Source organism: Lissotriton vulgaris, chromosome 3_1 (assembly GCF_964263255.1).
Source record: "Lissotriton vulgaris chromosome 3_1, aLisVul1.2, whole genome shotgun sequence".
NCBI classification, from domain to species: Eukaryota; Metazoa; Chordata; class Amphibia; order Caudata; family Salamandridae; genus Lissotriton; species Lissotriton vulgaris.
Window position 1 is genome coordinate 1,433,301,039 of NC_141689.1, and position 72,089 is coordinate 1,433,373,127.

The window sequence follows — 72,089 nt, forward strand, 5'->3', positions numbered from 1 at the left end:
GTGCAGTGAGACCAGGAAACAACATATCAAACATGCAACTGCCACTGCACCCAAATAATAGACAAACTAGCAGTGGTCCCCACTATCCTGTCAGATCTACTTGTCACAACCAGGGAAGCTTCAAAAAAGAACGCCCCACAAACAGAGCAAGACCACAATGCACTATGGGCGATGGACACCGAACCACCCAGCCTCGTGGGCGAGCAGATACCAAGCGGTGCAGTTTCCATTCCAGAACAAATACACACAGACCTCACAGCACCTAGTCCAGCAACCGCCGTTACCAACCCAAACATTTCAGCCCTTCAATCAACTGACAATGGGGAGCTACCACTAGCTCAGCCACCTACAGTAATCAAGATGCTAACCAAGCGTGAGAGAAACGTCTAAGAAAAACAAGAAACAGAAGGCACTCCAGACAGGCAATTATGTTATTTCCTGTCCACACTGATCAGGGATTGAAACAGAGTGACCAAGATGCGTCACTCACTTCTACGGATACAACTTCAATTAATGATCAATTGAACCTTCCATCCACCCTTCCGAACCGCCTCAATAACACCAAAAGGGAACTACCGCAGCCTGAGAAAGAATAGAGTACATTTAAGCCACAAAGGAAAGAGAAACTTCTTACATTCACCCAGGCAAAACACTTAGAGAACTCCTCAATGAAACTAAAGAAACTTACGAAAGATACATGTACAACAAGCCCACGCATAGTACATTCAGTTACTGAGAACCAAGGGAAAGATACCTGTCACACAGATACAGGCAATAACCCAAACGTGGGAAGCAACCAAGCAACCTGGATAAAGGTACACAAACAATTAACTCAAAACATCACAGACGTAGCCCTGATTACTTCTTCGAAAACCACAGAGTCACCACTGGCCGATAAAGCTTTGGGAAGGGCTGCACGCCTAGCGTCGCACCAGGACTCCTCCTCAAATTCCAACAAATTGGACTTTATCCCCCATTACGTATCAAGGGGAAACCACGATATCTTAAACAGAAGCATCCTACTTAAACTCTTGAAAGCACTGCCTCCCTGAGCCGCATAAAGCTTCAGGAAGGGCTGCACGCCTAGCGTCGCACCAGGACTCCTTCTCAAATTCCAACAAATTGGACTTTATCCCCCATTACGTATCAAGGGGAAACCACAACATCTTAAACAGAAGCATCCTACTTAAACTCTTTAAAGCACTGCCTCCCTGAGCCACATAACTACCAGTGACATTGTTAGTATTGCATTTAAACAGAACACACACTTCATGGGCCAAGAAATCACCACAGCCTCGTTCTCAGCCACATCTTTTATTGAACAAATCTGGCAACAGAGTGACCAATTTGCAAAGTGGGGCATCAAGTTAAAAAAGATCGACCCCCCCTTGCTATCCCAACCTGGTCTAACCATTCTACCAACTTGAGGGCCTGTTAAAGGGGGCAAAAAGCCCAGACCACCAAACTCCTTAAAAAAGAAAAGAGTGCATAACGAAGAACATTACCATCACCATTGCTAACCCAGAAGCCATTAAGCCCCCCGGACTTCAGGACCCAATCGCAGCCAGATCACCTCAAGATATGGCATGAATCAACACCCACGTAGCTACCAAGCCACTCCAAGGCTGCAACATCTGCTCCTGGAATGTGTTCGGCCTTAGCACTAAACTAGAAGATACAGGCTTCATGGAATTTATCTCAAAGTATAAAATTTTCCTCTTCCAGGAAACCTGGATGACTAATCCTACACCCATAACCGGATATAAAGAATTTCAGAGGCCCGCCAAAAAAGCCAGTAACCTAGGGAGAGCCAAAGAAGGTCTTTCAATCTTTGTTTCAACCGATATTCCATGGCAATCTTCAACAAAAGACCTTGAGTCCTCTTGGCTGCAATGTGTCAAAATCGAAGCCCCGTCTCTCACTTGTTTGCTCATACTTAACATCTATATTCATCCAGTGTTTAACCGAAAAAAGATAAGAGTAGATCACTTACTAGCAACACTGACAACTTTAAAGCTCGCCCACCAAGTCATTAATGAGCGCACACAAGCACTGAAACAACGAGATATGCTTGGCAAGAGATGCACGGGCAGTCTGGTGGAGCTTTCAATGAGAATGTTAAACGGGAGCAGCCTGACAGACAGTCCAGCCGCATACACCAGGATCACTCAAAAATCAGCTTCAACAATAGACTACACCTTCACAGATCATGAACTTTTCTCATCTATCACAAATTTTCAAATATTGGACAGGACGAAAAGCAACCACCGACCGCAATCGTTCACGTTACTATGTAACATAGATAACCCTGTGCTAGCCAGAGTATAATCCCACCAAACGCAATGCTTCAATTTAAAACGTCTGGCATGGAAAACAGATTCGATCAACGATATCACGGGGACAGGCACCCACCTCCTGAAAGATTTCAAACAGAACCCATAAACACTCAGGCATGGGAGCGCTTCACCCTAGAATTAAATCAAAAATGGTACAAGCAGTACACAGAAAAAAAATAAAAGGACACCAAGGGGCTGATTGGTTCACAAAAAAACACAGGACTCAAAAACAACAATTGAACAAATACCTTAGAACAGTGGTTCCCAAGCTTTTTCGGCCTGTGGCTCCCTTGACCTAATTGGCAGTTGGCCGTGGCTCCCCATCATGTCACTTTTTTTTTTTTTACCGGTGGTAGGATGCATGCCTGACCTCGGTAATACTTCCAATTTTCTCCCTGAAATTAAGTGGGATGAAGCCGATGAAGGTTTTACAATCATATTTGTAACAAAATAAAAAGATAAGTTGTTTAATAAAAACTTTAATTGGTTAAGTGAGAAACGATACAATATTAATTTGCCAAATATGTTTCCATGACTTAACAACCTTTTTTAACCACACATATTGAAGAGTCCAGACATAAGAGCTGGGTCAGTGAAGTGAGTGTAGACTCTGGTCACAGAACTAGAGCAGTCAGGTGACTGCAGACACTGGTCATTGAACTAGAACAGTCAGGGAATGCAGATTCTGGTCATTGAACTAGAACAGTCAGGGACTGCAGACTCTGTGCATCCAGAACTAGAACAGTCAGGGACTGCAGACTCTGGTCATTGAACTAGAACAGTCAGGGACTGCAGACTCTGGTCATTGAACTAGAACAGTCAGGGACTGCAGATTCTGGTCATTGAACTAGAACAGTCAGGGACTGTAGACTCTGTGCATCCAGAACTAGAACAGTCAGGGACTGCAGACTCTGGTCATTGAACTAGAACAGTCAGGGACTGCAGATTCTGGTCATTGAACTAGAACAGTCAGGGACTGCAGACTCTGGTCATATAACTAGAACAGTCAGGGACTGCAGACTCTGGTCATATAACTAGAACAGTCAGGGAATGCAGACTCTGTGCATTAAGAACTAGAACAGTCAGGGACTGCAGATTCTGGTCATTGAACTAGAACAGTCAGGGACTGCAGACTCTGGTCATATAACTAGAACAGTCAGGGACTGCAGACCCTGGTCATATAACTAGAACAGTCAGGGAATGCAGACTCTGTGCATTAAGAACTAGAACATTCAGGGACTGCAGACTCTGGTCATTGAACTAGAACAGTCAGGGACTGCAGATTCTGGTCATTGAACTAGAACAGTCAGGGACTGCAGACTCTGTGCATCCAGAACTAGAACAGTCAGGGACTGCAGACTCTGGTCATTGAACTAGAACAGTCAGGGACTGCAGATTCTGGTCATTGAACTAGAACAGTCAGGGACTGCAGACTCTGGTCATATAACTAGACCAGTCAGGGACTGCAGACTCTGGTCATATAACTAGAACAGTCAGGGAATGCAGACTCTGTGCATCCAGAACTAGAACAGTCAGGGACTGCAGACTCTGGTCATTGAACTAGAACAGTCAGGGACTGCAGATTCTGGTCATTGAACTAGAACAGTCAGGGACTGCAGATTCTGGTCATTGAACTAGAACAGTCAGAGACTGGAGACTCTGTGCATCCAGAACTAGAACAGTCAGGGACTGCAGACTCTGGTCATTGAACTAGAACAGTCAGGGACTGCAGATTCTGGTCATTGAACTAGAACAGTCAGGGACTGCAGACTCTGGTCATATAACTAGAACAGTCAGGGACTGCAGACTCTGGTCATATAACTAGAACAGTCAGGGAATGCAGACTCTGTGCATCCAGAACTAGAACAGTCAGGGACTGCAGACTCTGGTCATTGAACTAGAACAGTCAGGGACTGCAGATTCTGGTCATTGAACTAGAACAGTCAGGGACTGCAGATTCTGGTCATTGAACTAGAACAGTCAGGGACTGCAGACTCTGTGCATCCAGAACTAGAACAGTCAGGGACTGCAGACTCTGGTCATTGAACTAGAACAGTCAGGGACTGCAGATTCTGGTCATTGAACTAGAACAGTCAGGGACTGCAGACTCTGGTCATATAACTAGAACAGTCAGGGACTGCAGACTCTGGTCATATAACTAGAACAGTCAGGGAATGCAGACTCTGTGCATCCAGAACTGGAGCAGTCTGGTGACTGCAGACTCTGCTCTCTGGCACTTGTATCACAAGTTGATCATGACATTTTCTCAATCTTATTTAGTGTAGCGCCACCTAAACACACACAGTAGGAGTGCTTTGATAAGGAAAGAGGTTTAGGAAACACCAAGATGTTTTGAAGATATGTATCTTCTACCAGGTATGTCCCACTTCATCTTGCACTTTGGTCATTTGCTCTGTCTGTAGTGTAAAAAACGGGTCCTCTCTTGTAATTACCTCAAGCTGCCTACTTTACCAACATTTTGCATTTCATCTTCAATCTGCAACTTATCACATTGATATTTTCCTGGCTCTATAGGTGGCTTTGATGCCTATCCCTATTTGCCACGTAAAAAGATTCTGACTCAGTCTATCCTGAAGTTGGAGGGCATTCCCATGTTCTGTGTGAAGTACTTTTTTTTAAATTTCTTTTATGTTTCAAAATACTGGGTAACAGGAGGAGAAAGTATTCAGGTGAAATGAAAATCACTCCTTGCCAGGGTTCCTTCCAATTCAAACAGCTACTTACTACATCTTTTGTTAAATTAGTATATTCTGTTTAGTGTGAGACATACTCCTCCTGTTAACCCCACCTTCGCTCACTATTGGGGACTCTTTGGAATCCCCTTGCTAAAGGAAAAGTTTGAGCTGAGCATCTAAAATCAATCTTTGATCCTCATTAAGGAAATGTTTTTCTCTTTGCTTTTTAGGAGCAGTGTGCTTCGCATCATTTACATTTTACAAAATTCTTTAGCATTTCCTTGTGCTTTGCAGGGCTAATTAATAGCTAAAAATCCGAAGTGACAGACATTATTAAAAGTACCATCAGTCTTTAAGCGTGAATATAAATCGAAGAAAGAATTCTAAATAAAGCAAATCCCATATGTTCTTTTTTCCTGTAAATAAGGGCACATCTAGATATTTGTTGTAACAAAATTATAGTTAGATCGTAGATAAGGTTTGAAATGCATATTTTATTTGGGAGGCCTTACTCTTGTTACTAACAGGGAGAAATATCCAGAGGGAAGAAGGGGGAACTGCTTTCACTGAGGCTGAAGGAAACTGGGTTACGTTATTTATTATAATAATAATGACATGCTTCATGGCTGGCCTTGGCTGAGGGTCAGACTGGGGCTGGAAAACTAATCCAGGTGCAATGCGGCCGATTTCCACTGCTGCAGTGACTTTGCCCTCTGGAATTTTTGTCTTTTAAATTCTGGCCCGGAGATGAACAAAGAGTGGGAACAGCAGCCAGCAATAATTACAGGGGCTTGGCCGGTCACAAGTTTTTCATGTCCCCTTATTTTTTAGTAGTATTCTAATGTGCAACCAACCTGTGTAGATTGTGCAGGGTCCTCAGAGGCGCAGCAAAACATGGGCAGCAATAATGCTGGACAGTCTGCTGTGCGTAAATGGAGGCTAATTGAAAGCATGACGTTGTAAACGTGAAGTTGCGCTCTTGGGCCAAAATGATTACAGATTACACAGGTGGCATTTGTAACACCCCCTGCGCAGCAAGAGACTGGGTGTTAAATAAGATTGACTTGCTGCCGTCAAGCAGACCAGTCATTTACGAGCATTCTTTCCTTAATTCAGCCACAGGCTATCTTTCACACATTGTGCCGCGGCGCCCCTGGCTACTCCCAACGGCGCACTGGGGTGTCGCGGCGCACAGTTTGGGAACCACTTCCTTAAAAGACTACGCACCCAGTGCTCCGCCCCCTCTCAGGACCTCTTGCAACTAATTACCAAAGCCAAAAAAGACCTAAAAAAAGACATTAAGGCAGCAAAGAAAGCATTCTAAGAACAACTCTGGGCCAAATTCCACCATTTCACCAAACAAAGGGACTCTAGGCTCTTCTGGGGAATAATCAACCAGTTAGCAAATGGCAAGAACTGGCATTACAATTCTGACATCATGGAGGACTCCTGGAGAGCCCACATTGATTACTTATATAATGATATGTCAATGGTCTGTCCGGCAACTCATGGTTCAGAATCAGGCGTGAAGCCAATTGTAGAAGGCCACGTCAAAATCACCCCCAACCCTGAAGCATCCGAATATACTCCGCAAATCCGGAAGGAGCAAGTTTTAAAAATCATTGAAAAACTGAGACCCGAGGGAGCTCCAGGACCCAACGAGTTGCCAAACGCCCTGTTCCGGCATAATTCTTCATTTTGGTCCGAACTCCTCACGCCGCTTTTCTCTTCTATCCTTGCATCCTGTACCATCCCAGACTCCTGGAGGGGCAGTATTTTAAACCCAATATATGTCGGGTGCCCGTTCCGACCCCTCCAACTACCGTCTGATAGCCTTAATCGATGTGGAGGCAAAAATGTATGCATAAAACTTGTTGGCTGACTTGGAGGACTGGGTCAGAAGAAGTAACCTCATTCCCTACACCCAAACGGGATTCAGGGCAGGGATGGGCACGCTCACGAACATGTCCGCGGCCACCCTGCCAGCCAACCAAGCTCTTGCAAAATCTAGGTCTTTGTACGCATGCTTCATAGACCTTCAACAAAGTCCAGAGAGCCAAGCTATGGGTAAGAATGCACAACTGGGGTGTCCCAACCAAACTTTTGGACGCCATAATCAACTTGTATTCCCACACAAGGGTTCAGGTCGGGAAAGGTGATGGGCACAGCAGAACCAAAAAGTTTCAAACCCTTAATGGGTTAAAACAAGGATGTGCGCTAGCACCCTGCCTCTTTAACATCTACATTGCCAACCTTGATAATCAACTACGGTCAATTCAATTTGACCCCCTAAAACTGGGCAACGTCCCCACACCCAGTTTACAATATGCGGACGACATTGTGCTCCTTGCTCAAACACCTGAAGGTCTGCAGCGACTCATCACCAAACTAGGAGCTTACACCACCATGGCCCAATTACCCATCATCCACCAAAAAACAAAAGTGATGTGTTTTGCCAGACGAGTTCAAATAAAGGCTCACCGCAAATTCATCTGGTACCTGGATGGGCAACCTTTGTCCCCGGTAGACTCATACAAATATCTAGGTTTCCTAATAGACCGTAACCTCAACTTCAAATTACAATTGGGATAAGGCCGTACCAGAGCTAAACAACTGCAGTTTGCCTTCAGAGACTTAAAGAAAAAACTCACAGGGTGTTTTACAGGTCATTTGCTTAAAGCCATTTCAGCAAAATTCATACCCTCGATCTCATACGACTCGGAAATCCTAAACCGGAAAGACGCCATCTCCCTAAACTCTGCACAATCAACCTTCTTTAAGGACCTGTTCTCAATCCCCCGACATATTTCACAATCCCAAATTCATCTTGAGAATAGTCTAAGAAACCAGACTCCCGACAGACAAGGGGCATTAGCCAAATACTACTGGAGAATGAGGGATGCAGAGGACAAAATCCTTGCACATCACTGCTAGGAGGAAATCGAAATCCAAGCCAGGCTAAGAAACTCTGTTCTGAAGGACTCCCTTGCGGCATTGCAGCTATAGGAGGCATGGCACACCCTCCCCACCTACTCCAGTTTCAAAACTGTAGTGAATAAGGCATTCAAAAGGACCTCCTTATTAATGTACAAAACAGCTGTCTCAAACAAAAAACACGCTTGGGCTGTGATTCAAGGCGATCAGCGGCTGAAACCTCAATACCTGCTAGACCACTTTTCCCAGGAGAAAAAGCACTACCTAACGCTGCTGCGGCTGGGGTCATTTCCATCAAAAGACCTGACACCAAAATGGAAATACCCCCGGCAATCCAAGGAATGTCGCTTATGCGGAGGATGGGACAAGTCTTTTCTACACTTACTATGCATCTGCCCCTCCCTAGCAGTGACCCGAAGAACGGTCCTCCGGGAAGCCTTTAGGAAGGAACAAATACGGTCATGTAGAGCAGCCGTCATCCAATGCCTCGGAGGGCTATCAATCCAACTGACCTGTAGAGAAATACAATTCCTCAAAACCGCATCAACAGAACTGGAAAAAATGGAAACCATTACCTAATTTAATAAGTTCCAGCACACTCACTAACAGCATTGTCTATATGTTTTAAACTCTCCTGTTTTTAACTTCAAAATGTACATTTCAAAATTGGTGGTCCCCCACCCTTTTATGATTTTTTTAATGAAATCAAATAAAAGTATTTTTTCATTAATTTATTCATACACCTGCTAAAGACAGGCATCTATCCCTTTCTATGGTGGAAAGGGGAAGGTAACACTCCGAGGTTTGTGGAGGCAAGGGAAGGTTTTCCGCCACTGGAAAAAATATTTACGATGTGAAAAATACAATGATATTTCAGGATGTGTAATTGCACAACACACAGAATTACAAGCAGCTGAATTGGAAACACAAACTTTATCCAGAAAGACGCATAGAAACCAGCAACAGGTACAGCGTTCCAGACATATCTTTGAAACATTCTGCAAACTGAAAAAAGTTGTAAATCTGGGAGCTAATTTGCCGGTGCAGATTTCTGACTTCTTTCTTGCATGTGGTCCTGTTTTTATCAAATATCTTCACTAAGCTCTCAGTGTCTTTTCTGATACTTGCCCTCAACAGAAATCAGATGGAAAATCTAAAATTGAGAGAACCTGAAGCAGGGTCGATCAGAATATAAAATGTGATCAAATCACCACCAAAGCTATGAATCATGGACTCAGCACACATTCGCTCAGTTCTCGAACAGTGCAGTAACACTTGAAAGCCCAATGCCCAAAAGTGAAGGCCTATTGAAGAAGAGAAGCAAACTGATGATGTGAGACAGAAAAGAGAAAAAGAGAAGAGAAAAAAACTCAACACCAGAGAAAGATAAAATCTGGGATTTCAGGTTCAAATTAAGAGACAAAAACAGGTTAAAATAACACATTTCTCAAGATATAGGAGAACTATTCATCGCCAATACCTCTCGCGCTTAACATCTAAATGCTTGGGTTTTTCATGTTATGGCCAATTAAATGTATCCATATGAAACATAAATACCTTTTCAATAGTTTGTGTATCACATTTTAGCAGCAGAGTTCTCAGGTTTCCCAGGTCGAGACGTGAGTAGCTCATCCAACCCACAATTTTGTTTTTTCTTTGCAATCTAGGACTTGCCACTCTGTGTCTTCCATTATAAAATCAAGACTACAATTCACAGAACGTCAATTAAAGACCTTGACTTGAGCTACCCCTGAACACACCTGGAAATCGTGAGAGCTTGTATTAGGTGTGGTTCTGCTTTTAAAGATCTGCTATATGGAAGATTAATAATATCTATTCCTAGTGCTTAATTTGATCTGGTGTTTGCAGGTGGGCCCCACTGGCACTCATGTTTGTTAGGAACCAGCACTTAAAGTTCCTCATCAGACTGTGACACTGAAAAAGAGGGAAAACATAAAAGGGGGAGGAAAATAAAGATGGCTAATCAATGACAAAGGGGTAAAGAAGGGATAAAAAGAACATTAATGAGTGAAATAAAGGGGTAGGGAGTGTGTGGTGAAAGAGGCATGAGGTAGAATCAAGACTATGCAGCCTTGGTATTCAGTAATCTCATCATTTGTCAAGCTGGCTCCAGGCTTCTGAAAAAACACTGTAGGCACACGCACTTACTATTTTATAAATTAAATACTGACTTTGCTAATGCAGTTTAATCTATTTTATGATGCTCTTTAATGATTGATCTGATAAGGAACTATAAGGGTTAGAGAAATGTAATGGAGTTGGGGAGAGGAAAAGGAGGATGAAGTAAGGCAGAAAGATGGAGGACGTAGGGTCCGAGTCACAGAACTAAATTTAGGCAAAATCCTAAACTTACTACCATTTTGCTATTCACTGAAGGCACTTACTCATTTTGTTATTCACAGAAGGCACTTACTCATTTTGGTATTCACAAAAGGCACTTACTCATTGATGAGTAAGTGCCTTCTGTGAATACCAAAATGAGTTACTTACTCATTTTGAGTAACATACTCATTTTGGTATTCACAGAAGGCACTTACTCATTGATGACTTAATCTGAAGAGCCAGTAGAGTCCATACCTTAATTGGGGAGCTGTTCGGGTCTGGTATTGCCCATAACAAATCTTCTTCAGAGGGTGGTGTTTCATTAAAGTCAATCAGTGGCTCAAATAGGCAGTTGAAATCACCCCCTGGGCATTTTTGAAAAGGGTAGGAAACTTAGTTGGTCAAGGGTCAAAGACTCTAGGCTCTGCCTCACGGGTCTAGAGTAGATGTTAACCAGTACTAGTTTGATGTTTGGTGTAAAGGTAAGTAGTGTGCACTGAATGTTGTCAAAAGAGGACTCCAACTGTTTGGCTGTACAGCCCAGATGGGAGAATAGCCATGTGCATAACCCCCCCCGGATGGCCTACCCTTATCCCTTGAAATGGCAGCTATTCTATGTGCCGCCAACCCCATACGCAACACCTCCTCCGTTGCCCAAGTTTCCTTGAATATACAAACATCAAAAAGATCTACAAAAGCCCCCCTGTGAGGGCAACTCAATTTGCTTTTGAGGCCCGTGACATTCCAGGATACTATCCTCAATTTGGTGACTACATTTTGTCTTGATGGAGTGTCTACAGAGATATCCTTAACGGGTAGTGATTCTTCCCAGGTGTAAGCACTTCCCCATCTGTCTAATAGGGGTTCCCTCCTGTGTCACCCTATTAAAATCAGGACTTGGGGTTTCTCTAGTTCCTAGTATTTAGATAGGTATAGGGATCAAGAAAACCAAGAAGTGCACTCATAGAGTTAGCACCAGGGTTCAGATCATTGACCTTGGCCCTTCCTTTATGGGTGCCTTATCCTGATCACTTGGAGTCTTTTCTACTTGCGCCTTTACCTTTTCCATCCTTGCCCTGGATGTAATGCCCATATTAGGCTGCGTGCTAAACAATGTATCCCTCCCCGGTTGGTCCCTTTGGTGGATTGGCACCTGGTCAGGCTTGTTTTTTGCTATGAGTCAATCTATTTCTTCCAAAACCCCAAATCTAGTTGCCACTGGTAAGTTAAATAAAGGTGGTCTCTGTTGTTGGTGCCACTGACCCAATAGAGATTGGTTGAAGTACCGTTCACCGTGCACTAAACTTTCTCTACCCTAATTTGAGCCACTGGGCTTGATGGATGAAAATAAGAGAGTGGGAGGGGTCTAATCATCATGTGTGTATCTTGATCATAACAGTTCATACGCAGAAGATGCTTCACAATCATGGGATTTTTTAATTGATTACGTCTACAATCCACAGGCATGTCTAAGTCTGTGGCCTACCCAACTAACCATGTGGGTCATGATGATTTCTCCTGCTTTTTCTTAGGGAAATTGGTGTTGTCTAGCCAGCCAGAACAAACATTTATTTTTTTGCTCTAGCTGGTTTTCCTTTTGCTTCACTCTAATTTCAGGTATGCCTGCCAGTACAATAACATACAGGGATGATGCTGGAGGGAGGTTTATCATCGGTATATCACCCCCTGGGACAGTGCCTCTAAGAGTGTTCCCATAACCAACCCCATTCCCTTTTGTCTGGGTCCCATTGTTGTCCGTGCTATCCGTCATGGCAATCTTAGTTAATGGTGCCAATTCCTCTCGTACTGCTTCAAAGTTTGTTTTAGCTTCGACCAGGACCCCTGAGTGTATGTTAGGCCTTTCAGTGGCGATTGTACCGACAGTATCAGTCTGACAAGCAGAGTCAATTCCTCTACATCCAGCCAAGACTGGCATTTAATTGTCTTTTCCATCACTCTTGTCACAGGTATTGGCCATCTTTTCCAGGCATGATACCATAGGGGCAAACTCATCCCTCACAATGGTTCTGATCCCTTAGATCCCCCATCAGGGAAGTCACCAAAGGCAGAAATGATGAGCCCGATTGTGAACTACATCCATTATCCAGGACACGATCGATTAGTGACTCCAACCTTATTGGTGTCCCATCGTTAGACTTTTTAAGTTTTACCCCTACCCTTGTCGTATGTTTGGGCTTGGTGGTCTTAGCTGGGCCTTTGCTCTAGCCCCACTTCCACTTATGTGGTCTGGTTACAGCTCTCATTTCCGTACCAACAACTTGTAGAGGCAAGGTAGGAGTACTTTCTAGGGTGGTACTAACTAATGGGGGTAGGCCTGGCTGAGCTGGTCGGGGAACATTGTAAATCTGGTGTCAAGGACAACCATCTTTCTGCGAGTTCTATCTCAGTGGCCACCACACCTATAGCACGCTGTAACATCCAATCAATTGAGGTTTGTGGTGTGGATGGGGGCAGTATCTGGGGCTGCGATTGTTGTTTATCGAGTTTATGCTGCTTACAATTACATAGGGATTGACGGAGCCCTTCTCCTATGGTTACCACCAAAAAGGCAGACCAGAAGGGATTAGAATGCAAAATAACAATACAATGAAAAATTGAAGCATAGTGGCCACTTACTATCCGACGTTGTCGACTTTTCTCACGGGCACTGCCAGATAGATATCTTATTATGGGCTTGGTTTTGTTGATTGACGACTGAGAAGTAGAGTGGGGCCAGAGTGTCAACCTTGTTGTATTAGTGTATAACTGGTATATTGGGGAAAATACTATAAAAGAGAAAGGACCTGCCAAAAGCAGGACCTAGGGGTGGGGTCCAGCCTCTTTCGGTCCTGACGGTCCAAGATAGGCTCGTCTTGGCCTGGTCTTTGCCCAGGCACACGCCCAGGCGCGACCCGCAGTGTCCTGTGTAGCGGGAAACCCTGGCCAGTGATATAGGTGCCACCTGCCGTGAAATAGCAGCTGCAACGTCACTGACCCCTGGCGGTGCTGGGGCGTGTAGTCTTTCCCCTCCTCCTCTTCTGAACGGGTATCCTGCGCAACGTCAGCCCCTGGCCGGTGATATATGCACCTCCTGGCGAGGAACAGCAGCTACAGCATCACAGGCCACTGGCGGTGCTGTGGCATGTAGTTCTGCCCTTCTCAGGGGCGTAACAAGAGCTTGTGGCACCCGGGCCTATCCCTCAATTTGCCGCCCATGGCAAACATTAGCGCGCCACTGAAAACAATGTGGCAGGTGGCAGTGCGCCTCTGTGGCCAGCGTGGGCTGCTCCAGAGTCCCATATGCTTGGGATACTCCCTGCAGTTGAGCAGGCTCACAGTCAGATACAATGTGTGTCTATTGTTGATTGATTTCCCACTGCGCTCTATAAGTCAGACAGCCTGACGTCATGGCCCAGTCAGTGGTAGGGCCCAATTACCTACTACATAGACAGCCCGTCGGGGCTTGCCCCAGTCAGGTTGTGCAACACACTTTGTGGCCCTAACGCAGCGGGTGGAAGTGACGTCACGTCCTGCTGCAGAAGCGCGTAGGTGGGGCAGTTCGCCGGCTGCTGAGTGCTTGGCGGCATTACTCATGGTCCTCAGGGGCCAGGGGCTGGCTTGCATCTGGCCTTCCCCAACCGGGCCACCTGCACTGAGGAGCTTAATATCTCTAGAACGTATAAAATGGGTATAATTGCTGGTATTTATGTTTCCCTTTACTTCGTTGCTTTATTTTACTGAAGAGAAAGTGTCACTCATAGTCATTGAAATGTCACTCCTAACTACACTGTAGTAATGAAATGTCACACATAGGAATCAGAAACCTTGGTAGTTATGTAGGACTTGTCTTGTGCCACTGCCCTGCCACTCACCAAAGATCCTTTCCTCCCCTTGTATCTCTTACCGTCCTCAGACTCCTGTACTCCAGGGTCTCTATCGTAGGGGTGGTTGGTTCTGCCGCACCCTGCAGCAAATCGCCCAGCCACTGCCCCAGAAGTGTTGCCAGATTTCGAAACCCATACCAAACCCAAAGACGCTCAAGTATAAGCACAATATCAGCCCAACGCAGACCAGTGCCAGCCCAAAAACCAGTCCAACGTTTAAACTCTCACATTTTGCATAAGAAGTCTTCAGAAGACATTTTAAGGATGTATCAGTCTAACGCATGGGGGTAATTCTGAAGGAAAGGAATCTATATCTAACATATGTCTCTTACAGATACATCATTACCAAAGGTAAGTAACTTGTTCTTCTCTACCACACTATGCTTTAGTTACATAAAAAATCACCCTTCTCCTTTAAAGTAAGGTGGCTTATGAAAGTTTGTTGTAAAAATTGAGTTATGGTTCTAAAACCTTTAGGAAGTATGCTGTAGAGTATATGAAGGAATTAGAGACAATCTGGTACATCTGATAGAGCCGGGACTGAGCTGGTCCTGTGTGGAAAGCAAGGTTTATTTTCGTCTATCTAATTGCAAGATCCAGATTTGTCCTCCGCTTTCCAGGTAGGGAAACTCAAATAGGTATTTGGTTGAAACAGACTTGAATAGCATCCTACTTTCCCATAATATGTTGAATCTCCCCTGCATGTTTGGTATGCCACAGTCTTTTGTTTTTTGGCTTTATCATCTTGTGGAAAGCCAACTGTAAACAGACAGAAAAGAATCTTGATTTTACTATAGATGATTGTGTGTTCTAGACCGTCAAGCCTGGGAGCAAGCTTTATGATTGTTTTTTTTTCATTTATTTTCCAGCTTAGCGAAGTTATAGTGCAGTAAGCTTTTTAGTTTTTCCCAGGTTGTAGTAATCGATCTGTGCAACTGCTGTCGTCCTTAAAAACATCAGGCTAACCTGTATACAGATTTCCTCCAAAACACGTGCATGTAGGCTGGTGGAGGGCTAGACAGGGTTCCAGAAGCACCGTACAACCTGGATGTCAGTGTTTCGGACCTAGATAATACTTTGACCATTGGACTAGCCTTGTGACTCCTAAATATTGGACTGGGAATAAGGGGTTTGATTAAGGGGGGAAAATCCTAGCTATTCAAATGTCATCCTTGGAAACACTTTTCAGTCCGTCAGCCTCTTAAAACATTGTGCCTGGAGCCTCAAAGCAGACTGCCATCATCTAATCCTCCTGTCTGTAAATCACTTACAACTTTGAAAAATATCTGCCTTGGGGTCAAAGACTATTCTGCATCGATAATAACTGAGTAAAACCTGCTTATGTCAAACGCCCTTTGAATTTGGGGCACAAACTTCAACTCGATAACGTTTATTCATTCAGAACATTATTGTGCACTGATATGAGATGGACGGTCCGGTATTTAAAAAAAAAGGGTATGTTTCTCGCCAATGAACACTAGATCTGGCATGAATGATAGATAGTGAGCAGTACACAGAATCAAATATTGCATGACAACATTGAGCAATTGACGGAGGTTTACAAATGCCACATACTTCATACATAAACTCACCTTAAAACACTTGCTGGTCACCAAGGGACACCCTCACCCATGCGGAAGAGAAGCAGGCTGCAGGATATGCAAAAGGGCCCAGCCTTGACACTCGAGTCGTGACTCCTCCTCTCTCGAGTTTCAGTCAGAGTCAGCAAACCGAGTACCTGCGCTCCCGCGCCAACAGAGGCAAATGGAAAAGTTTTTAAAATATGTTGACAGGCCTGCCCCTCTCAAGATGATTGGTCGATTCTCTCTGGGGCAGGCCTGTCAACAGGAAGCAGGGCCGTCATAAGTAGTGCATTTGCGCTGTTGAATGATTGACAGATCTGATCATAATAGCTTCGCCGTGGGCGCTGCAGAAGCACTGTCACCGGCCACCAGTGCCGCGCGGCCACTGCCCACAAATACTGCCGCCTGGGGCGGACCGCCCCACCCCCCCCCCCCTTGCTACGCCGCTGGCCCTTCCTCCTGCTCTGAAAGGGTGACCCACACAGCAGGAGACCCTGGCCACTGTTATAGGTGCCTCCTGGTGTGCAATAGCAGCTGCGCATCATTGGCCCCTGGCGGTGCTGGGGCATGTAGTCCTGCCCCTCCTCCTGCTCTGAACAGGCGTCCTGTGCAGCAGGAGCACCTGGCCGGTGTTATAGGCACCTCCTGGTGTGAAATAGCAGCTGCTGCATCAATGGCCCCTGGGGGAGCTGGGGCGTGTAGTCCTGCCCCTCCTCCTGCTCTAAACAGGCGTCCCTTGAGAGCGGGAGACCCTGGCCGGTGATATATGAGCCTCCTGGTGCAGAAAAGCAGCTGCTGCGTCACCGGCCTTTGGCAGTGCTGGGGTAAATAGGTCTGTCCCTCCTCTTGCTCTGAATGGGCGTCCCGGGCAGCGGAGCCCCTGACCGGTGATATAGGCGCCTCCTGGTGCGGAATAGCAGCTGCAGCGTCAATGGCGCCTGGCGGTGCTGGGGCGTGTAGTCCTGCCCCTCCTCCTGCTCTGAACGGGTGTTTGACGCAGCGGGAGACCCTGGCCGGTGAAATAGGTGCCCCCTGGTTTGGAATAGCAACTGTGGCGTCACTGGTCACTGGCCCCTGGGGGTGCTGGTGCGTGTAGTCCTGCCCCTCCTCCTGCACTGAACGGGCGTCCAATATTGTCGTCAAAATATGGACCCCAAAAATATTGAAAAAGTAATGTAATGCACAATAATAATGACTACTAAAATATTGTGGCCCAAACTATCAATGTATTGGCCACCATTTGCGTTTAACTGAAATTAACGTTAAGGTAAAAAAAAAAGTTAAAACATGAATTTGTTAATTTAAAAAATATTATTAAAATACATATAACACTGAAATAAATGTATCTATTATTAAAAATCAATAATAAATTAAATTGTAAATTGCAAGAAATGTATCATACAACTGAAATAGTTCAGAAATAAAAAATATAGTATTTCAAATGTATATTATCTAAAGAAGTACAACATACATGTGTATCATAATTAAATGTATTATTAGAGTTTCCATAAAAAGTATTTTTAATGTATTGAACCTTTTAAAAAATTTAAAAGTTGTGAATCAAAAATAATATTCTTAAAATACTAAAAAACATAACACTTTAAAAATAGATAAAAAAGACAGCATAATAGAAGAAAAATAAAAGAATAAACAGTATCCCACAAATCCTCCATAAAACATACAAACATGAATGAAAACTGTTATAAGAATAATTTTTGACAACAAAAAAGTAATAACATTTTCAAAATGGTACTAATTTTACATTTTAATCAATTATACTTTTCATATTTGTATAGACCACTACACTCCCATGCCCCCAATATAGCTCACAACCATAATAAACCCCCCCAAAAAATTCTTCATATATTCACATAATTTAATTACTTTAAAACAATTGAACATGTTAAATAGTTCAATAATCTTCAGTTTAAAAGTAATGCAATAGCTTAATCAAGTAACATGTTTGTAAAATCGTTTTCTTACAAATTAACCACCCAGTCCCCAAAAGAGACAATACCCCAAAAAAATGACTAAATGCAAAATTATAGAACATGTGAACAAACAAAAAGCAATAGCAGAAGTTACACACTTATCATATTAAACAATTAAAAATAATTAGTGCACACTTTAGAAACAGCACTATCTACCAAAGCCCCAGTAGACCCTACACCTCATAAAAAAGTATTACATATTTTTTTTAAATGTAAACCAATAGTTTTAAAATTTAAATTAATTAATGATAGAAAATAATTCCTGTTAAAGCTTTTGCATAAGTTGTACTTTCATAAATTAATAAAAATATATATCTTTTTTATTTAAAACATTATCCATTGAGTACTCCCATAAACCTCACAACCTGATATTAAAATTAATTAAACAATTAAACATGAACAGCAACAAATTACTTTAATAGCATTCGTTAACATTAAGTAATAATTTACGTACCAAAACACTAGCCACCCATTCCCCAATAGCAAAACCAGAAAAGGTATACATTACTAAAATATGTTTTTAAATAACTGCGGCTAAGTTTCACAACAACATAAATAATTACTTAAAAAGTAAAAACATAACATAATACAAGAAAAGAACACAATAATTGTTGTGGTAAAATATTTTTTAAATGATAAGCTTTCCTCCTATATTTTTGTTCACAATATTTTTATAGTTGTTATATTATGACCGCAATGTTATGGACAGATTATATTTTTACAAAAAATATTTTGGTGGAATAACATCCTGCTCTGCTATTTTTCCAACACCATTGCATGTCGTACACAAACAAAACCTACTGAAACACTGCAAAGAACATGGGATTTCATGAATACTACTGGGATTCTTTGTAAACGCTAATCATTTTTTTAATTTGCTGTAAACTAAGGCGTAATCCTATAAAATCAAATAATTATCTTTTTGATTTGGCGCACTGGGCTCCCTGGCCTTGCCTTAGAAAAGAAAAGTGCTACAAACAAATGCAAATTATACATCAGTGGCTGGATGTAGCGACACCACCTGAACACAGGACTTCGACAGTCTGATTTAAGGGTGATTCCTTATAGCACAGTAAAGACTGCTAGAAGTGCAAGTGGCAGATGTCTATGGAGAAAAAAACACAAAAGGAGCCAAAAGCCAATGGCAGAAAAAAAAACTCCTTGGTTAAAAGCTGATGCCTGAAGACTGAAGAATGATGAGCAGAAGATCCAAACTGGCATGAGACACACCTGAAAATATAGCAAGTTAGAAGAAGGGAAGAACAGGATCAGCAAGCAGGAATCTGACGCTGAGAAAACTGGGAAAATAAATTAAGAAACAAAAATCAAAGTGACGGGATGTCCACCCACTGATAAACGTCCAGCTGTGTTGCACAACGTTCTCACTGATTCCATAAGGCCTTATACAGTAGAGAAACAGGAAGCATAAAAAAAGAAACCTGAAATGACCTGCAGCAGTGGGTCCCAACCTGTGGCTAGGGGACCCCTGGGGGGGTCCACGAAGCCTCCTCAGGGGGTCCGCAACTATTTAATACAGATTAATAATGTCTATATAAATAAAGAAGCTAAACGCACAATTGACATTTTTTTAAATGCACTGTATGTGAAGAAGTAATTTGAAATTGGAGACTAAAAATTACATTTGTATCCTCAGATTGATTTGTTGGAGCAGTGCAAGTGTGGACACTCATCATCCACAGTATGGATGATGAGTGGCCTCAATCAAATTTAGAAAAGCTCCAACCTTCATAGTAAAATATATATTCTTTTATTTATATGTGTTTGCAAATTAAATAAAAAATGCCATCAATTGTGCATATGTTTGAACATTTTTTGTGTATTTTTTGTGTATTGTTTTGCAGTTCAATTTATCGACAATGCTTAGGCTGGGGCACTCGGCTAGCAGTCATGACTCAATGGGGACTCCCCGGATTCCAATAATGATTCAGGGAGGGGTCCCTGGGTTTCATTAATGATTATTTGGAAGTCCCCAGCCAGAAGTCAAAAGGGTGAGAACCACTGACCTAGAGGAATTGAGGAGTTCATCTTGGCTTGGGAAGACTGTTGTAACTAAGTTCTGGGGAACTATTCTTCTTAGATAGGCATGTTAGATAGACTAAAAGGAAAACCAGAACTAGAATCAACTGGCTGAGAAAGCACATGGAAAGAGGTTGGGGAGATGCACGTACCATGGCAGCACTGTGTGGAGGAGATGAGAGAGACTGTCAGACCACCTTGGTTGCAGGTAAGAGCTCTCATAATGCCAGCTATTCTATGTAAGCCCCCTAATTCTCCTGTGCTTTGGCTACTGCGCTGTAGGGGTTGTGCCCATAAAGGAACAATAGACGGAAAGCTCCTTTTGGTCTGATGGTAGATTAAACTCTCGTCTGCTCTGTGTGGTGCCATTGCTCAAGATTTAAAAAATGTGACGCATGTGCCACAGCCCTAAAAGATCTCAGGAATGGAATGATTTAGGATGATTCTGAAAACTGTTCATGTCAACAAGGGAATCAGAAAAGTGTTGACAGCAGGCAGGAAAAAAGAAACCAATTAACTGGAAATGGGGAGGTGTAGGGGCGCGCAATATATTGCCTGGGCAAGTGTTTCCTAACATGAATGTATTGACTTATGTAAGTTAGGGCCCGAGGCCCTCATGCAGGACAAATGACCACACGGACACATGGAGTCTGGTACTGGATATAGCCCAGGGCACGTGCGCCTGGCCCCTTTTCTTAGCAGGTCGTCTGACCGTTAACACCTGTGATGGATGAGGTATGGAGTGAGTGTGGAAGCCAGCCCTCAAGGATGGCGGGTGGAAGCACCCTATTTACAAACACTAGAACGTGTCCCGCAGGACACAACGTATTCCAGCGAAGTGCACCATGTGAAAATGTGTTTAAGGGGGCTGTTGGGCCCGATCTGTCTCCTCTTCGCACATGGAAGACGTCATGGGTAAGTGTTATTAAACCCGCAGCTACCACACAAGAGCGTAAGAGAGATACCAAAACATTTGAGCAATAACTGGGGGGATCAATCGCTAAATAACTGCAAAGATTATTCCAACCCTTCATCGTAGTCACATCCCTCATATTTACCAAGGCCCTCTCCGGGTAGCCAGCCATGCCTTTTCTTTCCCTCGGCCCCACGGTGCTTCATTGACAAACAGCGTGCTCCGAGCGGCCACGTTCCTCGCCTCTGATTGCCGTCATCCGGCTTTGATTGCTACCTCCGCGATGGAACCACGGCTCGGGCGCCATTGTGCGCGCGAAGATGCGTGACGAGGAAGAATGGCAGGCAGGCACCATCGCGCGATGGCCTCACCGACCTGTCTAGCCACGTGTGTCTGTTGGGCTTTCTTTCTCCCACTTTAAAGGTAATCGTCATCAAGTGTGACTCAGAACAGCAGAATGATTTCCTCGCCCTCTGTGCCAGCACGCTGCAAACAGCACAGTGAATGTCGTATTGTCCTGTCACAAGTCAATAGCAGTGCATTATTGCTAATTGGGACTTGGTTTTAAGGCCCGAGCAGGGTTTGGGAAGAAGCGAGAGCAGTGATGTTGTGTAACATTTAATTTTCTGTTCTGCTTTTCTAAGAGAGGAATTGAGATGGCATTAAATTTGACGGTGATTATTGTTTCAGCAGTCAGTAACCACAGTTATAAAGCAGTGGGCTACTGAGCCAAGCATTACATGACGAAAGTCAAGGGGTCTCACAAACAAGTTACTACGTGATTATCCAATTATGAGCGCTCTTCTTGGTTGCGTCAGCAAGATGAAAGGTCTAGTTGAAATTGTACCTGCCAAGTTTAGGGGCGAGCAGGTCGTTCAAGTGCGCTTAAGTCCGCAGAAGAAATACGACTCTTGAAATAGTGCTATATATTTTTCAACTGTAATGTCCTAAATTGTTGGATGTTTATCGCGCACAGGAGCTATAATTCCGTGGGTGTTTTTAACAATGGCTTATTGGCTTTTGTAGAAGCCGTGTAAGAGTTAAAGGTAATTGCAGCTGTTCTCGCAGCAGCTTAATTGCTCTCTTGCTGGCATGTAAAAACAGTGTACAACCGCTAGCGGCTGTAAAATGTGAAGAGCCATTCGAAAACTGTAAATTGGTGGATCACATTCACCAATGGCCTCAGAGAAACAAGGTGAATGCATATGGAACTGCAAGCACGCTCAAATAAGCAGATACAAAACATATTTTTAAATGAGGACATGGCAAGGAGGGCTTTTTCCTGCCATTTTGAAAAAGAATAATTTCCATTTGCGCTTGGTATTGGTTTAATTTTCTAGCATAGTACGAATTCGTGTAATCCTCATTTGCAAATGATTTGAAAGCATTTCATGCTTTGCAAAAAACACAGAGAGGGAGCGTTCCAGAGGTCTTTGCAGGAGAAGGACACCCTTGCTACTGCTGCAAAGACCACGCCATTCCCAGCAGCCAGTGGTCGAAGTGGGAAAAAAAAGTAGGGGAACTGTGGGTGGAGAATCAGGGGGCGGGAATAACCGAAGATTCAGTGGGCGGAGTCAGGGGTGTGGCTAGAAATAGCAAAACATACCCATTTTTAGTACGTTTAGCATTTCACTGACCAGTTACAGCTTATAACGTTATTTAATTAAAACAATGGATAAACATGTTTATTTGAGGTTTAATTCAGGAAAAAGCAAACACTCATAAGGAATACAAGTTTATGTAAAGCGTGTGAAATATAAGCAGGAACAACATGTTACCTTAATGCTTTTACTCTCATTGTTCAGAAATTCATGATTATTTTTTGTCTCAAACATTGAGGGGCATGAATACAGGGCTCCTCCTGTACACATGTGTTAAGCAGGGCTCAGAAGAGAAAGGGACTCTTCAGGAGAATCTAGAATCTAGACTCACGGAAACCCAAAAAGGCTCCTTCACATTCATGTCAGCCAGCTAGCTGCTCAATCATAATATAGTAAAAAGAAGAACTGAATGCAGAAAAATATCATGCATTCACCCCAGTACAGAGATCGGGGCCTAAATCCATTTTTTCTTTGCTCACCGTGCCATTCCAGTTTGGACCCAGCCATATGCAAATCAGTCTTGATCCTGCACCCAATGGGAACAGGGTCCTCCCTGGACTGGAATCAAGCATCCTAGGACCGGTCTCGGGCTTTCAGCCCTCTTCAGCCAGGATAGCTTGAATCTAGTGGCAGGGAGAGCACGGGACTCATGTCTGACCATACCTGTCCCACTCAGGGTGACAAATGCAAAAAGAACAATTGATGGATAGAATGCAGAACAATGTCATACATTCACCCCAGTTCAGAGATCTGGGCTTAAATCCATCATTTTTTGCTCACCATACCATTCCAGTTTGGACCCAGCCATATGCAAATCACTCTTGATCCTGCGCCCAATGTGAACAGTCCAGATCGAACTGCCAGGCCATATGTATTCAAGTGTCCTTTCATTTGGGAAGTGAAAACAAAGCAGTAACCCCTGAACTATGCACATAACATATTGCTCTTTGATATGCATGGTACATGTTCTTTGCAGGAGGCATATTACCCCTCTGCACTACCTTAGCTGAGGCAAACAGCCACCAGACAAAACATGCTCCCATCTCTCTCCAGCAGGTACATTGATCACCAAAGTTATCTTGGCACTTGTATTGTTGACCAAAACCTGCTGAATATACAAAGAAATTTGCAGTGTTTTTAAAACTCCTGCACTTATACAAGACCGGTCCCCCCAAACTAAACTGGCCCCCTACCCTTCCAGTCGCCCAGGGAAACGCCTGCTCCTGTCCTTTCACTGCTCCTGTCCAGTCAGTACTCCTGCTCGATCAACACTGCGGCTTCGTCAATTCCTCTGCCCCGCCCTTCTCCTGTCCTGTCACTGCTCCTGCCCTGTTCACTGCTCCTGCCCTGGTCACTGCTCCTGCCCTGTTTACTGCTCCTACCCTGTTCACTGCTCATGTTGCCTGCCCGGCACTTCTTGTACCCGATCACCTCTCCTGTCCCGTCACTTCTCCTGTCCCATCACTTCTCTTGTCCCGTCACTTCTCCTGTCCCGTCCCTTCTCCTGTCCCGTCACTTCTCCTGTCCCGTCACTTCTCCTGCCCCGTTCACCGCTCCTGCCCCGTTCACCACTCCTGCCCCGTTCACCGCTCCTGCCCCGTTCACCGCTCCTGCCCTGTTCACCGCTCCTGTCCCGTTCACCGCTCCTGTACCGTTCACCGCTCCTGCCCCATTTATTGCTCCTGCCCGTTCACTGCTCCTGCCCCGTTCACCGTTCCTGCCCCGTTCACTGCTCTTGCCCCGCTCACCGCTCCTTCCCCGTTCACTGCTCCTGCCCTGTTCCCCGCTCCTGCTTCGTTCACCGCTCCTGCCCCGTTCACCGCTCCTGCCCCGTTCACCGCTCCTGCCCTGTTCACCGTTCCTGCCCCGTTCACTGCTCCTTCCCCGTTCACTGCTCCTGCCCCGCTCACTGCTCCTGCCCTGTTCACTGCTCCTGTCCGTTCCCCGCTCCTGCCCCGTTCCCGGCTCCTGCCCCGCTCACTGCTCCTGCCCCGTTCACTGCTTCTGCCGGCTCAGAAGAGAAAGGGACCGTTCACTGCTCCTGCCCGGTTACCATTCCTGCTCAAGCCTAATCATTGCTCCTGCCCCATTACTTCTAATGCTTCGTCACTTCTCCTGCCCCATCACCTCTCCTGCCCCGTCGCCTCCCCTGCCCAGTCGCCTCCCCTGCCCAGTCGCCTCCCCTGCCCAGTCGCCTCCCCTGCCCAGTCGCCTCTCCTGCCCAGTCACCTCTTCTTTCCTGCAAAGTTCACATAGTGCCAAGAAGTAACTCAGTTCTGTGAGACTGCTGTACAGAGTGCTCACTCAGAGTTACTTTTTTTTTTTTTTTTTAGACAGACAGACTTTACAAAGATCAAATTGGAGGCAATAGAGTTTTGCCGTAAGATCAGACTCAAAGCTTTCTTTGCGAATCAGCCTCCAAGTACCAACATGGAAACAACGGGCCTTAGGAACAAATCCACCTTTGTACCGAATCAGAATATTCCTAAACAGGTTCACGCTTTTGAGCAAGTTTTGTTGTCCTCAATTAACAAACTAGAGAACAATCAGAAATTTATTTAACATAATATCTCTAAAGGACAGCGACTAGCTTTGAAAAACCTAAAGGAAGATCCCTCGATAATAATAAAACAGGCCGATAAGGGCGGTGCGGTGGTAATCTGGCCGAGAGAACAATACCTGACTGAAGGGTTCTCGCAAGTGAACAACAAAGAGTGGTACAGAAAACTGCAGGAGGACCCGTTACATCAAATCCAGTCACTAATTTTGGAGACAGTTCAAACAGGCAAAGAAAGTGGGTTTCTTGGTCCCAAAGAAAGCGAATTCTTGGTGAAGAAATGCCCCAGAACACCGGTGGCATATTTCTTGCAGAAAATTCATAAAAACCTGTCGAATCCCCCGGGACGACCAATCGTGTCGGGTTGTGATTCTTGTCTAGAGCCACTATCAAAATATGTGGATTTCTTCCTAAAACCTTTCGTGGCCAAAGTTAGATCTTATTTAAGGGACACAACCGATTTTCTAGTGAAGGTAGAAGGGACCCAGTTCGATCATACATCACAACTCATGGTTACGATGGATGTCACGTCACTGTACACCCAGATACCGCAGGACGATGCACTAGAGGTGTTAGAACTCTACCTTGACTCAAGAGAAAGACCTCATAGAGTTCCCACCTCCTTTATCTTGAAGTTGGCCGAGATAACCCTCAAAAGAAACTACTTCCGTTTCAATGATGACTTCTTTTTGCAAATCAAGGGCACCGCGATGGGGTGCCCTTACGCTCCGGAAATGGCCGTATTATATATGGCCGAATATGAGAAAAGATTTGTGGAGGAAAATAACCCTTTCAAACATCACATTGTGCACTGGTATCGTTACATCGACGACGTGTGGCTCCTGTGGCAGGGGAGTAGCACCGAGTTGAGTGACTTTCACCAGTGGCTCAATACGAGACACCAGGACATAAAACTTTCGGTTGATTCCAGCAATGTGAAAATGACATTTTTGGATGTGAAAATAACAGATGCTGGAGGCTCCCTAAAGTCCTCCCTATTCAAGAAAGCCACAGACAAGAACACCATACTCCATTACAATAGCTCGCATCCCAGAAACTTGAGGGCTAACTTGCCGTATGGACAACTCCTGCGCATCAGGAGGAATTGTTCGGAGCTGGCACAATTCGACCAACATGGGCAGAACTTTTGTGAGGAATTAACACAACGGGGGTACCCAAAAAAACTGTTGAAACACTCTTTCAAGAGAGCACACTACACACCCAGAGAGTGCCTTCTTGAAACCAAAATCAAGCGTGACTTAGAGAACCTGGTTTGTGTGACTACATTTTGTGCTGAAACCCACAAAATACGTCAATTGGTGCTAAAACATTGACATTTGCTTGAAGAACTAGACACACCGATTCCACGCCCAAGATTTGCTTTTAAAAGAAATCAAAATATTGGCCAGCAAATAGTTCGTGCAGATATTAGAATAGCCAAACCCAAAAGTGACTTGTTGTCTCAATGGGGTCTCAAACCCATTGAAGGACACCACAGATGTGGCAATTGCATTGCTTGCGATACAACCATTGAAGGCAAAACTTTTCAACATCGCAGCACAACATGGTCACACACAGGCTTTACCAATTGCAGAACAAAAAATGTTGTTTACGCCATCATTTGCCCTTGTTCTAAAATCTACATAGGCAAGACCAATCAACAGGTCAATACACGCATGACACAGCACAGGTCACGCATCAAGAACAAAGTTCTAACTGCGCCCTTAGCCCAACACTTCGCAGATAAACAACACGGGGAGAACGAGTTTACATGGACCGTACTATTCAGCATAAACCAGCCTAAAACAGGTACCAACATTGAACAAATCCTATTGAAAAAGGAGGCGTACTTAATACTCAAGTTTAACAGTACTCAAACTGGGTTGAATTCACTCTCGGAAATTTCACGGCTGTGAAATTTTCCATTCAACAAATACTGAAAAACTACAATACCCACAATACCGAGTGCATGGTTCACTATGATGTAGGAGCTCTAGCCGGCCACACGGCTGCCTGAGTGTTCGCATTTGCTGGTCAGATATCACAAGAGCGAGGTGAGTGTCAGTGAGGCTCTGTAAGCACTAGGGCAAGCGTAACAGCTTTATGCTGATAACTAAGGAAATCTCTCCCTTCCATTTCAGCGTGATTCATATACACGCCGTTGTGAATACCGCGGAGGATTCTAAACTTGGCCCCCGCCATTGACTAAAACTTCAAACAGAGAACGAAAAGGAGAAACGGCATGACGACCGGCGTTCTCCGCTCTACCTTCAAACAATAGGTATGTTTTCCAACACTCCCTCGCATAACTCTTTTGTCCAGGGTGTCAAAATAGATTCTAACACTGAGCACAACGTTTGTGTCTCATAGGTATCATCGTAAATGGATTGACCATTGAAAGGATTTAGACAGAGCCTTACCGTCATACCTGACTAAGGTAAGAAAACCCCGTGCCTTTCCAGTCTGGAGTCAGTCACACTGTGCTGCCCTGGGTGGTTTAGTAAGCATATGAATTAATCTCTTGCAGAACCCATCTTCTGCCACATTGAACATCTGCAGCGCACAGCCCTGCATGAGCAATTGGACCATCGAGACCATATCGCCTTTTCGCGAAGGTAATGAGTCCGGTAGCCCTTAGCGACCGTAGGGGGTCAACAAGTGTCCAAATCCTATTTTACTTTTTCTAAAACAAACTTCCTTTATTCACATAGATCAACCACAATGACAGAGCCCTGAGGAGAATCTGCGATTCTTTACAGATTCGAAACGCGTCGGCAAGCGGCAACTATAAACTATCTGTCCCTGAAGAGATTATTCAGTATCTCTGAATTGATTGCTAAACAAAAATTCAATTCTTGTTGCCATTTCTTTCAGTCTGTGGTTTTTTGTATTGGTTTATACTCTTGTAAAGAATAATCAGCATTGTGAAATAATCGCCAATTTTTGCTTTTTGATAAAGAAGTTTGTGCATAATTGTTTGTTTAACTGTATAGACGTTATTTGTATAGTAGTTGTAAATAGGTGTTACTGTGTCTTGTACATTGTTGTAAAGTGTTCTTCTCGCCTTTAAAATAGTTCAATTTTGAAAATAAGTTCAAAGGGCTAAATAAATTTACCCTTACAAACAAATGATTCATTTTTTGTTTGTGGTCTCAAAATGTTTAGAGACTAAATAATTGAGAGGGCCAGCAACTTCTTTTTTCTTGTCACAGTTACTAGCATCCACCTCAAGAGCTGTAGCTTTAGGCTCGCTGGCCCAATGCTGTTAAATTTCACACCAGCTGAAATTTGTTTTGGCAAACAGCCTTCTGTCCAGTCCACTACACAGCTCCAGACCCTGCTGTTCATATACAATCCTTGGTACAATTAGGAGCCTAGCAGGGAAGTGTATGTTCTTTTGTGCAGTTTATCATACCCAAATCCCCCTCCACATGCACAGCTACCAAATTAAACATTGATACCATCTCTGGTGGTACGTGAATAACACCCCAAATTAGTGATACATGCTGAGACGTTTGATGGAATCTCCCATCCACCCCCACCCCAGCCCTCCACACGCCTCCCTTGGACCACGAGGCCTGCATTCAACATTTAGTAGCCAGATTGGCTCCTGTAAGACACAGCCCTCTACTGACTTCAGACAGAAACACTTTTACTCAGCCATCAACAAAAATCAGGAATTTGAGTGCAGCTGGAGTTAAAATGACTAACAAACAGCATCAGTAATCTATGCGTGTGAGTGGTGCAACCTACTTTCTATTGGTGTCTATTCAAGGCAATTGGTTTCATATTGCGTGGTAAAAAATATAAGGTATATTTTGCAGTGAAATACTCCTTACGAATGTGCTGCAGCTTCTGCCTCAGAGTTCAAACAGCCTTTCACACTGATGCATTCATTGGCATCTCAGCACGCCCGGGCTGATGAGAAGTGAAATTTGAGCTAAAAATTTACTCGAGACTTTGACTTAGAGGGCGTACATAATTAATAATAATAGCATCTGTTCGCGATGCCCCTGTTTAGTTTTAAAGGCACACCAGGGTGCGGCACAGATTGGGAACCCCTGTGCTAAAGGCAAAGGGCAGGCGCATTGTCATTCGAAAGGGGCTAATCAGCCTCAATCGGAATGACAATGGGCCTGCCCTCAGGCTGAGAGCGCCCAGGGAGGGGCTGCTGCAGCCTCTGGAGTCACAGAGAAGTGCGAGCAGCCCCTGGAATTGGGATGAAAAAAAAAAGTTCTCGGTTTTATTTAGTACTATTCTTGCCGTCCCGGGATGCTTTGTGGAAAGTAAGAAGTAGGGGAACGGACTGAAAGAATTTTTAGAAGTAGGGGCACGCCGTGCCCTTCTGTCCCCGCCCACTTCTATCACTGCCAGCAGCAACGTGCAGGCAGCGAGGAAGGCTTTTTTGTTAGGTCTCGCCTCTCAATGCGCATGCGCATTGAGCAGAGCGAGACTATAGCGATTTAAACAGACTTTACCCAACTAGTATCCCAACTGGCGATTTGGTGCTGTGCCCGTGCGCTTTTAGGTCAATGCGCAAGCGCATTGACCTAAAATGTGCGTACACATCATCAAATCGCCATCTGTTCCCCAGCAGCACTCCTCCCACACCTTTGAAGTGAAGCTTAGCTTCACTTCAAAGGCCCCTGCTGCTTCGCACCCTCATCGCCGCTCTCCCCGCTCGGCCCCCTCCCCTGCCCGCCGTGTCGCATTTCTCCTCCCCCCTCCCCTTCTCTGCCTTCCCACCGTCTTGTGTTTTTTTTACCCGCTCCGCCCCCTCCCCTGCCCGCCCTGTCGCATTTCTCCTCCCCCCTCCCTTCTCTGTCTTCCCTCCGTCTTTTTACATAGTTATTCAATCATGCATCAAAGCTGATTTTTACAAAAAAATAACTGAACACGTATGTGCTCTTGGAGTGTCTGTTCTCTTTCAAATCCCATCTTTTAAGAAAAGTTATGCTCCCTGTGATGTTTTAATTTAATGAAGGTGAATATTTTTATGTCAATAATTTGCTGAACTCATTCAGAATTGGCGTGACCACGATGTCCTCGATCCGATACAATTACTTACGTGTCTCCTCCATTGTGACCGGGGTGGCTCTAATAAAATCACCCGTCTGTCTGACCACAGTAACTAGTTAGTGCTGGACAGGACACAATAGGGGAATCGCTCTCTTCATCTACGCCCCCTTAAAGACGAGCAGGGGTCACTGAGCGCAGCTGGTGGATGCTGGGTCGGCCCCTCTGGACCAATATTCTTGATTACAAGGCTCTTCCTGGCTCAGCTACTTGGTTGGATATCTGCATTCAAGACAAGTGATGTGCAGTTTGTTTTCTTAAGAAGATAAACAGGAAAATGATGTGCTGATGGGCAAAAAAAAAATGGCATTCATATACTGTGCATGTGCATTCTTTTGGAATAACAAGATTAAACTTACAAATTCTGCCAAGTACATCTGGACTCGTTCATTTTAGAGCGTGGTTTGTTGTTGTGTACGCAAATCGTCTTTTAGCAGTCTTTTATTTAAGTATTAATTAATTAAAAACATTAAAAGACATTGTTATTTGTAATATCAATACATGTAAGTCACGTAAATACAACACATTACATTACAAATGCTATCGGTGTCACATTTGCGAAAGTTATAACTATTGGCATTGTAAATGACAAAGCTATTAATTTAGCTATTTTCAAAACCAACAGAAATAAAAAAAATTGTCATTTACAAGACAAATAGCTCAAACTTTCCTAATGCGAGACCCATTGCATTTCCAATGCTTGTTTAATTTTCATCTCCAGCTGGGCCAAATATATCGGCTGAAGATGAGGGGCCATCAGGCCTCCTTTTGGTCTGGAACCTCACACTTCAATGCAAGGGAGGGGAAACAAAAGCACACAGCTTGTTATCTATTCACAGGTATTAAAAGAGTTATTATTTTGACTTTGTTCAGTCCCTGTATATAAGTAGATGCACTTTTGCCAGATGTGTTGGGTTGTCCCAGTATTTACATAAATAGCAATTTAAATAGCACTATTTTATTCCGTTTACACTGCTACTCATCCTAAAGCATGGCATGAGAGCACGTTGTGTAACATACACATTATAGATTGACAATAAATCATGTAAGTGTGTAAATCAAAGAACAAGATGGCTTACTGTGGTGAATGAAAAGTCCATGAGCCAGGTATATAAAACAGGCTGTATTTATTAAAGCTTAGGTACAAGGTAAGTTCATTAGAAGAAGATGGGTAGATGGAAATGTAACCCCACCAGGAGCAGCCTCCCTGCCGCTCAGCCTGCATCCACCAACTAATACTCCACACACAAGCCAGCACTCAAGCATTCCGTGAGGTCATCAGACATTCTAACACTCATCCTGGCTGAGCAGCAGGGAAGACACAGCTAGAGAAAGGAATAGCACAAGTCAATCATAACATATCCCCCTTCCTTAGGGAAACAACAATGCAGAAGTGAAGGAAGGAAACGGAAACATCAATATATACAATGCATTTTCAAAACTAACATTTACATTGCATTCTCGAAAATAAACACAGTTGTATTAACCCCATCCCCCTCCCTTAGGCAAAATTAAAACAAGCATCAATGCCACTCATTAGCATACCACTCACACTTGAAAATCTGGTCAGCATCCAGAAATGGGGCACTCATCTCCCACAACCTCCAAGTAATAGGAAACACATCTCCCTATGATCCAGCACCGGGGCACTTAGCTCCCAAAACCTCTTAAAATTGAACTGGGCAGACTGCTATCACAACCTCCACATAATATCATAATATGGGAACACACCTCCCTAAGATCCAGAATGGGGCACATACCCGACCAGTCCAAACTTAGAAAAATAAACCATGGACCAAAGTCGCCTCACCCTGGACACTGGGAAACTTGAGTGTTGGCTGTCTCTCACAACAGCAAAGTTACAAACCATAGCACTCAGAAGTCACTGCACACTTATATCTTGGGACACCTCCACCCTCACACAGGCTGCAGGTTCAGAGGCATCACCAGCCTCTGCATCCCTAAATCAGTGTAACTGCTCACCAGGGGTGTCTGATTTCCTCAGCTCACTAGGAGTGTCTGTCAGTTTTTTCAGAACAGTTAGCTGCGGCCAATTCCCGAGTACCAAACCAAATTAGCAGCCTGTCCCACGACTGTAGCAAGGTCAGCTGGGCAAGAGCAACTCCTCCAAGGCAGTAGGATGGCAGCAATCTCCACAGTAGCTCCACAAAGACCGTCAGAAGGTCAAACGCCCTGGGCTGCAGGCTGTCTAGGTGGAAAAGGACACTGGTGGGGCTAACCAGGGCGGTCCTGCAAAGTTTCAATGTCTTGGTTTCCTTTCTCTTAAAGTTTCAGACTCTTGGTTCCTTAGTTCCTTTGTACAGGGCCTTCCTTACTCCATGCATAGGTTCTTCAAGAACGTCACCAAATGTGGTAAATGGAAAGTCCATGAGCCAGGTATATAAAACAGGCTGGATTTATTGAAGCTTATTTACACGGTAAGTTTATTATAAGAAGATAAGTAGATGGAAATGAAAGCCCACGAGGAACAGCCTCCCTGCTGCTCAGCCTGCATTCAACAACTGACACTCCACACACAAGCCAGCACTCAAGCATTCTGTGAGGTCATCAGGCATTCTAACATTCATTCTAGCTGAGCAGCAGGGAGGACACAGCTAGAGAAAGGAATAGCACAACTCAATTATAACACTTACATAAGACAGTGAGGGTTACAAGGTGTAGGAGTCACATGTCCATATCTCAACTTGCTAAATTAGAAGAATTCATATTTTTGAACTACAAGTAACAAAAGGATCTCTGTGTTGAAAGCAGTAAACCACTTACCTATCGGTATAAAATAAATATCTGTCACCTGCATGCTACATGATGTGGTTTGCAGGAGATACATTAACCTTCTAGACAACTTGTATTCAAATCTTGGATTACACAAAGACAGATCTCTCCAGCAAAAGGCAGTGGCAGTGCTATTATTGCTTAGTGGTGGGGTGGGTCTTTGAACAATAATCACCAAAAATGAGACACATAATTCAAATCCCACTTACCTGCTGATCCAATGTTTGCCACCTTCAATTCTCACATTCCATTCCGGCTTCGTTTGCCGCTCAGACAGTGCATTGAAGCCTTGGGTGTTTTTCTAACCTGGCTGTACAACACAGCCGGGTTGGAGAAACTTAAGTGTGCATGTGTGTTTGGCTGGCTTAGGACGGCTGACCAAACACACATGCACACTTAAAAGTGTTCACCAAAGCTCCCCGTGCCATGCCTCTCTGACAAGATTACCTAGCTACGCCCAACTGAAGACTCCATCGTCAGCAGTTAGGCAAAAATTAAATGATAATAAAATGCTTTCATTATTTTTTTATATTTCTTCTTTTAGCAGCCGGGTGGCGCTCCTCCACCATTACTCGGAGCCGCCCCTGTCCAGGGTTAATCTCCAGAGTTATTTTACTATTATTGCTACTACATGAGATTTACTGGGAACACAAAGATCTCTGTAGTAGGTGCCTTAACCCCATGAAATATTTTAAAATGCAGACTTTGCAACCAATTAAGCAGAACAGATCTGATTCTATGCTTAACCTTATTGCCAATTTCCTTGTGGTAGGGTTAAAAAAAAAATTATTAGTTGAGGCCCAGATTTTGCGTCATGGTTGCAACACTTTTGTGGCACAATCCGAACGCAAAATCTCATATTTTTAAATTCATAATGAGCTTAAATGTAATCATGGTATACCTGATAAACATATGTGTGAGGTCTTAATACCTGGTGTCACTTCTTGTGATGGCACTTCCTGTGATGCCATGTGCGATGTCACACGTTGTGACGACATGTGCTGTGATGGCATGCACCATGATGTCACTTGCATACTGCCTAACTTGGTTAGTCCCCCACTTCTTTTTTTAGGGCTGGTGCCCTGCCCTCACCTGTAGTCAGTGTTATCCTTAGCGATCGTCCCTACTGCTCCCTGATTTCATCTGGGTGATTGGCCTCTTTCTGCTTACCCACCTCTCAACCTAAATACCTTTAGGTGTGGTTGCATAAGTTTACATCTGGGTTTTCCGGCACAGGATGTCACACCCATGGGACATCAGTCATAAACAAATGGTGTGCATATGGGAGAGAAGGGGTTTAGTCTAAGCTCTGGAAAAAGTTATTCTGACTCGGGAAACCAACGTTCCCAAATACCCTCAAAAATTGGGTTAGCTAAACCTTTCTATCGCCTTTAGCCATTCGTTTTGTTTGTAGCAATAGTTTTAATACAATCACGAGTATGAATATGAACAGGAATGTGCATACTTGGATTTTTAATGGCAATCACCACTACTTTTTGATAAAACTAGAAAGTAAGAGTGCAATTTTGGGTGACAATTTACTGGTGAAAGGTGATAATTGTAATGATGTGTATAATCGTAACAGATGAATTATATTGTTCACGTGAAACAATTTAATTATTTTGTTCAGAAGTGTGTTTAATAATGTGGTACAGTTAGCCACAATTTCGTGTGAGACACCATTTTATTTAAATAAATGCAGTTTCTGGTGTTCTGCTCATTTTTCTCCAGCTCAATCCCCCTCCTAGCTAGTAACCCACTGCAAGTCATCTCTCCCCACAGTTTCCGTGGAGCACAGAATGACGAAAAAGGGGACTCTTGTATTAGAAAGCATGTATTGTGGTTGAAGCTTTCCATCATGTACCTAACATATAATTTTGAAGGAATTCCGCTGGAAATTCCTATGCAGGCTTGAAAAAGAACATCATTCTATAAGCTATTGTTTGAAAAATGTTTCATATTATGTTTTACATCTCCCGAGTGCAGTTGTGGAGGATGCAAGCAGAAGATTTCTCTTACCTTAAGAAATGGGTTAGTGCTAAAAAGCTTTATTAATTGTGTAGTTGTTTTTGATTTGCCAATGTTACCTAACTATGGTCATACCATGCTGAATTTGTAGTTTTATTAATAGCTATGCATAAATTGTGTAAACAAAACCTTGTTTTGGGTGTTTGGGTCGACTTTCCATTTTCCTCCCAAGAGTCTGTGCAATTATTTTGAGACTTTTCCTTCCTTGGGATGCTGTCAGTACCCTTTAAAAGAATGACACTTAGGGCTTAATTATGAGTAGGGCTCCTGGTTTTCCGGTTAAACACATTTTTACATATAAATACAGACGAAAAACAAGTTTTCCTTTGTCTGTATTTATATTTAAAAACGGGAAAATACTAGCACATTTTCCAGCAGAGAGTTGCAAAACAGGATGGTATGTTCATTGCTCACAGAGTAAGTATTGCCTCTGGTGTTATCAGTATTTATGGGGTGAGAAAAAGACATTCAAGATAATGAGTCCTTTAGTAAAGTCGAGTGCAGCTTCTAATTGATGGATGTCAGAGGCGCACCTAGAGTCAAATTTCACGGGGGCTGATACAAATTTTGGGGTGGGGGGTGCTAATTCCTCCAGCCACAGGCAAGAGTGGAGATGCAGTGGCTCTAAGAAGTGGTGAAAAAAACAACAAAGCCTCGTTAACAAGTGAATGGTCTTTTAAAGACCTGTGAAGTACTCGGGTGCCGCATGGCAAGCTAAAAACTGGTCTGTGTCTGTGCCCGGGCTGACAGACACGACGGGGAGGTGGGGGAGTCTGAAGCCCTTTGAGCCCTATGGGCGTTGCGCACCTGATGGATGTTCTCTCAAACAATAGATACACAGCAGCCTTAATTCTGCACATTCCCACTTTTGGTGGGTGGTTTCCTGATCTTTTGGACTTAGAGGTAGGGAACTGAAAAGAAAATATAGTAAGCACAGCTAAGCTAATGCAATGTTGAAATTTCGGGTGCACAAACTGATCAGTATGCTTATAAAGGCAAACTCTGCTCACTATATGCACCCTGGACATTTAACCTTCTCTTTGACACCTGCTTTTTTCCCCCTGCTAAACAATGTTGAAATATTCAGCATCTTTGGATTGGTTTTCGACCCTGCCTCCTACATCCCAGCCTCTCCTCAAAGACTGTAAAATCTCAATATGGTAGATGGCATTACAATAAAGGCTTCAAGTGCTTTGCACTTAAAACAAAACATTCATATTTTAGGCAAGAGACCACTAGTATAGTATAGTTAATTACACTTAATTTAATTCTAAATGCTAAAACGTTTTTTGCCTAAAATAATTATATGGAAATAGCAGTGATTTCACTAGTAAATCTAAATCACCTCAGAGGGTGAGATCAGACTTACTGCTAAATTAGTTTAGAGTCCCTAGTCCATTTGTACCTAATACTTTGTATTGCTGTTAATGTGGATGCTTGCTTGGGTCCTGAAAGAACATCTCAATCTCTGAGATACCAGTCTAACTAGGTGCATTTTCATGTCAAGTAAACAAACGATAATTACCTAATGTGTTTCCCCCTGTTCATTTTTTTTAAATTTGTTTTTTTTATACTCTACTGTGAACAGGGTTCAGTAAAACCTGTACTATTAGAATTGTGTTTTTTTATTCTCTTAGTGCATCCCTTGCCTCTGTGTGTCTGGCCAGAATTGCTCTCAGGATCTCAAGCTGACAATGGCAAAAATTAAAAAATTAATAACCATGGAATTATAAGGAAACAGTAAAGTGCAAGCCACCCTCACTGTGCAATCTGTGTCAGTTGGGGTATGGAAAATCCCAATATTTTTCCCAATTCAAAAATGATAACATGCAGTTTAGAAAGCAGTGCTGGGCACAGACAGACATGCTTTTTCCGGCAGCATATTACTCATATCTAGTGCATAATTTGAATTGAGTTGCTTCCAGGGGTTTATAGTGGGTTACAATTGGGTTGTAGCTTAAGGCAGTGTGAGTTTCTCTCAGTGGGGCAGTATCGTGTTCAGCGTGGGAGAGGATGTGGCACTCTGTACCGCTGGCAGAAACTTCAAGGCTCTTAGACAAATGGCTTTTGATAGCCCTATTAGGCGTATGTGTGACATTCCTGCTATGGCAAACTTTTCAGATGAATATATGGTGTTGACCAATAACAAACGAGTGCATGTGTGCTTTGTCAATTTAAACAAATGTGGAAAAATACCAGCTGCAGCATAGTCTTTTACTTGTGGGAAAAATAAATGTGGATAAATACAGATAAAATTCCCCAAAAATAAATATGGGTAAATACAGACGGAAATGGCAAAAAAATAAAACCATAAAACTTGGAGCCCTAATTATGAGCTCCCATACCTGTGGTGGCATCGAACCGCCATGGAACCACTGCAACTGTCTGGGATCCAGGATCATTCGGTGTCTGGCGAGCCTGGGCCAGTAATATGCTGGTCGTGCTGCTGCATCACAGCCAAGCATATTATGACTTTCCTGACCTCTACACTTTTCATGGCGGTGATCCCGCCATGAAAAGTGTGGCGGCCAGGAAAGTAAGGGGGCCCTACAGGGTCCCCTGGTACCCTTTGTGCATATGGGTGCATGCAGATGGGCACACCGTGTGCTCCCCTGTGTGCATGCACACCAGTTCCAGCGCAACATGGACTGCAAAGTCCATGCCTTGCAGGAACCTGCTTTGGTGCTCTTTCGGCACTGGAGTTCAAAGGCTCACATATGAGCCTTTGAACTGTACCACCGCCCTCCTGCTAGACCACAAAATGACACTTAATCTGACAGGCGGGCGGCGGTCAGGTTTGGCCATCTTGGAGCAGGGCGCTGGCGTAGCAGCCAAACTCACATTAGGCCCTTAGAATTTTCATAGATTTATTTGGTTCAATAAGTATTTGCTATGTTTTGTGATGGTGTATTTCTGTACTTGAGCCTTAATGGCAGGTTTATGCATTTCTCTGTTTCGTTTTTATTAACAATTTTATAATGAATCTATTTTTGATCTAAAACTCAGTTATTAAATGATTCTAGTTTTAGTCTGATTTTCACTCTGCTAAATACATGTTTTATTGATGAGGAGTATACAGCCTGATTCATCAATCATATTTGCGGTCGCAAAGGGCCAGATTCTGAGAATCTGGCCCTTTGCGAGTGCAATTTTTGCGTTTGGGATTCATCATCCCAAATGCAAAAATCGCTATTTAGAAACTCGCAAATTTGCTTGGAATAGCATTTAAGGAATCTCTATTAGAGATTCCTTAAATGCTATTCTTGAAACATTTTAATATTGCGAATTCGCAAATTTCGGCCGCTATTTACCGCGAGGTCAAACCTCGTGGTAAATAGCGAAAACTTAGAAAAATGCTTTTAAAAGCATTTTTTTAAGTTGCATGTTACACACACACACATGTCCTTAGGACATGTGTGTGCGCAACACCTGTTGAAATGTGCATTTGAGGGGTGCTACAGGGTGTCCTTTGGACACCCCTGGCACCCTTCAAATCGCTATCTTATTTGCGATTAGCAAATTGCTAATCGCAAATAAGGAATACTCCCCATTCATTCCTATGGGCCTTTTGGCCCATAGGAATGAATGGGGAGTTATTCCTTATTTGCGATTAGCAATTTGCTAATCGCAAATAAGGAATCTGTAGGAATCGCATTTAATTTTGCGATTCCTACATGAATCCCGTTTTGCGAGTCTGTAATAGCGATTCCTTATGAATCGCTATTTCAGACTCGCAAAACGGGTCTTTCATGAATCTGGCCGATAGTTTCTTACCGCTAGTACAATTACAGATTTCTGTGATGAAATGTCTAAGGTAAAACTGTTGGTGTATAAATTGTTGTGGTTCAGATGATAATTGAGGTGCTGCTCCCACAAAATGTTGGTAGCAGAGGATGGTTAGTGTAAGAGCGCCTCCTCTTTTAGGGGTCCCCAAAAGAGTTTTGTAGATTTGGACTCTAAGGGGATCATTACGATGTCGGGCAAAATCTCTTCCGCCCACCACCATATCGGTCATGGGACCGACAGACACCAAATTGGCGGTCCCGAACGACCCATTGGGATACGATCGAACACTGTCTGGCCACATTCCTACATTTTACAATGGGAGACACCTCAAGGTGCCTGCCAAGGGGTGCAGGGACCACACCCCTCAGCCTCCAACCGGAGGGCATGCATTCAAGGGAGCCCTGCTGGGGGCCCCCTAAGTCGAATTCCGACAGCCTTTTCAGGTTGGAAAGGCTGCCGAAACTCAACATTGTAATCTGAAGGGTGGAAATGCCTGCCCTTGAGATTACAGGCCGGCTTCTGACTAGTCAATGGGCTCTCTGAGCCTATTGGAAGCCAGCCAGAATGACCTGCAGGTTTACTTTATGACCGCCTCCATCATAATGAGGCTGTTGTAAAGTAACGCGATCGGTCCATTACGATGCAGGTGTAAAGGCTGCGACCAAGGGTTGGTGCCTTTTATGGCTGCATTGTAATTGGTCCCTTGATGCACAGATCGAAGGAGTGAAGGGGAATTTGCCAACCTTTCGGTGTTGGAACCTCCTGGGAAGTGACTAACTGTATTGCTGTGTGTTCCTGAATTAATCTGGAGTGTAAGTATGAATACAGAACTACTGAGTTTGCGAATGTGTTGTCAAGTATGAGCTTGTGATGATGGATCTCTGGTTCTGTGCTGAGTTGCTTGGATAAGTGATGATTATTGTGACTTCAATTGGTGGATTGGTTGATGTTGTGCTGATGTATTATTCATATTGGATAACCCATTTGAGGATTATTTGTGTTATTGGATAGAGTAGAGTTGGCTATCAGATTCGTTGAAATTCCAAAATTTTTGTCTGTATTGTGGTGTGTACAGCGAGGCACCACTTACACCTCTATACAGACTCTGAATTAACTTTTTCCCTTTTCAGGTTTGAAACTTTAACTTGAGTTATTGTGCTTAGCCGAGGTGGAGTACATTGACTTAGAGGTAGATTTCAGCAGATCAGAGTTTACCTAGTGAGAACTTTTGCAGGTTGTGTGTTATTCATTCTTGTCTCTGATTTTGATTGACCATATTGTCCATATTTGAGTTTGTACAGTTTACAAATGAATTGTTTTACTTAGAATGCTGATTTTGTATTCCATTTTAGGGTAAACAAACGGTTTATTGATTCAAGTAGTTTAATGTGGTTCCGTAATTGTTTTCCTGTTCTTGAAGAAATCACACTGTGATTGGTTGCTCAGCCAGAGAGCTGCGTTGGGATTGGTGAGATGTCACCTCAAAGCTGTGCTCTGGTTGGTTGCTAATATAGTTGTGCTGTGATATGTTGACCTTTAACAGAGCTGTGCTGCTATTGGTTATTATTAACTAAGTTTGTTTACCATGATTTATTGTGATTATGAAATAGTTTTGAGAATGTTTAGGTATAAAACAAGGGTGGGGTATTCACAAAATCCAAACCTAAGGATAATATATCTAGAGAAGGTCAGAAATTGCAGTATAATGCTATGCCAGCATATGAAATGATGGTACAGGTCAATCAAACCCGGGGGAGGCAAGATGGCGCCTGTACGCCAGGCGTGTGTGTGAGGTGCTCCATTTGGGCGATCCGTACGAAAGCTGTATTGGAGCCCCAGCTGCTTTTCCTTTTGCCGTCTGCACGCTAGATTGTCGGACCGGTATTGTGGACAACCGCGGCGTTTCGGTAAAGAAAAAAAAACCCGGCGCGAACAGTGTGCTCCGATGCATCAGTGTTTCAGTGCCTGCCGCTCCTAGACGAGACGAAACGCAGCTGAGACGCCGGCCGAGACGCCGGCTGAGACGCGGAGAGAGGAGGAGGAGCGGAGGAGCGGAGGCGAGGAGGTGAGGAGGTGAGGAGGCGAGGAGGAGGCGAGGTGGACGAGCTGAAAGAAACGTGCTGGGGGAGACGGGCGGCTGCTACAATGGCTACAGCAGTGTTTAGAAATATTCAGAGACCACAGTAACAGCGTTGGGAAGCAGCTTGATAGCTTGTTAAGAAAACGCCGGACTTAAGATATTAAGGGGTTAACGAATTTGCAAAAGCGATTTGAAAAAGAGTTGGCGCTAGATAACAAACAAACAACCAACAAGCATCTAAAACAAACAAACAAATCTATATAGACTGGAGGATATTACAACGCTATTTTCTACTTGTCATTAGCGAACTTTAAGTCTGGGAATTGAAGGTGAGCTGAAACAAGGGCTGGTGTAATAGTTGAAATAGCTGAAATAAACCTGCTGTAATATTGCCAATACTGACAAACTTTTCAGAATTGGGCATAGTGGTATAACGCTGCCCACTGTATTCTGGCTTGATTCTAATTTGACAGAGTGAAAGATTGAGAAACAGAGATTATTTCTCTCTTTTTTTTTAACCCTGCTGTGTGTTTAGTAATTTATCTATTATGGGCCCCAAAACAGCCCGTGGCGGGAAAACAAGACCCAGTGGTGAGAACCAGATTGGAACTCGGGCTGCCCTGGTGGCAAAGTCAAAACAAAATGGGAACAATGATGAAGTTGACGCTAGTCAAATAGGTACTCCGAAAATACCACAAATGTTCAATACAAAAGCAAAAACCCCATTGGTAAAAACTCTGTCAGCTGGAGCTGGAGGTGGAGGGGGAAAAATAAAGTGATTGATGATCTGGTGGTTTTAGATGCTGAAAATGAGCAAGATAAGACTTTGGTGGAGGCACTTGAACGACTAGCAGTCTCACCGCTAGTCTCTCCAGCTGCCTCACCTACTATATTACAAAAAACTATGGCTCATGATCCTATCACTGATGTTGCCGCCAGTGCCGATACTGATGCTGATCTTGAGGTGGATCCCCCTAGGATCGAAGCGGCAGAAGGGGCAGAAGGAGCGGCAGTAGGAGTGGAAGGCGATCCAATTAGTAGTAAGTATAGCAAATTTTGCTCACTTTCAGAACACTCTGAGGGCTCTGATTTGGAGGGCGACTTGGAGGACGAAGTGGAGACTTCCTCTCTGGAAAATACAGCTAATTTACAAATGGACAGCAATTGGAGTGAGGAAATATCTAATAGAGATACGACTGCAAGAGATCTGGATCAATGCCGCCAGGATGATCAAGCAAATGTCACTGAACAAAATAGCTGTAGCCCTGGAACTCCAAGCCAAACCCCAGTAGATATTATTCTGAAAGCTATCTCTGATCAATGCCTGGAGGCTAAAGCTGAACATTTGAAAACACACAATGCCTGCAAAAAAATTCAAAATACTGTGCGACGGCTGGCGTAATCATGTAATGATTTTACTGATAGAATGGTAGAAGCGGAAGGTCGTATTTCTTCATTAGAAGATCAGGTAACACTTAATAGAACTGACATCGATGGAATAAAAGCTCAGAAAGACGACGTGAATATAAAATTGGTGGATTTGGAGAATCGGCTACGCCGCAACAACCTGCGAGTTTTGGGTGTACCCGAAGGACGCGAGGGACAGGACATCCGACAGTTTGTGGTCAAACTTTTTGAAGAAGCTTTCCCAGTGGTTAAAGACTGGCAGTGGTCTCAAGAGATTCAAAGGGCAGATCACTTACCATTTCACAAGCAAACAATATGGGGCAATCAAAGTCATCAATACCCCCGTGCAATTCTGATATCTTTAAATAACTTTCTGGCAAGACAAAAAGTATATGATCTTGCAAGACCAGATAAAAAGCGTTCTGGTAAGGGTATTGAATTTTTTGTACGCCCTGATTACTGTCATGCCACCGTAGAAAACCGTTGGAGAATGCGCCAGTTGATTGCTCCATTTCAAAAGAAGGGCGCTCAAGCTTTTCTCCTTCAACATCTACACTAAAAACAGTATATAAAGGACAGAATCGGTTTTTCACAACTGAGGTTCCAGAGAAGGAATATCTAAACTCTTTAGCATGAGGGAAAATTTTTAACTTTGAATATTCATCTGCTCATATGGTTTACTCCTCATGCTATTCTCTTATAGGTTAACGGATACGCCCAAACTTGAGAGACGATCTCACACGCATCAACGGGGCGATAGGCCCCTTTGCCTTAGTGTTGGGGGAGGGTCACTGGGGGTGGGTGGGGGCTTTAGTGGGGGGGGTGGGTTCAGGGGGGTACGGGGGGTGAGCTGGGGAGAAAAAGGGGAAAAAAATTCAGTCAAAGCCATAGAATGTTTAGACTAAATATACTGTTTCTTTTTGGGTGTAAATATGTAAGGATCCCATTCAACAGCCATGACTAGCTGTAATCTTCGCATATGCTCATTTAAAGTATGTGGCCTTAATAACATTCAGAAGCGAAAACGAGTGATGCATGAGATAAGTTTGATTCAACCAGATATAATATGTCTCCAAGAAACGCATATACCATGGTCAAATAGAAAAGTTTTGAATGATCTTGGGTATACAGTATTGGTGGCCTCTCAACAATCTACTATGAATCGAGGAGTGGCTATATTGGGGCGACAATCTATAGCCGCAACAGGTAAAATCAAAGTGGATAGTCTGGGGCGTTGGGCAATCGTTGAATGTGTCATAGGGAATGTTGTGGCTCCTATATGTACGGTATATGGATCTAACATCAATGACACTGCAGTGATAGAATTTTGGAATGTAGAATTGGTTTATGGGGCACTCCACTATTTCTACTTGGTGATTTTAATATCCATGGGGAGCTGAATACTTGGGACTGGGGGTTTAGTCGATACTTAGGTAGGAAGCCTAAAGTATTTAAAGAATTATGGCAACTACTACACCAACATGGTTTGATTGATGGGTGGCCACTGGCTAATCCGAGAGATCCTGGATTTACCTTTTTTTCTTCACCTCACAAGACATTTGTGCGTCTTGATTATATTTTTCTACCTCGGTATATGGCAGAAGGATCTAGAATCTCTGTAATGCCACGCATCACATCTGATCATGCCCCTATTGTTATAGACATGCCTCTGCTTAAAATCCAGCGTTCAAAAAGGTCTTTCACATTTAATAAGAAACTACTTTCAGACGAAACTTATGTGCAACAAGTTTTAGTATGGGCTCAGCAGTTTTTTGATCTTAATAGGGGTTCTACCTCCTATGCAATGGTTTGGGATTGCTTTAAGGCAGGCTTACGCGGCGAAACTTGTAACTATGGCTGGAGTCTTCAACAGGAAGGGAAAAAAAATGGCACAACTTTTGAAGGATCTAACAAACGCAGAGCGTGATTTAACACATGAAATAAGCCTACACCGAGATAGCAGTGTAGCACAAGACAAAGTTGCTAAATGCAAAGCTAAGATAAATGGGGTGTGGAGCCAGGATATAGCACACCAATATAAATGTCATCGTGCTGAAAGATATGAATATGGGGAAAACGTGGGAAGATGTCTAGCCCAAAGAATGCGGGGGCGCCAGACAGCACAGCGGATAACTTCTATAGAAGATAGCCAAGGTACTTTAGTAGAGTCATCAGAAGGTATTCTTCAGGTATTCCATGACTATTATACAGATCTATATACCCAAGAAAAATTTTCTATTGATTTAATTGATCAATATATAGATAGACTTGACTTAACTCACCTAGACTCTGTGAATAAAGAAGATCTAGAGCTGCCAATTACAATGCAAGAACTTGAAAGCGCCCTTAAAGAACTGGCACTGGGGAAGGCCACCGGCCCGATAAGCTTCCTCTAGAGATATACCATATGCTGTTTCCTATTATTAAAGACGATATGTTGGTAACGTTCTTAGATGCCCAAAATGGAAACCCCCCCCCATCATGGGACGATGCTAGTATAATTGTATTTAAAAAGAAAGATAAACTGCCACATCTTCCTGGGTCATATCGACCCATCTCTCTTATTAATGTAGATGCGAAACTCTACTCTAAAATTCGTGAGAATCGGCTGATTCAAGTTGTTCCGGCACTTGTCTCCAATCAACAACATGGCTTCCTTCCCGGGCGTGGTACAATAATCACATACATTGTGTCATTGCAACTTTAGACTATGCAACTGCAAAACGTACAAACGTTGGTTTGGTGTTTTTAGATGCTGAAAAAGCATTTGATCGCGTTGCATGGGTATTTTTATGGGCGATTTTGGGAAAAATGGGGTTTGGGCCACGATTTATATACGCTTTACAAGTGATGTATAGACACCCTAGGGCCAAGATATGTTTGTCAGGTCAAGAATCAACAGCAGTTAACATCACTCGGGGCACATGCCAGGGGTGCCCATGCTCACCATTACTATTTGCCATGTACATAGAACCACTTTTAAAAATGCTGATGACATCTCCACATATACAATCTATGGCTTTACCCGGGGGCAATATACGTGTGTTAGCTTACGCTGATGATGTAGCGATCATAACATCTGATCCGGAACCTGCATTACACGAGATCGAAAACCTGACTCGTGAATTTGGTAATGTGTCGGGGTATAAATTCAATATCCAGAAAACACAGGTTATATGCACACCTGGACTTTGCCCTAATGACAATCGGGTTACCACAGAGGCTAAATATCTTGGCATTAAAATTAGATTGTCTCTTCAAGAGTTAGTCACGGTGAATTGGTCAGATATATTACAATCAATTAGAAATCAACTTGAGAAAATTGAGTGCTTACATTTGTCATTGGTTGGGAGACGCAATGTTCTAAAAATGTCTATTTTGCCTAAAGTTTTATATTACTTCCGATCAGTACCATTGGAGATACCTGTATTACAACAGAGGAAACTACAATCTATAGCTGATAGATTTTTATGGGGTTGGAAATCGGCACGTAGGGCATCTAAATTTATGACCCTACCAATATTACGAGGGGATTGGGGAGTTCCGAATTTTGCATTATATTATTTGGCGTGTCTTATGCAGAACATTAAGTACTTTGCGATTGGTGGAACTCCTCCTATATTTGAGAGCCCTGATATTTTTTCTCTTTTACTTGGCCCACAATCTCAGCAAATGCTACTTCGTTTTTTAGAACCCAGTTATTATAAAAGAACTATATTTAAATTGGTGATGGCTGCATTTAAAGGATGGCGGTCCATACGGAAGCTTACCTCCCTTGGGCGCATTAATTTCTATACTCCATGTAATTCTATAGAACTGCTTCCGTCAATATTCTGGGATTATACTATGGGTACATGGGGGCAAAAAGGTATGCTAACTATAGGCAATATGGTTAAAGATGGCACAATTGCCTCTTTTCAGGAGCTAAAAGATATCTATAGTCTCTCCCAACATGACTTTTTTAAGTACTTACAAATACAGGATTTTATTTTTAAACACCCAAATGTTTTACCGCTTTGTCATAATGACTTCATCGATATGCTCAAAAAACCCTCACGTATTGGGACTATATACAATCATTTGGTGAATTTACAACAGGATGATTTGGGATTGCAGGAATCCAAATGGTGTAATAGAATGGGCACACTGGCTGTGCCCTTTCAAGAGTCAATTTATATAGCTGATAAAATTATCTTGTCTGCCAATTTATACTCACAACATTATAAAACTTTATTTAACCTTATCCTATGCCATTTAAAATGATGAAATGCTAACAATGGGAAATGTTATAGATGCCAATCTGATCAAGCAGATATTGTACATATATTTTCAGATTGCCCAGTGTTAAAATATTTCTTTATATCTATAGAAAAATTTCTAGCTTATATCACAAAGTGTGATGTCACAATTACAAGAGAGATGATTATTTTTGGTTTATCTAATGATAATAACTTGTTTCCATGGTATCAAAACAACAGATATGTTATATTTATGGCTATGGCGGTCGCTCGCCTATGTATATCTTCAATGTGGTTGAAGTCAGAAGCTCCTATATATGAATTGTGGCGAGCAAAGTTTTACAATGTTTTTTATTTAGAATGTAACCTTTACCGGATTAAATCTGTTAGGAAAATGCAAAATGGGTATAAAATCTGGCAGGCAATGATTGATCATTTGGATCCACGAAAAAATGACTGCTCTCTCTATTTTTGGTTAAATATGATGATATCGCTGTTTATATATCATGTTTTTGATACTGTTTTTTTATATTTGAATTTTTCTGATTGTGTAATTGCTATATAAATCTGTTTGTTTTATGTATCTTTGAACTGAATCAATAAAAAAAAAAATGAAATGATGGTACAGGTTGTGTATTATACTTGCACCTGGATCTCTGAATGGAACAAATACACAGTACATGATGACAATTTAACATTTCCAATGGAGGGCACCTTTTATATTCAAAATCTAGATTTCCTAAGACAAACCACTTATGAAATGAGAGCAATGCCAAGAATAACACACTTTTAGGTGCATAATAAATGGGACCACATAGTAACTGAGAAAGAGAGGGGAAAGAAAAGGAAAACTGTAAAGAAGTCATTCAAGAGGTGGCTTGAATGTTAATTAGATTGTCAAGAGAAAGGTTGGAGAAAAGACATGCTTGAATGTGTAAAAACATTTTCTGCTATAGTTAACGGAAAAGAGCAAGAAAAACAGAAAAACAAAAAAGAGAATGATGAGCCAGATGATGACAAATTCACAAGTGAGCTATTGAGTGCTAGACCTCCTCTGTATGCAGATAGAATAACAAAATCAACCCACTCTGCTACAGGTGTTGATTAGGATGGAGGGGTGATACAATGAAGTGGCCCGAAAGGATTTTCAACCATGCCCAGTACAAGTGGAAGTAGGTACTAGAGGATCAGACAAAGGTTATACCTGAAGGAATAGTGGTTGTTAAGCTACCACCTAAAGAAGTCTGAGCTGGGATTCTAAAAATAGAATTTGGAGACACGCTTCAAGGAAATGTGGACCTGAACAGATTATTGACTTATAATGCTGATGAGATATTTGATAAAAGAAGACGCTGGGTGTGCTAAAGAAGCATTTGACAAATTGGAAGAATTGGCTGACAAATTAGAAATTGACATTAGTTGAATGAAAACTGTAAAACAAAATTATAAAATGGATTTGACACATGATGGGATCAAGGAAATGTGTCTGATTACAGAGAGAGCTCATATTAAAGATTTAATTGAGAAAACATGAGATTGGAATGACTTGAAGAAATATTGGAAAAAATGGAAGAAAAAGACAGTAAATAAATGAAAATGAAAGGGATTGGGGGAAAGGCAAGAAATATTGCAACTGATTCTGAGGTAGGGACACATTGCGAGACAGAATTCCCACTAAGGGAAGTATATGCAAGGAATTTGGTGCATGTTCCATGGATAAGGGCTGATTTGTGTGGAGAAGTGTGGCTCAATTGTTAGAGCGGCAGACCCTGATGCAAAGGTCTAGCCCGGGTTCAATTCCTGCCTCGGCGGGTCTTGGGCTCAATTTCCGCATACATGATAATTCTCGCCTCGGTGCCTATTCTAATCATGGGTCTATATCTCCACAACAGCCCCAACAATGCTAGGATGCCTGGCTTTGCCTTGGGGGTGCACAAAAGTGGGCCCTTCACAGGGAAAAGCCAGGAAGATTTCCACAGCAGTGTGTGTACAAGTGCCTGAGATACCCCTTTGGGGGTCAATTCGGTGTGCTATACAAATACTACTACATTTACATTTGTATGTCTTTATGCACAAATTCCTGAAATTGCAAGAGGACCCAGCAAAGTGTTATCATGTAATTCATAGGTCAACACACATTTCCCCGATGTTGTGGACTGATATAAATAGGTTTTTTGAGATTGTAGTTCCTGGAGATTTGTGGTTGGACGGTCCTAATAATGTGCCAGCAACAGTGATAGCAGACAAGTACAAGGTGGTGAGTAACTATTTGAAAAAGCAAAGTCCAGAAAAAGATATGCACTGGCAGAAGATTTTGAGAACAACACAGGAACCTAAAGAGTTGGTGAATCCCTATTATAAGGTTAATGCAGGTTTATAAGAAACATAGCAAAGTCGAAAACCCAGAAAATATGGAGTTAGTTGTTTTGTTTCTGCTTACCTGAATGGATAAGGTTCAGAGATTACTAATCATATTCAACAGAGTGATATGTGTTGGTCGACGAAGGGGATTCAAGAGAACGACGACCCACCACCACCAGCAACAGGCCACCCGCAGAAGCTGGAACAAGATCACAGCAGACCAGCTCGCCACCTCCCTGAGCCAGCACCCTCCTGCCAGCTCAGCGAACCCCAGCCAGGCCGCCGACAACCTCACGAAGTGGATCAGCATCTGCGCGGACGAGCTCGCCCCGCTGAGGACCCCGCCCAGCAGACCCGGAAGCAAGAAAGCCCCGTGGTTCACCGACGAACTCAAGAGCTCCAAGAAGAACTGCCGAGCCCTCGAGAAAGTCTGGAGAAGGGAACCTACACCGGACAACAGGACCTCCTTCAAGCTTGCCACCCGGAAGCACCACCAGCTGATCCGCACCGCCAAGAAAACAGCATTCAAGGAACGGTTGGACAACAACGCACACAACTGCAAGGAACTCTTCAACATCGTGAAAGAGCTTTCCAACCCCAGCGCAGGAAACAACGACATCACCCCATCGCAAGACCTCTGCAACTCCCTCGCTTCATACTTCCACAACAAGATCGCGGACATACACAACAGCTTCAACAACCAACCAACGCACACCATGACCGAACAATCACCCCCCACCACCACCCTCCACGCCTGGACCCCGATCAGCACCGAAGACACCATCCGCACGATGAACTCCATCCACTCCGGATCACCGACCGACCCCTGCCCTCACCACGTCTTCAACAAGGCCGACGCTGTCATCGCACCCCACCTGCGAGACATCATCAACACATCATTCGACACCGCCACCTTCCCTGAGAGCTGGAAACACGCCAAACTCAGCGCCCTACTCAAGAAACCAACAGCGGACCCCACCGAACTCAAGAACTACCGCCCCATCTCGCTCCTCCCGTTTCCAGCCAAAGTCATCGAGAAGACCGTCAACAAGCAGATGGCCGCCTTCCTCGAGACGAACGGATCCCTCGACCCCTCACAGTCTGGCTTCCGAGCCAATCACAGCACCGAGACCGCCCTCATCGCCGCCACCGATGACATCCGAGCCCTGATGGACAATGGAGAAACAGCGGCCCTCATCCTCCTAGACCTCTCCGCGGCATTCGACACGGTCTGCCACCGCACCCTAGTACAGCGCCTCAGCAACATCGGAATCCAGGACAAGGCGCTGGAATGGATCATCTCCTTCCTCGACGGAAGAACACAGAGAGTCCGCCTACCACCGTACAAGTCAGAAGCCTCCGAAGTCATCTGCGGCGTCCCTCAAGGATCATCTCTGAGCCCCACCCTCTTCAACGTCTACATGAGCCCCCTCGCGGCCATCGTACGCAAACACAACCTCAGCATAATCTCCTACGCCGACGACACCCAGCTGATCCTCTCCCTGACCAACGACCCCGCCTCCGCCAGAGCCAACCTGCACGAAGGGATGAAAGAGGTAGCCGAGTGGATGACGACCAGCCGCCTGAAACTGAACTCTGACAAGACAGAGGTCCTCATCCTGGGCTCTTCCCCCTCCGCCTGGGACGACTCCTGGTGGCCTCCTGCCCTGGGCACCGCACCCAAACCGACAGACCATGCACGCAACCTGGGCTTCATCCTGGACTCCTCCCTCTCCATGACCAGGCAAGTCAACAACGTCTCCTCGGCGTGCTTCAACATCCTACGCATGCTACGGAAGATCTTCCGGTGGATCCCCACCGAGACCAGGAAGACCGTCACCCAGGCCCTCGTCACCAGCTGACTGGACTACGGCAACGCCCTCTACGCCGGTACCACCGCCAAGCTCCAGAAGAGACTCCAGCGGATCCAGAACGCCTCAGCCAGACTCATCCTCGACATCCCACGAACCAGCCACATCAACGGACATCTGAGAGACCTTCACTGGCTCCCCGTCAACAAAAGAATCACCTTCCGCCTCCTCACCCACGCACACAAAGCCCTACACGACCAAGGCCCGAGCTACCTCAACAGCCGGATCAACTTCTACGCTCCCAAACGCCACCTCCGATCAGCCAACCACACCCTCGCCGCCGTCCCCCGCATCCGAAGATGGACTACAGGAGGAAGAGACCTGGAACTCCCTCCCTCCCGACCTGCGCCTGACCCAAGACCACCTCTCCTTCAGGAAGAAGCTGAAGACCTGGCTGTTCGAGCAGTAGCGGCCCCCCCCCCCCGCCCCCCCCAGCGCCTTGAGACCCTACGGGTATGTAGCGCGCTCTATAAGTGTCACTGATTGATTGATTGATTGATTAATGTCAGCAAAAAATAGTAGTGATTATTTTGAGAAACAGCAAAACAAGCTTGAAGAGAAGTTGATGATTGCTCAGACTAAACAATTTGAGAAAGGGCTGCGTAATCAAATGGGTTAAAATATGAATGTTGCGCTAAATGGAATTAATCAACTGATGCAAGGAGCTAGAAGAGATGGAATGAATGCAAATGTTGAAAAAGAATAAATCATGTTATTATTATGGGAGGATCACACACTGTAAAAGAAATGTAGACAGAGTCCTAACAGGATTCAGGAGAGATAAGAACAAATTCAGCAGACACAGAGCAAAATTCAAGCCAAGATATAAAGGAACAGAAATAATTTCAACTGCCCATGCCAACATCCTCAGTAATGCAACAAAACATGAGAAATAAAATACCATATTATGCAGGATACCAACAAAATACTTTTATTCTGAATGATGAGATGGCAGGAAGCAGTTTGCAATGACGGTGCCTGAGGGGGAAGGAGGGTTACTTGCTTGGAGCACTCCTAGAGGTAGACCAGAGTGTCCCATACATTAATGGAGAAATCAATGGCCACCCCGTTTCATTTCTGATTGATACAGGAGCTACCCATTCTGCAGCTATTTCTGTAGAAGTCCCAAACTTACCCATCTCAGAAAGAGAAGTTCAAATTGCAGGGGTCAGCAATAAACAAACTGCTTATAAATTTATAGCAGATGTCCAGTCAAAATAAGACAGATAAAGAATAAACATCAGTTTATATTGTGTGATTTAAGTCCTGTGAATTTGTTTGGAAGAGACCTTCTATGCAAAATGAGCTGCATGATATATTGCACATCAGATGATGTTGCAGTTAAAATGAAAGAAGAGGATTCAGTTTTTAAACTAAGTTCAGAAGACACAGAGTTGAGTTGTACCCATTTCTGACAAAAACCAGATTTACCTCTGGATTTAAGACATACTAGCAAAGAAAATGTATGGGATTGAACTGGTAAAGAGAATGGATTAATTAAAAGAGCAGAAACAGTACAAAAAAAGATTAAACCAGATGCAATATTACTAAGGCAGTACAGGCGTTTGAAAAAGGCAGTAGAAGGAAAAAAGCCAATGATTGAGCAAAAGATTATCCATGAAGTGCCTGGTAGTCCTTGCAGTTCTCTAGTGATTTGAATGAAAAAGTTGAATGGCAAATAGAGAATCATGCAAGATCTCTTAAAGATAAATACAATTGTAGTCCCTTGTTGTCCAGGGGTACCTAGTACAGCAGTGATTTTGTTTCAAATTCCATCAGAAGCAGAATGGTATATAGTCATTGACTTATGCAAGCATTCCTTTCAATTCCACTACATGAGGGTTCAAAGTTTCTCTTCACATTTCAATTTTTGAATAACGTTCTTGTATGGTGCAGGATCCCACAATGGTAACAGAGAGTCTTTCAATTTTCTCCCAAATACTGAAGAAAAATTTAGAAAGTCCAAAATTGCCTTGCAATTCAGTCCTAGTTTAATACATTGACGACTTGCTAATAGCATCCAAAATGAAAGAGGACTGTAAACTGGATACCATGGCATTGTTATACCATTTGGCTGAACATGGGCTTAAAGTCTCCTGACTAAAATGCAATATTGTCAAAAATACGTTTTTTTTCCCGGCCTCTATATTGACAAGGGTGTGTGGAAAGTCTCTAAAGAAAATGTTTCTGTAATTCTGAAATTGAGTCCCCCAACCCTAAGGGGAAGGTTTAGATTTTTCTTGAAATTATTGGGTACTGTTGACAGTGGATTTCAAACTTTTCCAGGATTACAAAGCCTTTAGTAAGGTTAAAGTGTAATGATGTATAGGATCTGGTACCATTTGATGATGGAATTATTTATGCATTTAAGAAATTGAAAGAGAGTTTGTGTCATGCACCTGCACTCTGGATACCTGATTACAATATGATATTTTACATATTTTGCCTGGATGTGCACTTTCAATTCTCATTCAGAAATATGGAAGACTTATGTGTCCAGTAGCGTATTCTTCAAGTTGTGTTAGATAGCATACCTGTAAGTCTTCCAGGTTGTTTGAAATTGGTTGCAGCTGTCTGCATGGCAATTGAAAGAAGTGGAGGAATTGTGATGAGTCATACTTTTATTGTTTATGTCCATCATTAGTTGAAATCCTTTTAACAAGAACACAGCTCATAATGAACAGTAGGTTGACAAGACATGAGCAATCCATTCTTGCAGTTAAGGGTATTTCCATCCAAAGATGTGATGTCCTCAAACCAGTAACACTGCATCCAATTTTAGACAAGAAGTATGAAGACAGGGAAGATGAAGTTTGTATTGAAGTGACCAAATTATGCACAAAACCAAGACCAGAAATAAAAGAAGTTCCATTGGAACTGTCAAATTTAACATAATTTGTTGATGGTTCTCATCTGTTAGACCAGTATGGAGGACTATGGTGTGTTCCATCACAGAGACACTTGAAGCGTTCTCCTTATCAAATGTGACATTAGCACAAGTGGCAGAACTGATTGCCTTAATGAGAGCATGCAGCGACTATTGTCACATTAACATTTTCTGATCACAAAATTGGATTGTGACAATCTCTACAGATAGCCGGTATGGTTTTGGTGTTGTTCATGATTGTAGATCGCTATGATTGCAGAGGGGATTTATGATGTCTTCAGGTGCTCCACTCGAAAATACTATTTATATATTGGATTTGTTGGGTGCAATTCAGTAGCCAAATGATTTGACTGTTGTAAAATGCACAGCTTATAGGGTTGGCAAGAACATGGATAAATTAGGAAACAGATATGCACATGAGATGGCAAGGTATTGTACCTTGCAAGAAAAGCCAATTGATTAAGAGAATGCAAATGAGGATTTCACAGTTGAAACTACACTGAGTTCAAATAATGTGAATTGTTCCTTTTTGGATTCATTGAAGACATCAGCGAGTAAACTAAGGGATTTGCAGGAAGATACTCCTCTAAACCAGAAAAGATAACAGGAAAAATTGTGCTATAAAAAGAATTGTCAGGATTTCTAATTAAATTCAGAACAGAAATACATCTTGCCAGACTCACTGTTGCAGCACACGTTTAAGTACCTGTATAATCAAACTTATGCAGAAAGAGATAGGCTGATTAGGATGTTTTAAACATTTTGGGAGAATACAGGATTTCGACATGCTGCTGAGTATGTACGTAGTTGTTGCTTGACATGCAATTTAAATAATCCAGGCCGGAAAACTGTTACAGATGTGAATCACACTGGCAAATCAGAAGACCCATTTTTGAGACTAAAGGCAGACTTTATTGAGATACCATATCGGAATGATTTGAAATAGTTCTTAGTAATTGTCTGCCTATTCTCCAAATGGGTGGGAGCATTTCCAACTGGGAGAGCAGATGGCCTTACATTTACCAAGTTGTTATTGAGAGAGTTACTTCCTAGTTTTAACGTCCTGACTTCTTTTTAGACTGATCGTGGTGTACACTTCAAGAATGAAGTGTTACAGATGCACAGCTTTTGAGATCTAGCAGAGATTTCATTGTACTATCGTCCATAACCCTCTAGTCTAGTGGAGAACCAAATGTTACTCTCAACTGGCGAAGGATTGTGCTTATTTATTTTTATTTGCAGAGTTTGATATTGCGCTGGCTTTACCCGGATATATCAGAGCGCTTTACATGAGGATCAGCGAGTTACAAGTTAAAAAATTACATCAGTTACAGGATCCAAGTATAGGCATAGGAGAAAACCACGACATTACACAATAATATAAGTTATTGGCGCGTAGCATAGCCAAGACACACAACATATTGGGGAGTGGAAGGTAGAGGGGGAAAGGTAAACAGGGAAAAGGAATGCAGATGGGGTCAGGCAGACCGTCAGGGGGAAAAGTACTTCAGGGGGAACAAAGCAGTCAAAGCAGTTAAAGTGAAAGACAGACAAAACTGTGAAAAACAATGTGGGATGTCTGACTGGGTAGGTAAACCAAAGGAAATGATGGATGGAGCATTGACAATACAAGCACTCACCCCCAGTCAACTGATCTGGGTTTAATCTATCACCGTTCTTTAGCCCACTCTGCCACCCCAGTTCAGACATGGCCATATGCAAAATAATCAGTCTGACCCTGTGCCTCATGGGAACAGTCCAGCCCGAACTGCCAAGCCATGCCTTCCCTGGACCGGAAACAAGCTACCAAGGACTGGTTTCTGGCTTTTCAGCCTTCTTCAGCTTGGCTTGCTTGAATCCAGTGGCAAAGTGAGCAAGGGACTCGCGTCTGAGCATACCCTGCCAACTTGGGGCGAACAAAGAAAAACTAAAGGAAATGATGGACGGAGCGTTGACAATACAAGCACTCACCCCCAGTCAACTGATCTGGGTTTATTCCATCACCGTTCTTTAGCCCACTCTGCCACCCCGGTTCAGACATGGCCATATGCAAATCAGTCTGACCCTGTGCCTCATGGGAACAGTCCAGCCCGAACTGCCAAGCATGCCTTTCCTGGACCGAAAACAAGCTACCAAGGACCGGTTTCTAGCATTTCAGCCTTCTTCAGCCCGGCACAGGGTCAGACTGATTTGCATATGGCCATGTCTGAACTGGGGTGGCTGAGTGAGCTAAAGAATGGTGATGGATTAAACCCAGATCAGTTGACTGGGGGTGAGTGTTTGATTTGCTCAAACGCTCCGTCCATCATCCCCTTTTGTATCGCTTTGTTCGCCCTAAGTTGGCAGGGTATGCTCAGACGTGAGTCCCTTGCTCACTTGGCCACTGGATTCAAGATAGCCTTGCTGATGAGGATTATGAATCCGAAACCGGTCCCAGGATGCTTGTTTCCGGTCCAGGGAAGACATGGCTTGGCAGTTCGGGCTGGACTGTTCCCATGAGGCACAGGGTCAGACTGATTTGCATATGGCCATGTCTGAACTGGGGTGGCTGAGTGAGCTAAAGAATGGTGATGGATTAAACCCAGATCAGTTGACTGGGGGTGAGTGTTTGATTTGCTCAAACGCTCCGTCCATCATCCCTTTTTGTATCACTTTGACTGGGTAGGTGACGGCCGTGGGGTTGAACCAGAGCCAAACGCCTCTATAGCTGCATAGGACAACTCCACCAGGCTTCGGTCAAGGGTACCCGGGCTCCGCAGTAAGTACAAACAGCTATTGGTTTCCGCACATGGGGCATCGCCTTTCAACACCGCATTCAGGCCTCAGGGCTCACGGTCGGGCTGCCATGGTTGCGCCGCCAAATCAAGGCCCGCTTGGCCCCCAAAAATTCTCTCCCTCTCAGGCAAGAGGGTGATCGACCCAGGAACCTACACCAGGCTCGGCACCTCGCAAGCAGACAGTCCGGAGCCTGCATGGGTGTAGGCTCTTACCTGCTCCTCAACAACCTCAGTCTGGGTCCAGGCGCCTGCCCCTCCAGGGACCCCCAGAAAGATCCCAGAGTGCTTTATACAGTTGGCGGGCCAGCTCTCCGCCGCAGCATGCTGGCACCTCATCTCTAGCTGTTGCTGGCATCAGGCGCCATGTTAGGGTCAACGAAGGGCCCCCAATCTGATCAGCAAGCCCTGATGGACTGCCCTCTGCCCCTGTAGGCAGACCAACAACACAGAGCCAGCCCAGCCATTTTCTCTCACCCTCTGTTACCCATCAAAGGCTCCCCACCTGGTCGGAGTGTCACTGGGTGGGCTGTCCTCCCCCTCGACCTGTAAATTCACTGGGTGCACCGCAGGTCTCACCGCGACCCCGGATTGGTCGCGGTATACTAAGAAACACCCTACCCCGGGTGGCAGCATCTCATGGGAGGCCCAATCGCCACCACAGATGGCAGGAGAGAAACTCGTTCCGGCACCTAGCAGCCTCCTGACGCCATCGCCATTTTGGCCGCACTACTCAGCTTCGTCATCTCGGTCTGGGTACGGACTGCGCTATCTGTCCGTCCTGTGGAGCTCCCAGCCGTATCCGCTTATGTTTGCGTGCTGATCACTGGTATCCCTGTATGTTTTTACCGGGTACCGTGCGGAATAGAGGACCAACTCATGGGACTCCTCGCGGAGCTGATATATAGGCTAATAGAAATCAAGAGCATTAGTGCACGTAATTTGACAAGTCACAAAGTCTTGGTGTTGGAACTCATAGGGGACGGATTTCGAACCCCTATGCCGTTTTCTGGCCCAGCAGGTTTTTTTTTTTTTGTTTGTTTTTTTTTTAAATGGGTTTTATTAAGCGCAGACTACCCGGAGGCTTCGTAGCGCTGATTGTGACTGAGGGGCAAGTAAGGGTAGTGTGATTTACGTGAAAAGAATGGTTTTTAATTCCTTCCGGAATTTTAGGAGATTAGGCTCACCACGCAGGGAAACTGGCAGAGAATTCCATGCCAGGAAAAGGAGCGGCCCCCCCATCTGGCACGTTTGACTTTGTTCTCAGTGGCCAGAAAGGCTGTACTGGAGCGCAGCGACCTGCGGGGGAGGTATGGAGTAGCCAGCGAGCAGATCATTGCTGGCGCTTCCTTCCACATGGCCCTATGCATAAAGCACATTGATTTAAACAGTATTCTAGCCTTAATGGGTAGCCAGTGGAGTCTTTTCAGAGCAGCAGTCCCTGAGTCCCACCTGTTGAGGCCCAGCAGGAGGCGGGCTGCTGCGTTTTGCGTGGCCTGGAGCTTCTTTGTTGTAGTGGCCGGAGCCCCTAGGTACAACGCATTCCCGTAGTCTAAACGAGACAGAATAATGGCTTGCACCATGATCCTGCGGGCTTGTGGGGGGAGAAATGGTAGTACTTTTCTAAGCATACGCATCAAGCCGAAGCAGGTGGCAGAAACGATCGTTGCTTGGTGATTGAAATTGAGATTAGCATCAAGCCAGATGCCCAGGCTCTTTATTTGAGGTTTGGACTGAGGCTGGGGGCCCATGCATGGGGGCCAGTTCGATAGCGGGCAGGGGATGTTTGGGTTTCCAAGAATCATGAGCTCCGTTTTATCACCATTGAGTTTTAGGTGGGAGCTGGCCATCCATTTATTAACTGCCACTAAACAGTTCCTAAGATTAGGCGAGGAGGTGGTAGTTTGGTTCAAGGAGACGATCAATTGAGTATCGTCAGCATATGTGACTAACTCCAGGCCAAATGAGTGGACAATGTCTGCCAAGGGGAGCATATATATGTTATAGGTTTCTAAAGAGAAAGACGCCCTTATATTTCCACCTTTTACCATTCCATGCTGAAGCACAATTCCCAACTATGCTCCAACTGGGCTAAATTGGCTTGATGCTCTTCCCTTATTCTGATGAATATGCGAAGTACTCCTGACAGGAAGATAGGTCTGTCTCCCCAAGAGGTGATGATGGGCAGAGCTATAAGACACATACATGTATTTTCAGTTGTGCTAGTTTCAATACCTGAAGACTTTGTTCTGGATTATTGCAAAGGTCTGCTGAAGTGGTGAAATCTGTATCCCATCAGGTGAATGTGACAGCAGAAGATTACCAGGATACACCCTGCCATGGATTGAAAGTTGAGATTGGATAGTAATCCGAAAACACGTTTGCATGTGATGTCTGTATGAACAATAGAGAGGCCCATTCCAGGTCATCCTAATGACGAATACTGCTGTCAAGTTTGCTGGTGTGCTTCAGTGGATCCATGCTGCTCACACAAGGGGAGTAAGAGTAGCTGAGTAATGGATGAGGTGACTGATCACAATACACAGTCTACTGATCAAGCTGAAAGTCATATCCAAGTTTGCAGTGTGAATAGAGTGGAGGTGTGAAGACTTTTCTGAAACTGGTGAACATAAAGGGAAAAACCAACAGCAAAAGTTTCAGGGGAGCGATAGTTCAGATGAAGAACCTGACACTTCTGAAGTCCAGTTACAGAATGAGCAGATATGTTATGATGCAAAAGAGCAAAGCATGAGTGTCAGCAAGAAGAAGAAGTTTCTGATCAAAGCATGGACATGTTGCAGTTAAAAATCGAAATGAAAAAGAACCCTTTTGAAAGGAAGAGATTTACTCTGGAGAAAGCAGACAGAGGAGAGTTTGATCAAAGTTCAAGTTCAAATCAAAGACTTCAAAAAGACAAAAACTGGAAGAGTGTCTTTGTAGACATTCCCAGAAAGAGAACGTGCAAATAGAAACATTTTGAGCCACAAAAAGACTTTGAGAGACAGATAAACTCAGAAATTAGTGAGAGTAAATCGCCAGTTGCTAAAACATCAACCAGAAGGAGAGCTCCAAATCAAAAATATGCCTCTACAGAGTGGGTGTTTTTAGCCACAATATCAGAAGAATATACAGATGAAATTGAGGAGGATTATTGTTATTTCTGAATGAACAAGTGCCAAAATAGTTTTGAGGGTGGTTCAGTTATAGAGACTGACATTGAAGAAGAACCACTTTGTAGAGTAAAGTAGACTTTCAAATATTGAGTTCTAATAATAAACTTTAAACTTTAAAACTTTAAAAATTTACGAAGTTTTTTGTCCAAGGACTGAAAAAACTGAAATGACAACCAAACTCTAGTCAATTTATGATGAAGTTGTTTTGAAACATTTGATATATGAACTTTTACTGGGACTGAAAAGCTGATACTGGTTTTCCCTTTTTGTTTAAATCATTGTTTTAATGAAATAATAAGAACAATATTATTGTTATAAGTAAAATTGTGGTCGAATGTTTAATTTTTGCAGCAAAAGTATTTTTGGTCTCTGACAAGAAGATGGGAAGCAGCAAAGCTGTAAAATTGTAGAGGCGACGTTATCAATCATAAGACCATTAGTATTAATTGGCCTATTGGTGTGCTTACCTACTCCTGTGGTAAATGTTTCAAACCATATAAATAAGGCTGGAGAATGTGAGAATGTAGAGGGAACGCAGTAACTCTCTTTGCCCTGGAATGCCTGCATGGAAACTAGACAGTTCCAGTAAGTTTCCTTGGCGCAGAGAGAAAGACTCTCAAACCTTCTAGTGTGTTTTGAGACTATAAAGCTGAGGGTTGTTGACTTACAAACCGCGATTTTGAAATCCGAATGGGGACAGACGCGTCTTCTTCGGTACAGCGGAACACAGGTTACTCAGGCTCTCATCCTCGGCTGTTAAATCCCTTGGTCTGGAGTGGGTTAAGATGCAGTGTTTGCAGCAGGTGAAGTGTTTGAGTTTTGACTATTGCCATTGTGATGTGGGGCCAGAGGCTATGATCATTTGAGGTGTTTTCTTTGTGATGTGTAAGTGAGTCAGAGTGCACATCCAAAGTAATGTATTTAGTGCAGAGGTATTCAAACTTTTTGATGCCGAGACCCCCTTGTAAAACCTTTTTAGGCGTAAGGCCCCCCTTCGACAAAAGTTTCTAGAAACTGGTACTCCTCATCATCAACTTTTGACAACCATAAATGCGCCTGTTAGACCTCATCACATCCATCCATCATTCATCCACCCACACTTTCACACATCCATCCATCTTTTCATCCTTCCATCCATCCTTCCATCCATACATCCATCCTTCAAGCAGCCACCCTTTCATCCATCCACCCATCATTCATCCGCCCACCTTTTCACACATCCATCCATCATTCATCCATGCAACCTTTTATACATCCATACATCCATCCACCCTTTCATCCTCCCATCCATACATCTATCCTTCATCCATCCACACTTTCATCCATCCACCCACCCACCCTTTCATCCAACCATCCACCCATCATTCATCCATCCAACTTTTCGCACATCCATCCATGCACCTTTTATCCATCCATACATCCATCCTTCATCCACCCTTACATCCATCCATCTATCCATCCACCCTTTCATCCATCCATCCATCATTCATCCCCCACCTTTTCACACATCCATCCATGCATCATTCATCCATACAACCTTTTATCCATCCATACATCCATCCACCCTTGCATCCATCCATCCATCCATCCAACCTTTCATCCATCCATCCACCCTTTCATCCGTCCATCCGTCCAACCTTTCATCCGTCCATCCGTCCACCCTTTCATCCTTCCATCTATCCACCCTTTCATCCATTCATCCACCCTTTCATCCATCCATCCTTCATCCATCCACCCTTTCATCCTTACATCCATACATCTATCCTTCATCCATCTATCCTTCATCCATCTGTCCTTCACCCATTCACCCTTTCACTCTTTCATCCTTCCATCCATCCTTCATCCATCCACTCTTTCATCCATCCATTCACCCATCATTCATCCACCCATCTTTTTACACATCCATCCATCCATGCAACCTTTTATCCATCCATCCTTCATCCATCTACCCTTTCATCCTTCCATCCATCCACCCTTTCATCCTTCCATCCATCCACCCTTTCATCCTTCCATCCATCCACCCATCCACCCTTTCATCCTTCCATCCATCTACCCATCCACCCTTTCATCCATCCACCCTTTCATCCTTCCACCCTTTCATCCATCCATCCACCCTTTCATCCATCCACTCATCATTCAACCACCCACCTTTTCACATATCCATCCATCCTTCATCCTTACATCCATCCACCCATCATTCATCCTCCCACCTTTTCTGTGCCTCTCTCATGGGGAGGGGGGGGGGGACGGGGTGTCAGTATCTAGTCTGCGTCTTCTTCCTTCTTTCCTGCTCCTGGGAGGGCATCTCTGTGCCTCCCTGCTGGGGGCGGGACGTGACACAAGACCACAGCTCCAGGCGCGCAACATCCATTATTCAAAGGGCTACACTACAGCCTGCTCCCCCAGACCCCACCCCCACCCACTTTCCCCCCTCCCCCAGCTCGTGTGTGTGAGCCCGACTGAAACCATTTCAGGGACACCCACACAGCCACACCCGAGTACTTGACAGGTCTTTAAAAGACCTTCTACTTGTTAATGAGTCTTTGATGTTTTTCACACCTCGGTGTGAATTAGGCCTCCGCCATGAGCACCCTCGATCAGCCCAACGCCAGGAATTGCATGCCCCTGACAGAATCTGCGACTCCCTTCCAAGGACTCCACAACCCCCCTGGGGGTCGCGCCCCACAGATTGAAGACCTCTGATTTAGTGTATATATCTTTCTGATTTTTTGAAGGAAGTCCAGTATTATTTGTTGCCTGTTTATTCATTGTTATTATTAATCATGCATTTAACTGTTGCATTCACCAAGTGTGTTAATATTGCTTTTATATATATATATATATATATATATACATACATATATATATTTGAAGTTATTCATTTGACATCTGGGAAAGCCTTTCTGTTAGAGAGCATTGCATAAATAAAACCTTCTTCTAAAAAGAGAGTCTTTTCATTTTGTAGAGTGAAACCCTTTTCTAGGTGTTGTTGTGTTTTATGTCTCCTGCCTTGTCATGTTTGAGACACTGCGTGGGAGATGTATTTTGTGGAAATCTGTATTATCTTGAGGGTGAGGAAAGACAGTAGACACGCAAGTCTGATTTAAGTCTCTATGTCCTGTATACAAAGCAATTCACAAAAAAGCTCTAAATTTATTCAGGACCTCATTACCTGTATTAAGCCTGCTTGCTGTCCCCAGAGTTAAGAGAGTCTGAGCTGGAGGCCGATCATTTGCTTATATCGGTCTCAGGCTTGTGAACTCTCCCCCGTTTCATATGAGGCAAACCGAATCAGAACTGTAATTTAGGAAACTACTAAAGACTAGACTGTTAGAATAGCGTTCACAGGACAGTGTCCTGTTTTAGCCAGTGGTAGGAACTTTACACATCTGAGAATAGAATAGAATAGAATATAGAGTACAATATGGACCTTTGTGATGCTCCTTGCCACCCCACATCCACACAACACTTCTGAATTCTTAAAAAAGGATACCTCTAAGAGATGGTAATGGAGTCGGATGGAGTCCTATTCTAATTATTAATATTGTACTGCACATTTTGGATATTAGACAGAACATGTACATACTAAAAACAAGAATTTGTTTTCCATGAATTTCAAAGTTTTACAGATTTTGAATCAGATAATAGAAATATTTTTTGAATCAGATAATAGAAATATTTTTTTTCCAGATCATTCAATTCACACTTTGAAAGGACTAAGGGGACTCCAACACTAAAAGTATTGAGTGGTAATGTCAATGGCATAACCTGTAAATAATTCTTCATCTTCTTTGCCCAGCACAGTTCACTTTTGATTATTTCTTCTTTACACAGCAGGACTATTTGAATTGCTCTGCCACTAACAATCTATTCAAAAATCTCATTGATCGCATTAAAGTCATAGAGGACTGGGTTACAGCCCACATTTCATTCTGACTGCAGAGGACATGGAATATTTTGGAAGGGCTAAGAGATTTTTTAGACACCAACATTCCATCTTTTCTCAGTCTAAGTAACACCCAGACCCAATACTTTCATCCTATACAGGAATTGTGGAGGAACCATTGTGCTAGAAGCATCAAAGATGGGTGGAGAGAGGGACCACCATTATATCTTTTAAAGTTCCTTAAACCCCCAATACTAGATAGTGCTTTAGTATTTTAATGCATTGGCATGCAGCCTCTAAGATAGCGACCAACCAGAGATTTCCCGAAATACTTATACACAGAGACTTCTTCAAGTTGTGTGCCCCCTATGGACCATATGTACATAGTTTTCTCTCTACCAAATGACATAACTTTCATCTTATCAAGTTTATTGTTAGTTTATTATTTTGTCAGCACTTATCAAATTCTTCTAATTTTCCTTTGAGTCCCACCGGAGTTCTGTCCATTACTACAATGTCATATGCAAAAAGAAGGCAAGGTATATGATAACTCTCCCTTTTATGTGAGTTCTTAGAAGATCTGCTTAGTGTAAAGCAAAAATGGTTGGAGTTAACACACACACACTTGACCAACCCGTTCTCAATTCTTATCTTCCTTGAGTGATTCCCTTGTTGATCCAAGATAGCTCTTGACAAGTTATTCTTATGGAGTTCCTTCAGGATCCCTAGAATTCCCCCAGGGACTTTCATAGCTTCAAGTTTGTATCACAAAATGTGTCAGTTTAACAAATCAAAGGCAGTAAAAAAAATCCACAATACAGGTATACAGTGAACCCCGACTTCTGTTAGTTTACGTACTATTGCCCACAAGCTAGAGCAATCAGCAATGGTAGACTGCCCTTCTTTAATACCACCCTGTTTAATTGGGATCTGGTTTTATTCTGTCTTTCACTTTTTTAGAACTTTGGTGCAATATCTTTGCATGAGTCTTTGCACCCACATCCATCAGACTGATTCGACAATAGCTTTTTGGATCTGGTGCATCGCCCTTTTTATGTAAGGGTTTAATTATGGCACCTTTACAATCTGCCATATATATGTCTGTTATGGCGAGCCTCTTAAAGGCTTCAGAGAAGAATTTTGTCCATCAAATTAAATGAGATTTTATCGTTATTGCAGGCAAATTGTCAGGTCCAGCAGCCCTTGTTGGCCTAATAGAGCTGATTATGATTTTTACAGATGAAAGAATAAAGATCTCATTTCCTATTAGAGGACCGTCTGGTATCATCGTCCTTACCTTCATATAGTGGTGCTGGATACTTTACCAATACTTCTTCTGGAACCATACTTTAGCACTTTTACCACAGCCATCTGGGCCTATTATTACTAATTTCCCTAATGTATTAACATCTTTTGTTTTCCTCTTAACTTTCCCTATATTGCAATACTTTTTTTTATTATACTGTTTAAGCATTTCACAATATGCAGTTGCATGTTTATGCTTCTTGTGTAATCGTTTCAAGTTTAAGTTATTTTTCAACTCCTGCCGAGTCAAACAACCTGCCTTGTTTAATCCCTAGCAAATTAAAAGTTTTAACTTCACCAGGCCATATTGCCACTCTTCTACCAGGCAGTTCATAACAGCCTTATCGTATTCTCATACCATCTGATTGCAAAAGATTAAGGTCTATGTTGTTTTGCAGGTCGGCAAGTGCTTGTAAATGGAGGGCACTTATCCATGTAGTGAGGCGCCTCGGGAACTCTGTTTCTAGTGGCATGACTGAGTCTCTTCGAATCACTATCTGTGACAGATTGGCTCTTAAGGGAAAGTGGTAACTGTCTGTGAGGGGAAAGACATGAAAGTCTTGGAATAACTGAAAATGCCAGGCTGTCTGACTGGACGCAAACATTTAAACAGAATAGATTCAAATTCCCTAGGAATGTTTGCATTTTCGCAGCCAACCTAGAACTGGGACATTGGGGAAAAATCATGGGCCCGATTCACAGAACTAACTTAAGACAAATTCCTAAACGTAATACCATTTTGGTATTCACAGAAGGCACTTACTCATTTTGGTATTCACAGAAGGCACTTAGTCATTGATGAGTAAGTGCTTTCTGTGAATAACAAAATGAGGAACTCACTCATTTTGAGTAACTTACGCATTTTGGGTAATTTACTCATTTTGGTATTCACAGAAGGCACTTACTCATTGATGAGTAAGTGCCTTCTGTGAATACCAAAATGAGTAAGTGCCTTCTGTGAATACCAAAATGGTAGTAAGTTTAGGATTTTGTCTTAAGTAAGGTCTGTGAATCGGGGCCTTGTGTTCAATCCATTAAAGTATTAAATGGCTATCAGGGAAAGTCTTATACTCATTAATATCACTAAGTTTGCTAAATTCTTCCCACGCTTGTTCCTCTAGATTTTTGTATGCAAATCTATTCTGATCATTCAATGCACATGTAATTTCTAGGTTGTTGCTATTATAGCCAACTATTTAATGTGGAAAATTCAGAATTCGCTCTTCCAAGACAAGATTTACTTGCCTTGTATCTAACCCTGTACAGCTTTTTAAAAAAGGCCTTTTAAACAGAGTTTCTTTTGCTGGAGGAGACACCATGCCAATCTCCTTGTAGTCAAGTTCTTTACCTGCTGCCAAGATCATTTTCTTTATTATCAAATATAAAAACGTGAACATTGTTAATTCTTGTTGAGAAAAACCTGCCTAAAGCTTACCTGTTTTAAATCGTTTGACGTTATATCTTTGAGAAAGGGACAAAGCTTAAATATATCTTACAATTTTGATCTATTCAATGGTCTCACCTTCTTTCTTCCTTTCCCTTCATTTAAAATATCAAAACAAATTTATAATTGCTTCTTTTGTGCTTCAAAACCTACTTTTTGATTACCTTCATTATGTCCCTTATTTATTTTGTTTATGGGCCTATCTACCTTTGCCTGACCTCAGCAACCCTAGTTATTCCCTTTAGCCAAATATTGGGATGGGCCACCTTTGTGAGTCTCCATTATCCCTTGGGTAATGTGCCCCTCTTATGTTTGAGTTGTGGGGATTAACAGACCCTTTTTGGGCTTCTCCCATATTCGATTGCCTTGCTATCCCTTATTTTCCCTCGGGTAATTTCCCCCTCAATTGGGTTTTCAAAATAGTTGTCTTTTTACTCACTCCTACACCCATTTCCCTTTTATTCGCACTAAGTTTCCTAGATTTTACCTTTTTAATATTTTGTGTTGGTTTTCTTACTATACCCTCTTTGGGTCAGATTGCTTTCTTTGAGGTATATGTGTGTCGCCTATTTTTTAACCAACATCAGGTCTCTTTCGATATATGTATCAGGAGCTAAACTCTGTCCTAAACATTTCCTACTTGACTTACCCCATTTGAAGTTCAATAGTAGCCTTGATAGGTGGCACAAGGGAAGGCATACACGAATGGCTGGCTTTTAGCTCCTCAGAAATACTTTTCAATAAGCTACTTTGGTTCTTAGATTAATCTCCATTTAAACGCACTGATTCAAGGATACCATGGAGGGGTTTATGCATAAATAGTAGGACATCCAATATGGAGACCCCAGAGGTTGCAGAAATATCCAAGTTGGAAAAAAGCAGCTGATTCAATTGACCAAATAGAGGATTTGCTTCAGAATTTTCATTAGATTTTCTATTTTCACCAAACTTTTCCTTTATTTAGAAACTGTCCCTCAAGAGACAATACTGGAGCCAAACCTATTGATCCCTCCAAAGAGGAAAGTTCTGTATGCAAATCTGGAGCTCCTAAAAGCCAAATTCATGGAGAGGCAGATAGATGTGACTCTAATAGACTGATGGGTTCCTCCCCTGCTTGTGCGACAAAAGTACTTCCATCTAAGTTGAATTTACTGAATACTGGTTTGTTGCTCAACCTTCTACTTAGAAGTGGTGGAGTTGGATGCAACCCTTCTTTAGAACTTTTTCTAAAGTGCATACTAACAAACTCCCTAGTAGATGGCACTAGTGGGCTACATCTTGAGTTATGGAAGAAATCAGCTTGTCATTGCTATTTACCAGGAGAGTTTCTAAACAGGGGATAACCTGAACTAGAGATACCATTATCTACAACTGAATATTCGTTTGATGGGCCTTATCTTTCTGACCACTCAAACGTTCCTCTTTCTCCATCAATATGGATGTTTTTTGGTACTACTTTCCCAAGATTTCAGATATTGTTGCTCTTCACAGGCTGTCAACTGGGTTTTAATAAAGTAAAAAAGAAAAAGAAACCCGATAAACATGTTTTCTTTTCTACTGACCACACTCCTGCTTTATAGTGGGGGCAACTTTTCTCTCTGTAAGTTTCTTTGATACTTAAGTCAATTACGCTGCCAAGTCACTATAAAAGGTCCAGTACAATGTGTATATACCATTGAGCTTTTTGCAACCTGAGGGCCCCAGAGTAACCCCCCTTGGAGGCAATAGGACTGTGGGCGGGTTCCACACAAAACATTTGACACTCTGTCACTGGGACTATATGAGACTTCAAGACACTGAGTGCTTCCTTCTTGACAAGAAAAGGTTGGCCTGTCACTTACAGGCTACCAACACATTTTAAAGGAGACTGATCTTCCTTCTGTTGAAGAGTGGCTTCCTACTCAGCCATCTCTTTGTCGAGGTGCGACTCAACCAACATATATTCATTCTACCTCACCACTCCCAGCAGTCTCTGAAAACAATTCAATTGAGTAATCGAAGTGTCATCCAGACACAGTGATATGAGTTATCTTTTTACCATGGTATTTGTATGAAAAAAATCAAAAATATATGTTTTTCTCAGAAACATAAGTGAAAATAGATAAATTGACAACACCAAAATACTGAACATATTCACCTTTATTGAATAGAACGGTTTATATCATGACGTTTTTGGCCATTCCAATTTTAGCCATTTTTCCCCAAGCACAAGCTTTGTAATTAAAAACGAAAATAAAAAACAAAAATAGTTTGTTTGTCTTTTTAATGTCTTGCCTACCAGATAGCTTTGGTTGCTGCAGGCTTTTGGTGGACTGTCACAAACATGTACATGGGCCTTAGACCCCACGGGGCGCTTAGACTGGTTGGCATTATTGTCAATCTTATGCCCTTGCTTCTTTTTCAAGGGCTTTTCTTGTGTTTTTCCGTCACCTGGAGCATAACCTCTTTACTATCCCTTTGATAGCCTGACTTGTATGCTCCAATTTCTAACTTTTAATGAGCTACTTTTTTCTTAAGCACTCCCATAAGAGTTCACGTGTTTCCCAGCTCGCCCCATGTGCTCTGCTCTCCCTGCCAAATAACTCACCACACAGTGCTCTGTGTTTCTCTTTGCTTCGTGTGGTGCTCTCTGTTGTGTACTTCTCCACCTCTAAGTCACCCATGCTCAATGTTTCTCTCTCACTTGTCTGCTGCCTTTCCCAACCTTCTTAATCCCTTCTCCTTCCACCCAGCTTTATTTGTATTTTTATATCATCCCTGCTTACTCCCATTTGCTTCTCCCCATCCGCATCTCCATTGCTTGCCACCCATTGCAGTCCTTTCAATATTTATTTTTAATTTGTTTTTACATTTCTCGGAGGGCTGTGTTGCTTCTGTATGCTGCCAGGCTGCTCAGCTTGCACAAATGAGCTTTAGTAAAATTGAAAACGTATTTTTTATTTACAGCACCTAGGGGCATCCGCAATCTTGGATCAGTAAATACAAAATAAATACAATGCCGCCTCCATCACTTAGTAGGTGCATGCATGAGTGGTGATGCATGCATGTAAGAAGGCTCAGCCGCAGTTTGCGGTCCCATGCCTGGGGGCACTTTGCTGTTTGAGGAGTGGAGGATGCAAGAGAAGTTAAATGGTGCCTCATGGAGTCTACACGGCACTCAGCCAACCCACTGTGGAATAATAGTTGCTTAATTGGGCATCGCAACACAACTCACTCGAGGAAAACATTGGAGCACTACAGGAGCCAGCAGGCAGTGCGCCTGTTAACGCCCACTGAGGCGGGACTTAACAACTTTATCAGGTGCTCCAAAACTGCGATGCGATTGCCACAGACTGCTTTTGCCCTTTGAAGAAGTGCGAGTCTGCATGAAACGCGTTGGGCGTTAAAGACTTGGTGAGCGCCCTGTGTCCCATGAAGCAGCTTCCCTAATAAATGCAGTAATACGTACCTCCTCTGTGTGGCTTCCTTGAGGGGACAACTCTGTGTGTTTGATATTGAAACGGCCAGTCCTGCCGTAAGGAAGCTCCGCCGCGGTTTGCGGTCCCATGCCGGCGCCTGGGGGCGCTTTGCTGTTTGAGGAGTGGAGGATGCAAGAGAAGTTATATGGTGCCTCATGGAGTCTACACGGCACTCAGCCTACCCACTGTGGAATAATAGTCGCTTAATTGGGCATCGCACCACAACTCACTCGAGGAAAACACTGGAGCACTACAGGAGCCAGCAGGCAGTGCGCCTGTTAATGCCCACTGAGGCGGTACGTACGAACTTTATCAGGTGCTCCAAAACTGCGATGCGATTGCCACAGACTGCTTTTGCCCTTTGAAGAAGTGCGAGTCTGCATGAAACGCGTTGGGCGTTAAAGACTTGGTGAGCGCCCTGTGTCCCATGAAGCAGCTTCCCTAATAAATGCAGTAATACGTACCTCCTCTGTGTGGCTTCCTTGAGGGGACAACTCTGTGTGTTTGATATTGAAACAGCCAGTCCTGCCGTAAGGAAGCTCTGCCGCGGTTTGCGGTCCCATGCCGGCGCCTCGGGCACTTTGCTGTTTGAGGACTGGAGGATGCAAGAGAAGTTATATGGTGCCTCTTGGAGTCTACACGGCACTCAGCCAACCCACTGTGGAATAATAGTCGCTTAATTGGGCATCGCACCACAACTCACTCGAGGAAAACACTGGAGCACCACAGGAGCCAGCAGGCAGTGCACCTGTTAACGTCCATTGAGGAGGAACTTACGAACTTTATCAGGTGCTCCAAAACTGCGATGCGATTGCCACAGACTGCTTTTGCCCTTTGAAGAAGTGCGAGTCTGCACGAAACGCGTTGGGCGTTAAAGACTTGGTGAGCGCCCTGTGTCCCATGAAGCAGCTTCCCTAATAAATGCAGTAATACTTACCTTCTCTGTGTGGCTTCCTTGAGGGGACAATTCTGAGTGTTAGATATTGAAACGGCCAGTCCTGCCGTAAGGAAGCTTCGCCGCGGTTTGCGGTCCCATGCTGGCGCCTGGGGGCGCTTTGCTGTTTGAGGAGTGGAGGATGCAAGAGAAGTTATATTGTGCCTCATGGAGTCTACACGGCACTCAGCCAACCCATTGTGGAATATTAGTCGCTTAATTGGGCATCGCACCACAACTCACTCGAGGAAAATACTGCAGCACTACAGGAGCCAGCAGGCAGTGCGCCTGTTAACGCCCATGGAGGCGGGACTTACAAACTTTATCAGTTGCTCCAAAACTGCGATGTGATTGCCACAGACTGCTTTTGCCCTTTGAAGAAGTGCGAGTCTGCATGAAACGCGTTGGGCGTTAAAGACTTGGTGAACGCCCTGTGTCCCATGAAGCAGCTTCCCTAATAAATGCAGTAATACGTACCTCCTCTGTGTGGCTTCCTTGAGGGGACAACTCTGTGTGTTTGATATATATATATATATATATCTGGTGAGCAAGGCAACAGGTTCGCCGAAACGCGTCAGATCGTGGCACCTTTGGGATTATGCATACAAAAATTAAAAAACTCTGCTAAACCTACCACGCAGACTTGGAGTCCGTTTGTTCTCCTGGAGGGCGCTGTCTCGTGCGGTGTGCTGCGGGAGTGTTAGCGTATATATATATATATATATATATATATATATATATATATATATATGCTAAGGTGAAGAATGAGTGGCTGTATGACTGTCTGAATGGATGATTTAGTAGGTGTGTGACTGACTGTATAAGTGAGTGATTAATCGTATCTTCCTAATACATGGGTAACTGACTAATCTGTATGAATGTCTGTATCAGTCTGTGAGTTGCTGTGTAAGTGGTGCTTAGGTTGGTGAGTAGCTATATGAGAGTCTATATGTTTTTTTGATTGGTTGTCTGAGTTCCTGAATGGGTGTCTGAGTGTCTGTGTGGGTGAGTGGGGTATGTGTGACTCCCTGCATGGATGTGTGAGTGGGTGATTCTCTGGGTGTATGGGTTCAAGAGTACATCTGTGAGGGGCTGCATGCATGGGGGAGTATGTGTATGTCTGTGTTGGTGATCGAATGGATGTCTCAGTGGTACATATGTGTGTAACTACATATGAAAGACATTATATGTGAGTGTGGGAGTATATAAATGACTATATGTGAGATTGAGTGATTGTGAGAGTGGCTATATGGATGAGTGTGCGCTTTTGTCAGTGATTATATAAGAGAGTAAATATGTGTTAGTATGTGTATAAATAAGTGAGGTGGTGTGTGTATAACTGTGTAGGTGAGTAAATGGGAGCGTGCTTGATTCTTTGCATGACTGACTGACTAGCTGTGTAAGTACTATATAAGTGAGTGGTGGTGTGTGAGTGTTTGTATGGGTGTATGAGTGCATATGATAGTGGCAATATTGATCATTGACTGCATGTATGAATGACTGTACAGATGAGGGAGTGGATGTGTGTGGAAATGTAGGAATCAGTGACTGGGTATGTAGTGTCAATAGTTTTGAAAATGGTAGGCCGTATTTCACAGTGGGTGTATCAAAGGTTATATTGGGGTTTCGGGAGGTTCATCAGATTATCACGCGGATGATTTCATTTGAGATGTCATCAGTGATGTCATTTGAGATGTCATCAGTGATGTCATC